Raw genomic sequence first — 70,718 nt, forward strand, 5'->3', positions numbered from 1 at the left:
GTTATTCCTGGGCCCCGGGTGGGTTTGGCAAGGCTGAGGGCAGAAAGGGAAGCGAGGAGCCGGTTATCCAGGAGAAATTGGGCATGGTTTCGGATGAAATCTGTGAGGGGGCTATTTATATCAAAGACTGTTTCCCCAAGTGTTATGAGCATTTAAACTGAGGATTCCTACACCAAGTGTAACACACATTTTAAGGTAACGCAGTGTGAGTTTTGTAGGTTTCTCCGTGGGAATGACCCAGCTAAGAACAGTTCTCAGCCTCCTCAGGTGCTCCTTTCATTCCTGAGGTGCTCACTCAGAGCTAAATATCTTCTAACCCTACAAATCATTTTCAAATATAACGCAGCTTACACGACTGCTACATTTAATAATGAAAGAAGCTGACAAGAAATTAATGACAGACATTAATAATGGATGACATCTCATAAACATTTGATTAAATATTGATGAATTTGTGTTATTCTTTAGTTTTTCCACTTTACAATCAAGCCTTTATCATTGGCTTTAACCCTTTATGTGGGTCCCTGAGAACCTCAAGGGCTCTTTGCCTGCCTATGGAGGGGACCTCCTTACCTGAGGGATAAACACGTGGTTCTAATCGTACCTCCCCATAGGAAAGCCATAAAAAATAAAAGTGAGGCAGATTATGGTGGGACATGCCTTTAATTCCAGCACTCAGGAGGCAGAGCCAGGTAGATCTCTGTGAGTTTGGGGCCAGCCTGATGTACATAGCAAGTTCTAGGCCAGCTGTAGCTATATAGTGAAACCCTTTCTAAATAAAAGGCTGGAATAAAAGTGGCTCCGCAGTTAAGAGTGCTTACTGCTCTTGTGGAGGACCTGGGTTTGGTTCCCAGCACCCACACAGCAATACACAACTGCCTATTACCTCCTATTCCAGGGTCTCTGCTGCCCTCTGCTGGCCCCTGTGGGCTCCTGCATGCACGTGGTGCCCACAGTCTCACACACATAAGCATAAATGAAAATAAGTGAATTTTCAAAAGGTAACAGTAAAAAGGAATACAGCTGGATTACAGATGAGAGGACAGCACAGTCCTGGTACACTCTTAAGCACCCCCTAAGAAGCAGTTGATGTTATTCAACAGATCCAGTGCACACACATTCATCCCTTCATAAACGGAATTGGAAATGCCGATGGCTGTGAAAACTGCCGCTGTTCTGCTAAATGGACGTGTTCTGCTACACAGCCTGTCAGATGCCCTCTAAATAACTCTGCTTGTGCCCAGAGAACAGTGCTGCTGTCGACTTGGTCAGAAAGTATTCTTTCTGTAGTGGTCAGGAGTGACTGCAGAGACTCACGACTGTTCAAAGTCCATAGAATAAATGACCATTGAATGCCCAGCCATAAGTGGGACATTAGTACCACCCCCTCATACTCAGGGAGCATCGTGGAAGCGGGGGTGGGACTAGCGTAAGTGCTAGAAGAAGGGTAAAATGAGGTGTGGAATGATCACTTCTAGGTATGGCATGGCTGTGGCGTGCTTGAACACACAGCAGCTGTGATTACCTGCACAAAGCCTGGGCAAAATTGGGCCTGTCTGTTAACACCCTGTCACAGAAGGGGAAGGGACTCATGAGGCTCTCATATTCCTGTAAATAACTCATATGTAGCCCCCACCAACACATGCACATGTGCGTGCACACACACACAAAATTAAAAGGGGGTTAGTTGAGAAGACCAGGGAGATTAGCGGGAGTGGAAGGGGACAAGAAGGTAATGGAGGGTGACTGTGATTGAGATGTATTATTTATATGTATGGAAGTGTCATTGTGAAACTCAGTGTGCGTAATTGACATGTATTTTTAATGTATTATTTACATATATGAAAGTGTCATTGTGAAACCCATTATGCATAATTGACATACTTTTTTTTTTTTTCAAGACAGGGTTTCTCTGTGTAGTTTTGCGCCTTTCCTGGAACTCACTTGGTAGCCCAGGCTGGCCTCGAACTCACAGAGATCCGCCTGCCGCTGCCTCCCGAGTGCTGGGATTAAGGGCGTGCGCCACCACCGCCCAGCTACTTGACATACATTTTTAAAAAGTTGAACATTTTAGTGGGCACTGACTTTGTGCTGGGTAAGGCACATGTTCTAGGTAGCACTGTTCAAACAGTGAACCAACTCAACTAAGGTGTAAATCCTGTGGAATTTCATTCTAGTTGGGAAGACATGAGCCATAGTACTAAAAGCTGAGTGTGTTAGAAGGGCATACATGTCCTGGAAGAGGGCCTGGCGCATTTCAGAGCAGCAAGGAGTCTGTGTGGCCAGAATGGAAAGAGGCAGAAAGTGGTAGATGAGGCCAGAGGGGAATGGAACCAGGTAAGGGGGGCACCGGGACCTCTGTAAGGACTCACTGTACACTGGGAGAGTCTGAGCAGATGCTCTGGGGAGACTGAACGAACAACGGAACAACATGGAAAGCGAACTCTCGTCCCACAGCCTGAGCCGTTTGCCCAGGAAACCACTCCCTTTATCTCAGTCAAGAGCTGAGAAGCTAGCTTGCTGTCAGCCAGATGTTAGGAAGCCAGCCTGTGAGGCCAAGCAACCGTCCAAGAAGCCACACAGCTTCTGCAGTGATCAGCCAGATGGCTAGGACTGCATTAGTGACTGACAGCATCTCTCATGTGTGTCCTTGCCTCCAAGTTAGGACCAACTAGAGGAAGACAAGTGTGTCCCTGTTGTAAACATGTTATGTCAGAAACATAGAGGTGTTTGTCTTTCCATGATGTCAGAATTTATTGAATAACCAATAAATTCACAAGTCACAAGCTGCATTTTCTGTGTGTGTGTGTGTGTGTGTGTGTGTGTGTGTGTGTGTGTGTGTGAGAGAGAGAGAGAGAGAGAGAGAGAGAGAGAGAGAGAGAGAGAGAGAGAGAGAAAGAGAGAGAGACAGGGTTTCTCTGTAGCTTTGGAGCCTGTCCTGGCACTCACTCTGTAGACCAGGCTGGCCTCGAACTCACAGAGTTCTCTCTCCTGAGTGCTAGGATTAAAGGCGAGTACCACCACTACCAGGCATAAACTACATGGTCTTATTGGTTATGATTAACAAAATAATCCCAGTTACCCTCTCTAGCTAGCCACAGGCAAGCAGGGCTCTTTTTTATTCCAAACGTAGTTATTAGTATTACATTTACTTTATTTACTCTGTGTGTGTGCACGTGCATATGCCACACTGTTGTGTGTAGAGGTGGGAAGACAGCTTGTGGGAGTTCATTCTCTCCTACCCTATGGAGTCTGGGGATCAAACTCAGCGCATCAGTCTTGGCAGCAAGCATCTTTACCCACTGAGCCATCTCCTTGGCCGGCCTCTTAGTTCCTTACTCTCCGATCACACATCAGCACAACAATAGACAGATGTGCAGCTTACAGACAGACTGGGAAAGGGGTGGGAAGGCTGCAGAGTTCAGAGAAGTTGTCTTCAAGTTGGGAGCTGGAGAGGTGGCTCAGCAGTCAAGAGTGCACACACAATCCCTTTGTAAGGCGAGAAGCATCTCTATACATGGCCTTTGCTCCCAGATCCTGGGACGGAGCTCTTCATAAGGAACCTCTTCACACCGGAGTTTAACTCAATACAGTTGCTATTTAAGAGAATCCAGTGACAGGATCGAAGGTTGCTCACCCAGCAAGAAGTGACTGGAGTTAGCACTTTCACTATGACCTCTAGGGAAGGGAGAGGGACAGGTGATGAGTTCACTTGCCAGTGACAAAGGTCTTAATGTGACCATGCAAACAGCACAGAACTTTCACAAACAAACGACAACAAAAGACCCTCTAAATATTGAGGTCTGGAGAGCTTCCAAGTCAGTAGACACATGGTGGTCTTGGGAGGGGTTGTGCCTTGAACAGGCATGCTGACTAGTTTCCTGTCAACTTGACACAAGCTAGAGTCATCCAAGAGGAGAAAACCTTAATTGAGAAATTCCCTCCATAAGATCACGCTGTAGGCAAGCCTGTGGGGCATTTTCTCAGTCAGTGATTGATGGGGGAGGGCCCCGCCTGATTGATGGGGGAGGGCCCCGCCCATTGTGGATGGACAGTCCTTGGGCTGATGGTCCTGGGTGCTGTAAGAGAGTGGGCAGAGCAAGCCAGGAGGAGCAAGCCAGTAGGCAGCACTCCCCCACGGTCTCTGCACCAGCTCCTGCCTCCAGGTTCCTGCCCTGTTTGAGTTCCTGCTCTGGCTTCCTTTGGTGATAGTGATGTGGAAATACAAGTGAAATAAACCCTTTCTTCCCCAAGTTGCCTTTGGTCACAGTGTCTATCACAGCAGGAGCCGCCCTCCTGAGACAACTAAGACAACAGGCAAGGAAGCCTTCCCCTGCTGATGTCTCCCGTTTGGCTGATCTAAGTCACATCCTTTACATAAACCGGTAAACAGTAAAGGATAAGTTTTGTTTTCTGTGAACTGTTCTAGCCAATCACCACATCAGAGAAACAGGATTGGATTTGGCTAGGCAGAAATGCAGGAGCTGGTGCTTGTGACTGGCATTTGAAGCAGATTGTCTGGTTAAGGTTGAGACCCTGAGGCTGGACGCTAACTCCAGGTAGTTAGTATTAGAATAGACCTGAGCTGAGGGACAAGGTGTCTGAGAACCGGAAGATCCTTTGTTGGAGGTGACAGTGCTCATTTGACCTGTGCAGTCATGTCACATGTGGAGCCAGGAACTGCCAGCACACAGTTGTCAGCTCCCTCGGCTGCCCTTTAGGGTTTCCACAGTCTCTCCCATTCCCAGCCCCTGAGAGCACCTCGCCTGTGTCTATGAACCGGCCATTTCCCCATTGGTGTACAAATAGATCCCTGCTGACTGTATCCTTTGGAGACTGGCAATTTCACTCAGCATTTTTCACCGAAGTCAAGTTGCTGGATGTAGCTACAATTCATTCTTCATCGCAGCCTGGGATGTGGATGAACCAGTGTGTTTAACTATTTACACTTGGGAAGATATCTTTTATTTATTGGGGGGTTATTACAAATGAAGCTGCTATGAACATTTGTGTACAGGTCCCACTGGGAAAATAAATGTCCTTTTCTCTGGGATAAATGTGAGAGACTGGGATCTCTGGGCCTCCTGGCAAGTCCGTTTTTAGTTTTAAAAAGAACTGCTTATGTTTTGAAGCTCGAATCAGGCGAGGTAGCTGGGATGAAGGTGTGACAGGAAAAACAAGAGTAGGGGGTGGTTACTAAGGATGGGGGTCACACCTAGACGGTACTGGAGCAGTGCATGGAGACAGTGACAGCCATCCACACCAGAGGAAGCAGCTGTGACCCAGGCTGCCAAGAAATGAGAGAGCCACGAGGACACTGTGAGCTAGGGACGTTGCTTCAGAGGGTATCAGGACATGTGGTGTGTGAAAACCCCTTTGATTATTTGCATATGGGAAAAATAATCCTCAGCCTGTAGAAACCCTCAGGAGAATGATCGGTTACGTTCTAACAGGAAGAGCCAGATAAACCCATGAAAGCATAATTTACTAAAGCTGTCAGAGCTGAGGTCAGAAGCAAGTAAGAAACGGAATTCCAGTAACGAGCTCTTCCTGAGAAAGGCAGAGCAGCTGTTCTGCTGGGCAGGAAATGTGGGGGCGGGGCGGGGCGGGACCGTGCCCTCCCTGTGAGCTGTTTCTTAGGGCCTTTCCCGGGTGTGCAAAAGAAAGGCCGGAAGGCAGGAAGCACCACTTGGTGGTAACACACGCACCCGACTGGCACAGGACTGCACCACACTCCACTGGTTCCCTAGCACAGTCGCCAAAACAATGTGTCCCCTGACCCCAAGGCTGCTGCCGAGGAGGCAGGAACCAGGACTCTGCTCTGGGGACAAGATAAAATTTTGACACAATTGTCCTGTAGGTGAGGCAGGATGCTGTCCCAGGTACAGCGGAGATGGATAGGACAGAAACACTGTGGGGCCCCCACCTTTTGAGACCAAGGACACAAGCTCTGAGGAGGCTGGGCCAGAAGAACCCAGCAGCACATTACTGGCTCTAAACACGCTGCTCCATAGCCACACTCTGCTTCTACAACCCTTGCAGAGAGTAAGAATAACAACACTTACTAGTCGTGGGAGAGCAAGGAGAGAGAGAGAGAGAGAGAGAGAGAGAGAGAGAGAGAGAGAGAGAGAGAGAGAGAGAGAGAGAGAGAGAGAGAGACAGAGAGAGAGAGAGACAGAGAGAGAGAGAGACAGAAACAGAGAGAAAGAGAGAGACAGAGACAGACAGACAGACAGACAGACAGATAGACAGATGTGATATTGTGCCCCCCTATATATTGTGCACCCTAATAAAGATCAGAGAACAGAACAGCCAATAGACATAGAGGCCAGAAAATGGTGGCACACACACCTTTAATCCTAGCATTCCAGAGGCAAAGTTCTATCTGGATCTCTGTGAGTTCAAAGCCACACTGGAAACAGCCAGGCGTGGTGACACACGCCTTTAATCCCAGGAAGTGATGGCAGGAGGCAGAAAGGTATATAAGGCATGAGGACCAGGAACTTGAAGCTGTTAAGCGTTTAGGCTTTTAGCAGCAGTTCAGCTGAGAATCATTTGGATGAGGGCACAGAGGCTTCCAGTTTGAGAAAACGAGATCAGCTGAGTCATTGGTGAGGTGAGGTTGGCTGTGGCTTGTTCTGTTTCTCTGATCTTTCAGCATTCACCCCCATATTTGGCTCCATGTTCTTTATTTAATAAGACTGCTTAGAAATTCATCTACAGAGAAAAAGAGACAGAGAGAGTGAGAGAGAGAGAAAGAGAGAGAGAGAGAGAGAGAGAGAGAGAGAGAGAGAGAGAGAGATTGAGAGAGAGAGAGAGAGAGAGAGAGAGAGAGAGAGAGAGAGAGAGAGAGAGAGAGTGTTTAAATGACTCCTCTAACCCAAACTGACCTCAAACTTCTGGGAGGATGATTGGAAGTTTGGGGTCACTTTGGGTTGTGGGGAGATGATGAAAGATAAAATTATGTAAACAACAGCCAAAAGAAAAATAGTAGAGGAAGTAGACTTTGGGGTGAAGAAGGGCAGAGCATAAAGGAGTGAGCTAGTCAAGAGATAATGTTCCCAAGACATTGTGGAGATGCATGGAGCTGAAGGAAGGCACGAGAAGCCCCTCTTCTCTCAGCACACCACAACATGTCCTGTGGAGCAGCCAGAGGTAATTTGAAGAACACGAAACAATTTAACCTGGTGACTATGTATTTATGAGACGTTCCACCCAACAACAGCAAAATCCACATTCTTTCCGAGTGAATGTGTAACTTCACTAAGACCATGTTCTGAGCCATAAATCAAATCCTGGTAAATTAAAAATAGTTGAAATCATTCAAAATATGGTCTATCATGATAACTTAAGCTATAAATCAATAACAAAAATATCTGGAAAAATCTCCAAATACTTGGAAATCAAGTAACAGTCTCCTAAAATAACTGATGGTTCTAAGAAGAAATTAGGAGAATAATTAGAAATATTTTAATTAGGTGAAAATGAAAACACAATTTGTCAAATGTGCAGAACATAGTTTAAAGCAGTGCTTAAGAAAACTACTTTTAAAATAGAGAAGAAGGGGGCTGGAGAGATGGCTCAGCATCTCTTCTAGAGGACCTGGGTTTGGTTCCCAGCACTCACATGGTAGATCACAACCACCTCTAACTCTAGTTCCAGAGGATCTGATGTCCTCCTCTGGCCTCCTCAGGCACTACACACACACACACACACACACACACACACGGTGCACAGACATTACTTTCAGGCAAGACACCCATACACATAAAATAAATCTATAGAGAAAAGAAAGTATCTGTGATTTTGTTTAAATAAATATTTCTTTGATAGGACAAAAAAGCAAAGTCCATATCAGAAAAAAAAATCCTGATATATCACCTCTTACTAAAATTAAAGCCACTGCTCTTCAAGAATTATAATCAGAAAATGAAAGACAAGCCACAGAGACATATACTAGCCCAATATGTTAACGGATAATAATGTACAAATACACCAATTAAAATGGTAAGGGATTTGAACAGAGATTTCAATGAAGAAGAGATATGATGGCCCATAAGAACACAAACAGACACCTAAAAATATTAGTCAGTAGGAAGCAAAAATTTAAAACCTCGGTGAGATACTGCTCTGAGCCTACCAGAATGACTTTGAAATCATGAGACAGTGGGCTGGAGAGCTGTGGAATAATAAATAGTCTCTGGGGAAAGCTCTGTAGTTCTGAGAAATCTGCCCTCATCGTGCAACTCGGTGACCTCATTGCTAACTATTTAACCAAAAAAAGTGAAGAAAAAAAGTATGTCCTCCACAGAAGCTTGGGTGAGAATATTTAGAGCAGTTTTCCCACAACGACCCAGATCTTGGGAGAAACAGAAACAAGTCTACTAGTAAATGGAAGAACACGTTGTGGTATGTCCACGAAAATCGTGGTTCATCTATGAGATGGAATATGTCTAAACAAACGAAAGAAGGAAAATCGGGTTGGGATTATAGCTCGGCTGGCATGAGGAAAGTCATGGGTCCCATTCCCAAGGCTGCAAGAAAAAAAAGAGGTACTGATCTACACAGCAGTAAGAATGAGTCTGAAAAGCATTATGTCAAGGAGAAATATGGTTTTACTTCATGATAATTACATGGCACAACAGATACAGTGAATAGAATTGTACATTCCCAAATCACGAAGAACTGTGCCTCAGTTGGTGGAGCGCTTAGCTAGCATATACAAAGACCGGGGTTCAATCCCCAACATTGCATAAGCAGGGTGTGGTGGCACATGCCTATTATTCCAGCACTTGGGAGGTAGAGGAGAAGTTCAAGGTCATCCTTGGCTACATAGCAAGTTCAGGGCTAGCCTAGACTAGAGGCCTTGGCTGAAAAAGCAAACAAAGGTCACCAAGAAAGCATTTTTGGATGTTCTGATCACACAAAGATTAGCATTTGCGATGGTGGCTATGTTCATGAGCTTGATCTAATTGTTCTGTCATGTTCATAAGTCATAACTGCTGTGGGATGTTCTGTATGTCCTGTGGGAGCCTGTTCTTGGGTTCCTTGTGGCATTACCCAGCAGGTCCGCATAGAGGATGATTAGGACCACGGGCCTGAGTGCAGGTGTCTCAGATGGTCTGCACTTGGCTGTGCTGGGGGATGGTCTGTATGGCAAATGTATTGCTCTGATTGGTCAATAAATAAAACCTGATTGGCCGTGGCTAGGCAGGAAGTATAGGCGGGACTAACAGAGAGGAGAAATAAAAGAACAGGAAGGCAGAAGGAGTCACTGCCAGCTGCCTGCCAGGACAAGCAACATGTGAAAATGCAGGTAAGCCACGAGCTAAGTGGCAAGGTATAGATTTGTGGAAATGGATTAATTTAAGCTATGGGAACAGTTAGCAAGAAGCCTGCCACGGCCATACAGTTTGTAAGCAATATAAGTCTCTGTGTTTACTTGGTTGGGTCTGAGCGGCTGTGGAACTGGCTGGTGACAAAGATTTGTCCTGACTGTGGGCAAGGCAGGAAAACTCTAGCTACACATAACCTCACTTTGTACCCCAGAAATAAACACAGCAACATTTTTTTCAACTTACAGTATAAAAATAAAATTAAACAACAAAACATATTTTGTGAAAGAAGCTAGAAACAAAAGGCTGCACATTACATAACTATTAACATGAGACTCTGAGAGACAAAATTACAGGACAGAAAACAACTTGGTGATTTCTGGAGTCTGTGGCTGTGAAACTGACTACAAGGAAATGACATGTAGAATAAGGTAGAAAAAAACAATTATTAGACACTGATTTATTGGTTTATTTGGTGATTACTTAAAATATTGCCTGGACTGCCTATTGCCACACACGGGTCCCCTTGCTCCCTGGAACAGAATGACCTGGAGACACAGCTGAATCAAAGGGTCGTTGCCCTTAACAACCGCTGACGGCGGCCACACAGGCTTCTTGCTGACTGCCATGTAAGCGGCTATAACATCTCGCTCGCTTGCTCCCCCACCTTGTGGTTCTAGAGTATAACGTGGGAATACCAACTGGACCCAGGCCTCGCAGGAGCTGTCCTGGCTTGGGTCCTCTCTTCCACTCTCGCTGGCATCAGGGTGCTTGTTCCAGAAAGATCCCACAACCGAAGCAAGAGGGGAGTGGTTTTGTTTGTTTGTTTGTATTTTTAGGTGTAAGTGTCTTGCCTGAATATACATGTGCCATATTCACCACCCAGGGTAGTAATAATAATATCTGGGCAACCCATCATCTTCCTTCTGGACACCGGAGCCACTTAATCAGTCCTGAAGGAGTTTTGGGGTACCACCTCTTCTCATTTCCCTTTTGTCAGGGTAGGGGAACAGCCTTACCCACCTCACCAGACTTAATTGTACTTTCAGGGTTACTTGGATCCCTTAGAACTGGAATTACAAATAGTGTGATCCACCATACGGGTACTGGGAATTGAACCTGGGTTCTCTGGAAGAGTAGCCATTACTTTTAATTGCTGAGCCATGTCTCCAGCCCCAAGACAGAATTGTGAGGGCAACTTTTTCCACATTTTTATTGTGAGGGTATTTATGTATTTATATTTACATTTTTTCAAAACTTATCAAACTCTACACATAAATAGGGAGAGTGCAACTGTGTGCAAATTATTCCTTAGTTATACTGAAAAAATAAAAGAGACCATGGCTGCAACTCAGAAATGATGTCATATATCCAGAAAAACCTCATCTCTGAACTATCCCTGAGGAAACAGAGTCCTGCTCCCCCTGGTGGCCTCCCTATGCAATGACAGTCTGTTCCCCGACAAGCTGCTGGGACCCTCTTGCCTGGCTCTGGGGTGCTGCCAGAGATTGGAGCTCCTTGAGGTCAGGGAGAGATTGTCAACACACCACAGGCACATCCCTAAAGTTTTGGGGGCTGTCTTACTATTTTTCTATGCTTATGATAAAACACCATGACTAAGAGCAACTTAGGGAGGAAAGGGTTTATTTCACTCACAGTTCTCAGGTCACAGTAATGACTGAGCGTGGTCCCGGCAGGAACTTAAGCACAGACCATGGAGGATGCTGCTCGCTGGCTCGCTCACTTCTCATGGCTTTCTCAGCCTGCTTTCTTATATAACCCAGGACCACCTGCCCAGGGTTGGCAGTGAGCTGGGCCCTCCAACAATAATTATCAATCAAGAAGATGCCTCCGTGGGCTTTCCCATAGGCTAGTCTTGCGGGGTGAGTTGCCCAGTTGAGGCTCCTTCTTCTAAAAGGACTCTAGTTAGTGCCAAGGTGACAAAACACCAATCAGGACAGGGCTATGCACACTGACACAGCGGAGGCAGAGCTCTGCCAGGATTCTGAGTCTTAAAAGCAGCTGTACTCAAACCCTGTAGGAAGAAGGCAGAAAGGACAAACTATTTAAAAACACTAAGCAAGGCAGGCCTGGTGAAACATGTCTGTCATCCCAGCTACGGGGGGAGGTCGAGGCAGGAAGATGACAAATTCCAGACCTGTCTAGGCTGCAAGTGAGCTTATGGTTAGACAAAGAAATTTAGTAAGACCTTGTTCTCATTTTTAAAGTAAAGTAAGAAAAATAAAAAGACTTGAGAATATAGCTCAGTGGTAGAGTGTATCCAAGACACTGGTCCATCCCAAGTACCACAAAAAACACCCAAGAGCTTCTTCAGTCTAGTGTGGTAGCCACAATCCTATAATCCCAGTATTTAGGAGCTTGAAACAGGAAGATGGAGAGGGGGAAGCCAGCCTAAACTACATGATGAGTTCAAGGCCAGCCTCAGCTACACAGAGAGCCCCTGTCTCAAAAAACAAAACTCCAAAAGGAAGAGAAATTTCAAACTATCAAGCTAGTGGGCTCTTCCAGCTGACCACAAGTTGCCAGCAGAGAGCAGGAATCCATGTGGCAGCCCTTTTTATATCGTATTTTCACAAGCTGTGCACACTGGCTTTGCTGGCTTGCTCTGCTTCCTGAGGGGGCATTTAGGACCACACAAAGTAGATGCTGGGTCCAAATTGCTTGGACTCAGACCTTGGCTCGCTCTACTGCCGTTGCCCAGATCTGAGGTACAGGGGAGCCAGCCAAACACTGATCCTGTCAGACCACACTATGGTTCTGACCTCCATCTGCCGGCATTTCATCCTGGACTCTGCTGCCCGCCACCAGAAGTAAACCTGGCCTGTGGCTGTCACGTGAGCGTGGGTGGGCAGGAGGGCTATAGCTCTGTCAGATTTTGGTGTCAGGATTATATTTACTTCATAAAATTGGCTAAGGAGCATAAAAATCAACCCAGTGTTTGCATAGTGCTCTGGAAGAATTTAAAATAACACAGACGTTACCCACCCATTCCTCCACTTCAAAAGAACTCTTTTTAGAATTCTCTCTAAGTCTGGCATTCTTTTCAGAGATGACAACTTCTGAAATCCTTCAGTGGGTAATTGGTCATTTTTGTGCTTTGTACTCCTTGGTATTGATTTTGGCAATTTAAAAGTATATGCCTAGGGAAGTAGTGAGTGTTGAAACTCTCTAACTTATAAGCATGTGTGCATTTTAATTTTTTAAAATTCTATTTACTTGTACGTGTGTGCGTGAGCTCCAGTTAACTTCCTAGGTTGGGCAGCATCTCCCATTCTCTCTGGCCAGCTGGAGCCAAACCTCACCAGCCTGCCCAACTCCATCTGAGGGCTGCAGGGAAGTGTGGGTGCTTCCTAACATGCGCTATGGCTGTGGGGTGCACCAGGATCTGGCCATGGGGGCGGGGAATGTTGGGAAGGAGAGCCTGTCCCTTCAAGGGAGCAGGAGACACTCAGCTGTGTGTGGTCACACAAGGGCAGTCTGTTCTCTTGTCCATGATGAGGAGAGATGCTTGGCAGGGACGGGAAAGGGGGACCTTGCTCTGGACGGGTGGGTGTTGCAGGAGGTACTGAGACACACCAACACCGTCTGGCCCAAGGAGCAGGTGTCAAGAGTGAGTCACATCTGTGGGCTCCTGGAGAATGCTCTGGAAACAGAGACCTCCAAAGCAAAGGGTGAGGAGTGGGGTCCCTAGGCCCCTCTTTCTTTAGGGTTAAACTTCAGAGGTTTTGTTTGCATGGCCCTTCATGTAACAGTCAGATGAGAAATGGACCAGCGTCTCCCATCCACACCCATTATCAGCCACCTTCTACTACAGGTGTTACTGGGTCCCTCGTGGGGATTTCTGTTGAGTGGGTGAAGACAGGAAAGGAAGTGCTTTAGTAAATTAGCCTGGTGTCTTGTGGAAAGGGTGCTACTCCCTTGGCGGGGGTTGGGGGGAGTCCATAGCCTGGAACTATGGGCATCCTGGGGCATGGAGTAGGGGTCAGATCACTGTGTGGTCAGGACAGTTGGCCACAGAGGCACCCTGGTCTGACTGATGTCATCATGCTGGCTTTTGTAGCCTACCCACCTTGCTGGAGGCACCTGGACACCTTGGTCTCAGTTGGAGAGTCTTTCTGAAGGTTCCAGGCCCAGGTCCTGGTTTGGGGTCTAATGCCCCATTGCAGGCCTCTATTATGGTTTCTTTGTTTGTTTTGTTTTTGGAGACAGGGTTTCTTTGGAACTCACTCTGTAGAGCAGGCTAGCCTCAAACTCAGAGATCTACCTGCCTCTGCCTCCCAAGTGCTGGGATCAAAGGCGTGGACCACCACCGCCCGACTCTGTTATGGTAAATCAGGCAATGCAGGCTACAGGACTCAGAAGTCTCTCTGGTCATTGTCCTGACCTGAGTCCAACAAGTGGTCTGGCCCTTCCCCACCAGGCTGGACTTTTCTCTCAACTCCTTTTCTCATTCCCTCCGTCTCCTCCTTCTCTCTTTTCTTCTCTGTTCCCTCTTCTCTGCCAGACAAGGAATAGCACTGGGGCCCAGAAGCCAGGCCCTTAGACACAGGTGGAGAGATGGAGGCCCACCACAGGGTAATTAAGGCCTCTTCTCTACTTTTCCTGAATTCTTTCCATGTCTATGCCCATTGTACCAAATAATGGATCCTGCAGGCCAGACCAAAGGGAGGCTGCAGTGCCCAATGCAGGCCAAACTGTTCTGGTAGGCCTTGGGAGAGGTGGTGAGCCCTCAGTACTAGGGCCAAGTCAGGGGTGAAAGGCACAAGAGGCTGGGCACGGGACCTTGAGTCTCTCTATACGCCGTGCCCAGAACCCACCCAGTCAGGGACACACAGATGGGCCTGAACAGAGATGCTATCTGTACGTCCTCGGTGGTTGTGTCTGAGGGAGGTCCCAGAGCCTCCTCTTCCCCCCATGTCTGTCTAGGCAGCAAAGGGGTGGGAGGGCCCTGGGTAGGGCTATCCAGTGCTCCCCAGACTCAGAGGGAAGAAGGGAAAGCCCAGGCTCAAGGAATGGGACTTAGGCTGGCTCTTGAAGGGACATGTGGGACATTGGTGGGTGGGCCAAGGCCCTGAGCCTCATAGCCTGTCCTACAGGCCTCACGGAACTCTGGGTGAAGCTTAGGGAGTGGTCCAGGTCATCCGCCTTTCACTAGGGAAGCCCCAGGGGAGGCCAGAGCCACATGACAGCAGGACACGGGCAGTGGTGGCTATTCTTTCCTGAAGTGACAGAGGCAGATAAACCTCCAGGGGCCCCGTTCTCGTGTGTCCTCCCTCCAGCTCTGCACCTCCTGACTACAGCACACTTGCCCAGCCACTGACGACTCTTCTCCTCATTCGGCCACAGACCCTGCCATCCTGTCCACCTGTAAATGCCCCATGAGCCTCCTCTCTGAGGTAGGTGGAGCCCGCCTCTTCTTCCAGAGGGAGGAGCAGTCCTCACAGAGCCCTCAGACCAAGGCAGCCCTTCAGCCAGAGCAGCATCTTCCCCGGGGTCCTAGGTGTCCTGCCATCTTGTTAGGTGGAGGGTTCCTTCTCTTTTATCCTCCACCTCAGACTGCTGGTCTCAGAAGGTCCTGCCAGCACATGGGGACTGGCCCATGTGTTTACCCCACCTCAAGGGCAGGCCTGCAGTCATCTACCAAGCTCTGGGGCCTGAGCTCCAGGTTTGGGGTTCATGTGCACATAGGAAGGCTGTGTCTGGAGTCTGTGTCCATTCCCCATGGTTTGAAATGTGCCTCCTATGGGAAAAGTCACCCCCATCTTTCTTCTTCCACCAAGTCCAGTTTTCTGGTCTAAGCATCCTTTAACATCACTGGGGGTAGGGATTATCTCCCCAGAAAACTGCACACAGCTGCCATTTACCCTGGCTGGGGTTCAGATATCTGGGTTCCAGTCCTGCTCGCCTGTGGTCTCACATAGGCTCCCATCATGATCTAGGAATTGAGGACCTTTGACTCTACCTTCTGGAGTCCTGACTTGAGTCCTGGCTTACTCCGGGGCACCTAGAGAAGAATGGCAGGGGCCGGTCTAAGGTTGCATCTCTGAGGTACATGTGGGCAGAGGGTGTCATGGACAGTGATCCAAAGCCTAGGCTGCGTCTGAGCTCCTGCTCAGTCTCCTGCTCCAGCCCAGGTGTAGAACGACTGGCCGCGACACCTACCTCATGCCAGAGGAGTTGGGTCCTGATGCCTGGGCTGATGATGCCTGGCCCAGGCACTCCATAGGCTGGGTCCAGGAACCTTCAGGGAGGTCTTCCTAGCAACCTACCAGAAGACCTCGCTGCCAGGGACCTTGCTGCCAGGGACCTCGCTGTAAGAATAGCAACAGAGCCCAAGGCGGGGTGGGGGTGGGTGCGGTGGGGGGGGGGGTGATGGCTTTGAAGGAGCTGAGTCCAGATGGGCTGAAGGACAACTGCTGATACCGTAGCTCACCTGCTACCTCCCTGTAGCAACGCCTGTGTTGATTCTCCACGCCAGCAACTTTGCCAGGCAGGAGAGCAGTTCCACTTTATTGAGGATGGAATCAGAGGTGCAGTAGAGCATGCTCGGCCCAGAGTCAAACAGCTAGACCTAGCCCTTTGAGCCAACTCTCCTCCCCTTGCCCACTTGTGTTTCTCCAGGGTGGCAGAGGCAGGTGGTGGTGGTGGTGGGGGAGATCTTGAGGGCTGGGGTGGGAGAGGAGAAAAGGAGCTGACATTTTCTTTCCTCTTCTTCCTGGTCCAGACTGGTATCCAGGAGTTCTAGGTATCATCTCCAGGGAAGGACCGATCTCCCTCCTCCAGCACTCCCTCCAGTCTCCGGGCCCCCCTCACTACCCCTGCTGCATGCCATTCCCTCTGCCAAGAATACACGTGTCCTCTCCCTTTGGGGAAGTGGCCCTTTCCCACTTTAAGACTTCTCTGCCCCTCCCCGGGTAAAGAGTATACCCTGTAATCGTATGGGTCAGGGCAGGGCCTAGGGTTGTCCCGAAGGTACCCAGCACTGTGAATGCTGTGGTTAGCTCCCAGTCCCGGATGGCAGTGGTGAGGCTACAGGCTGAGAAGGAAAGAAGGGCCAATAAAGGGTGGATGACTGAGGGGTGGGTGGGTGGGTGGGGGCCGGGAGCGGAGCCACATTTGCCCCCACTCAGTGAGATGGGGTCCTCTGCCCAGGAAGACAGCTTGGCCTCGGGCTAAACCCCACAGCATTTCCATGATGGATGGTGTCTCGGAGGATGGCTGGAGTCCTGGCAGGCTGGCAGCCTTCCCACATGTTCCTACACAAAGGCTGGAACCTTAGACCATCTCTCGGGCCTGACCCAGCTGTGGTCCACCCAGCCACTAGGCCAATGCAGAACTCCAGACTAGAAAACCCTTGTTTTATTCAGCACCTGGGCAATCTTGCTGTGTGGGATGGCCAAAATATAAAAATTAAAAACCAACAACAGACAAAACGGTGTTGTAGGAGAGAGTTAGGTACAAAATGGGGCCTGGCATCCAGAGTCCCTGTGGCTTTGGTCCACGTTCACTCCCTGAGGCCGGCAGGGAGGGATGCCCCAGCCGCCAGCTGCCCTTGCCCTTAGGCTAGGGGACTGGGCTTCTTTGGAGAGGCTGCCTGGGAGCAGGGCCTGCTTTTTAAGGAGAGATGAGGGGTAGGGAGTCTGTCCACTCAGAGATCAGGACCTAAGGAAAGAAAGAGTTGGTTAATGACATGACATGTGAGGTGGCCCGCCTCCCTGATAGACTCACTATAGATAAGGTTCCCGAGGTGGGGCAGGCAGAGGTCTCCATCTTCCCCAGGAGTGTGGGCTCAGGGAAAAAGGACGGGGCACTCAGGCTTCCAAAAGAGGTCCTTCGGGGCCTCCCACCTCTTAGAGCACAGTCCCAGCATACCTCCGGCCGGCTGACCCAGGGTCTAGCTGCTGTTGTCAGGAAATGCTACTCTGGTTGTTACCTTCTAATTCTGACCTCCCGCTCCCTTTTTTTTCCCTTAAAAAGGAGAAAACATTTCTCCCTTCCCCTCTTCAGGAAGATGATGGAAACCCACGTGTCTCAGTCCCGTGGCCTTTCTGGGAACACTCTGTGCGGCTTCCTGTGCACACTAGCCCAGCAGCCTGCCTGTGGTCAGGGTCACGGGGACACACTAATAAGACCTGAGGCTTTCCAAGCACTTATGTAAAGAGGTCTTGGAAGCGAGGGCCTTGGCCTCCACAGCCACATGCCTTAGGGGAGCACAGAGGTGGCCCAGATGCTTCGGTCTACCCTCTAAGGGCCCTGATAGTGCTTATGGGGTCCCCGTGGCCGGGGACACATCCTCATGGGCCTTGGAGCAAGAAGGCATTGGAAACTCAGGCCTATGAAAGCCAAACTTCCTGTGCACAGCAGGGCGTGGCCATTTCACCCACTTGTCCTGTCCTGGGTGATGGTAGTCTGATTCTACTCCCGGGGAACCTGATCTCTGTACCGAAGTAGAGGTGGCAGGACCCATTCTTTCAGATGAGAGCATATGAATGGGAGTGATAGTTAGCTTTGTGGATAAAAGAGCTGTCTCTAGATGTAGTCTGGCCCTGGTCACACACTGAGCCCTGATCCTGATCACTCACTCAGCCCTGATCCTGGTCACACACTATGCCCCAATCCTGACTATACATTGAGCCCTGACCTTGATCACATACTCAGCCCTGATCCTGTTCATACACTCAGCCCTGATCCTGGTCACACACTCAGCCCTGATCCTGGTCACTCACTCAGCCCTGATCCTGGTCACACACTGAGCCTTGACCCTGATCACACACTCAGCCCTGATCCTGGTCACACACTATGCCCCAATCCTGACTATACATTGAGCCCTGACCTTGATCACATACTCAGCCCTGATCCTGTTCATACACTTAGCCCTGATCCTGGTCACACACTCAGCCCTGATCCTGGTCACACACTCAGCCCTGATCCTGGTCACACACTCAGCCCTGACCCCACAGGCTTAACCTCTTATACTTGCCATCCTTTGACAAGCACACGCTTTGGGGTTAAAACGCCTCTCGGGGACTTGGAGTTTCTACAGTCTGACCTCAACTGACGAACGCAGCTTAAAGCTCTGGGACATCTTTAGGAGAAGAATATCGCTTTGATCTAAACAAACATTTTAAAGTTATAGGGGGTTGAGAGGGGTTGTAAGTTTGTAAGCAGAGGGTCTCTCTGCAAAGTACTTGCTGGAAGGAAGGCTTCAGGAGACTGAGTTCCGCTGGCCCTGCTTAGCAACCGTATACTAAAAGCCCAGGCCCAGATTCTATTAACTTTCTGTGTGACAGAGAACTACTCCTAACCTGGGGTTATTTAACCCAGTCCCCTTGATAATGACGCCAATGAGCATGCCCACTGTTCTGAGTTCCTCCATGTGCTGGAAACCTGGACATGCTGGCACCAGGCCTAAAGCCTTCATGCCCAGCTTACGTGGGAAATGTGTGAAGAAGGTTCTTCTGAGAGCAAAGGTGTTATCAGAGCGTGAATCCGCAGACTAGGATTGCAGAACCTGTGCACTTAACCAAGCATCTGCCTTCTGCCAGTTTCTATCTGAATATCCTAGGGGGTCACAGGATTGGACCCCATGTCAATACCCCATAGCCTGAGTCCCATCATGAGCTCTCATCTAGGGGGTTGGTGCAGACAAGGGTTTTCCTTCTAGATACATCCATAGCTGTATTTGGCCACCAATGAGCCAAAGTACAGGCGTCTTAGGTATTTCTGGGAGTCCTGCCTGCTTCCCAGGCAGGAATGCGGTTGGGGGAGGAGTCAGGGGGTGGGCAAACACGTACTGGACAATTTTGCAGTTTGTTGTAGAAACGTAGCGACCTGTGTAGTGGATGTTGCATCTCACTACGTTGTTGGTGAAGTCAGACTCCAAAACAATGTACTTGGGGTTCACGTGCACCTGGAGAAGAGAAATGGAGAAAAGGGGCCTGTCGGGAAGCTGCACCCCATCTGGTCACCAAAGAAGGCAGTGGAGAGGCAGACAGACAGAGAGGGAGACACGGAGGTGGAGACAGATGTGGGGGACAGAGATCTGGGATCAAGAGACAAAGGTGGGAAGGAAGGGAGAGATGTCATTCAAGAAAACATCGACTGTCTTCTCAGCAGGAGCCAGGAACTTCCCCAGAGCCAGAGCTCATTCCAGGAGGGCCCAGCAGAGGGCACTATTGCCAGTTTCTGCCCCAGAGAATACTGTATGGAGGGCTGGACCAGGGGGTCAACACCTGGTCTACTCGACTCCAACACTCACAGCTGTTTAACACATATCCCTGTCCAGGTGACCTATTGAGGGCCAGACTGATGCCAGGGTATTTACCGTGCCCTGAAGCCAACATTCGTTGAGAAGACAGCCCAAGCGTGGCCTGTGCTCTTTGAAAGAGCTACAGAGACAAATCATGGCAGGTTGGATTGGCAGGGGTAGGTAGGCACCAGTCACTGCAGGACATTTAAGAAGGAATGCAGTTGAGCTGGGTGCGCGACTCTGTGATAGAGGGCCTGCCTAGCATGGATGGGCCCCATCTGCAGGCTCTCTCTCTCTCTCTCTCTCTCTCTCTCTCTCTCTCTCTCTCTCTCTCCCTCTCTCTCTCTCTCTCTCTCACTCACTCACACACACACAATTAATTAATTAATCAACCAATTAATTAAAAAACCAGAACTTTAAAAAGAACAGGGCTGGAGAGACGACTCAGCTCTTAAGAATGTTGACAGCTCTTCCAGAGGACCCAGGTTTTGGTTCTCGGCACCCACATGGCAGCTCACAGCCTTTCATATTCCAGTCCCAGGGGATCCAGGGCCATTTTCCAGACTCTGGATATACTTCCCACGCACAGTGCGCAGATATACATATAGGCAAAACACCCATATAGAAAATATAATTAAAAAATATTAAAAAGAACAGATGTTACTTGAAATCTTAGTGTACTCTTCACAGCTTAAACTATGTACTGTTTATATGGTCAGTTTGCCCACTGCCTGGAACCCAGAGGGGCTTTTGTTAGTCTTTGGTGAGTAGCTCATCAGGCAGGACTCACTCACAGGCACCCTGTGGAGCAGAACTCGGGCTTCTGTTCTGTGTTTTGAGGGCCACCTCTCTACCAGCCTCTTCCTGCAGGAAAAGCCACCCCCCCCCACCCCCCCCCACCCCCCCCCACCCCCCCCCCGCCCATGGCTCTCCCTACCCTGAACTTTGGTATGGAGCAGGTCTGAGAAAGCTGACAAAGTTATCTCCACCCTCCATGTGCTCACGTGGAGGAGCTAAGATTTAACTTCCTGGGGTCAGGCCCTGGGGACACGGCCCTACACTGTGTGTGGGTGTGCCAAGCTGAGCTGTGTGTCTTCAGCACAATTTTCTACTTGTCCCAGTACCAAAGGGGATGATTGATGGGGTAGGATCACACCACTCCAATTAGCAAAGAGGGGTTCCTGCTGGAAGAAATCTTGGTCACAGACACTCTGGGGCTTGGCCCATGTCCTGCAAGGAGCTGGGAGCCTTCCATTCCATGCATGGTAGGATGGGCTAACTGGCTCTCTGGGTCTTTTGTCACTTAGAGATGATGATGTCATCATCACCTCTCCTGCAACTACCATGGGGCTGAGGATTCCTTGGGGCCTTGAGCGGGAGAGAAGCATGTGCGCTTGAGAGACACAGGACCAGAGAGGAACATAATCTCAGATAAGATTGCAGATGGCAGCCCAGCTGAGCAACTGGGGAGGTGGGGTCAGAGCCAGAGAAGGGAGCAACTTTTAGAAGTGGGAGATGATGCGCATGGGCATCAAGTTGGAGAAAATGTCCCAGACTGTGAGGCCCACCTTGAGGATGTAGTTCCCAGGCTGCACGTCAGTTATGTCAATCCACTGGCAGTCAATGTCTGCATTGTAGGTGTCATAGCAGCCTGGACTCAGGCCCTGGGGAGAGGGGTGAAAGGTCAGTTGAATCTCAGAGCCACCCCATGCCCATCCAAGGCAGGCAGGCTGGGGCTTCTCCCTCTGTGCTTCCTTCCTGGCCTGGGCCCACAGTGGTTTGGGCCCTGGCTGAGCCACTGTTTGGGTGAGCCAAGCAGAAGACGGAGATGCCAATAGGCAGAAGGGGCATGAAGTGAAGGGTCTGACGCTTGAAGATGTTTGACAGAGATGGCCGAAGAAAGGGATGAAAAGAGATGGCCATATGGATGTTTTGTGGATGAACCTACAGAAAGATGGTTTGGGACAGACCTTTGCCCCTCTTTAGGCAAATGAGACATGGTGTTATCTAGACTGTGCGGCAACGACCTTTTATCTCCAGGACAGACAGGTTCAGATAAGGAGAGAAGAGGCTTGTACAGGGCCCTGTGATGTCTCAGGACTGGCAAGAAGGTCCTCAACCAGAGCTAACTGGGCACAGCCTTGGCGCTTGCCCGTTCTTTGCTTGGCGGGCCCACTCCCCATCCAGCTACTCCCGTGCCCACCCTGCCACACCAGCCCGACCTGTGTGTGAGAGGTGCACGCATAGCGCTTGAGGTTGCCAAAGTCACAGGTGCTGTCCTCCAGGCAGAAGCTGGCCTTGTGCCCCTCGGCCACTTTCTTGCCCGTGGCTGCATCCAGCAGGTCATAGTGGCTGAACTCGTCCATGCTGTGGTAATGTCTAGGGGAGGAGAGAGAAGAAGGCCTAGTCTCCCCGGGGCGTCCCTTCACACACCCCGCCCCCTCATGAGATGAGCCAGATGACTTCTGAGCCACTGAGCCCTCCTGTTCTGAGTCCCACGGGGTAGCATCTCTGGGGCTAGGTCACCTCAGAACGCCACCTCCTCAGGCTCCTTACTTCTTTTCTGGACTCCTTCCTGTTCCGGTCTGCCATGGGCAAAACCCTGCATTCTAGACATTTCCATCCCTTACCAAGGCTGGTCACTCTACGGGGCCCATCTTTCAACTCCGTTTCGCTGAGGGTCCCTGGCCAGCCCTGCTTTCCTAGGGCAGGAACAAGCACCTGCATCTCCCAGCATGCTAACGGGGGGGGGGGGGCATGCTAATGAGGGGGAGGGGGGACGACTCAGGCACCTAGGGCCCTGGCCCGGCAGAGGAAGGAGCAAAGGCAGGTCAGTCCCACTCACTGGTGGCAGCTGTGCCATTCCCAAGTGTGGCGTGGCCGGTTGGGGAGAAAGTCCGCTGTGCCCTGGTTTTTCACACGCTGAGGGAAACGCAGCAACACTCGGAGGTCGTAGTCGGTGGCCTCGGGGGCATAGGCTGTGCTGTGGGGACAGGCAGGGAGACTGGGATGGTCCTGGGACACCAGGAGTCAGCGTATGCTAACTACAACAGGCCCTATGTCCAGCCACTGTCCTCCCAGCCCCCTACTGCCCCATAGATCCTGACATTTGACCCCTGCATGACAGTGAAGTCTGGCTTCTTCTCTCATGACACCACCCAGACCTGGCTGGCCTTCTGTGTGTGACTGGCAGCTGTTAACAGACTCAGGCCACAAGCTCCCAGGCAACTCAGCAAGGGACAGCACCCACCACCACCCTGGGAGCGGCAGGGGGTCCCATAGAAATCTCTGAAGGATAATTTAAAAATAAACAGTTCTGGGCCGATGACATCAGCCCAGCTGGTAGAGTGCTTGCCTTGAAAGCATGGAGAACCGAGTCCAATCGTCGGAACCCCAGTAAAAACCCAACCATGGAATTGTGTGCTTCCAAAGCCAGCACTGGGGAGGTGGAGACAGGGGGAATCCCTGGAGCTTGCTGGCCAGCCAGTCCAGCCTAACTGGTGACCTCCATGCCAATGGAAGACTCTATCACAAAGGAGGTGGCCAACATCCTGGAAGATGACATGCGAGGTTGTCCTTTGGCCTTCCCTTGTACATGAACACACATCACCTGCACACATGCACACATACTAAAATAAATAAATAAAACAGAGCCTAACAGCCATAACTCAGGAATGTCTAAACTCTTCCTTCTTCTGGGCAGAGCCTTAACTGGTGTCCAAAGTATTCCATGTCTTTCGTGTGTGACTGAAAGTCAGGCCTGAACATTTTGGGCTAAATCTTCATGTTTTCCTGGCCCCATGTTCCCCTGGCCCCATGTCTTCATGTTCTGCTCTGCTACAGACTGAGCACCAGCTCCAAGGGCTGCTCCCCCTTAAGACTTCTCTCTTTCCCCTCCTCCCATGCTGTTTGCATGGCCATAGCTCTAGAGCTCATTAAGCTTCCTAGTCCCAATTCAAGTCCCTTCCTCCAGGAAGGCTGCCATGATCATTGCACTTTGAAGCACCTTGGTTTGCCCGAGGGCTCTCGGAATACTACCTACGGCTCACCCTGATGTCACACGCACCCTGGGCTGGTGCAGGTGCCATCAGACCATCTCTCCCTGCTGGCCTGGCTTCAGGACCAGCAATGTGCTCTTTCCATTCTAGAAGGCTGTTCTCCATTCTTATGTCACTTTAAATTCCCATCAGAATCAGGGAAGAGAGAGAAAAGAGGGATTTCTTTTGTGCGAGGACACGGACACACACACACACACACACACACACACACACACACACACACACACACACACACACACACCGGGGAGCCTGGCTGCCGGTTCCCTTCCTTCCAGCTGACCACTGACAGCTGTCCTGGCTGGCCTCATTTGGGACTGGGTTGTGAGGCCAGAGGCGAGAGGTGGCCCATTGTGGGGATTAGCTCTCTCTGAGAATATGTCTGGACAGCAGGCAGCTCAGACTCCTGTCTGCCAGGACGTAAGGCCCTTGGCCCTGTCTGGAGGAGGCTTGGAATCCGTCTGTGTCTGGGTTGAAACAAAACATCCTCCTTGCCTGTTTGGTGAAATCCTGCCCTGCTGTTCGGCTCAGAACACCGTGGGAAACCAGCAGGATCTAGCGTCTAGGCCCAGCTTGGCCACAGGCTGGTGGTGAGACTGAAGCAAATCCCCTCCCTTCTCTGGGTTCAGCCTGCAGTGTGGGACCTGGCCCAGGGCTCCAGCCCACACTTGAACTGACTGTGGAGAATTCTCCCACTGCAGGGCCCCAGCTCCGCAGGCTGCAGGCGGTTCTGTAATCCTCTACCCAGCCTTCCCGGAGGCCACATCCCTGCAGGCCCCTCCTTCCTTGACCTTACTCAGCCCCAGCCCTACCCTCAGTCCCAGAGCTGTGCACCCAGGCTCTCACTCTGTTCCCGCAGCGGCCTGTTCAGATCTGTCGTTAGAGCCTGGATGAGGGGTCACTCACTCCAGGCAGATAGAGAAATCACCCTGACAGGGGACAGGCTGCATTCTCCTCACCCAACTGGGAGCTCAGGACTGAGCACTTGAGATGCTCAAAAAAAAAAAAAGTATTGAGAATTTGGCTTTAACTAAAATTCAGACTCGTGCAGTCCACCATGGAAACTGAGCCCTTATCACTGGAGAAAATGTCAGCAGAAATGGTGTGTTCTCTTCCCAAGGATACAAGGGACACAGACAAGGCCTGATGGTCAGTCAGGTCAACTGAGTGGCTATCCATGCATGGTCCCCCAAATAGGGACACCTTGCCCGTCTGTGATAATATAAGGGACTTTCACCAGAATGTCAATCAATTGCTCTACCTATCACTCTGATTAGTGTTATTTTAAAGACAGATGGTTTTATCAAAGAAGCTGTAAACTGAGTTATATGCTGTTGAAAGTTCTTTATCTTACCACAGACAGACGAGAGAGTTTGTGGTCAGCTAATCTGAGGGGGCACCGGGCTAAAGGTCTAAAATGAATAAATGTTGACATTCCAAAGGGTTTCCTAGAGAGTAAAAGGTAAGAGAGTTCACATGTAAAAACAAATAAACAAATATATTTTTTAAAGTGGGCAATTAAGGGGAAAAATATGCTTTTGGCATTCATGTCCAGAAGAGCAGCAGACTAATGTCCCCTTTAACCAGGTCTTTTAGGGCAGGGAGAGGAGTCCAAAGCACAGAAGCTGAGCAGAATATGAACTGCTGATAAACCAGAGGGGAGTGAAGCAAGAGCAGGGTGGGTGTGCTTCCTGTCTGAGCCGAGGGCAGTGGTCTCCTCCTCTCTCCAGGACAGTACGTAACTAAGGCCTCACTGTCCTCCATGCCTACCCATCCCCTGCTATGATCAGACGGGCAACCTATCCTCACCCTGCGGCCCTCCGCCCTCCATCCAGAACTTCCCTGACACCCACACTGACCGCTGGAAATACAGATAGGATCAATTTCGGTTCCTTCGTGGTACCTTAGTTTCCTAATGAAGCAGCCCATTCTGTCAGGGCTGGTGTTAAGATTAATGTCACAGTGTTGTAAAGGCCCTTGTGGGGAATGTGCATAGGCTGAGAAGAACCCACTTCCTCCCTTTTCCTTACCCCTTGAGCCAGGCAAGATGGAGGCCAGGGCTCTGAGAGGCTCAGACACTTTGCCAGGCTCTGGGTAACTCCCGTGGACTATCGCAAGGCCCTCTGGTCCATTCACCCCCAGCTCTCCTTACCTGGCCAGGCACTTCTCCTCCGCTGCACAGCGCAAGGAGTACAGATGGGCTCTCTGCACATATGTGGATGCCTGCACGTAGTTGGGGTCCGGGACCAAGTCAGGGAGGCCTGGAGAGAGCGGGAGAGGAAGAGCACAGTACCAAGAGGGTCAGACCATTCACTGCCGGCTCCAAGGACCTCCTCCACCCAACCGCTGGCCGTTCCTCGTGGTCAGTGGGTCCTGGGTTCAAGGAGGTCAGCAGCAGGTTAGCTGCCTCTGCAGCTTGGTGGCGTGGGAGTAGGGAGACACCCTAGAAGATTTGGAATGCGAACAAGACCCAGGAACTGGAAGGAAAAGGGGTCTGGAAGGTGGAATGGCATGTCATGAGGAGAGGCTTAGAGACGGGACCAGGGAGACGAAGGAATTTCCTGGCAGAGCTGCTTCCTCTGTCCTTGTTCCCAAGACCTTTGCATACCAGCCAAGAGACTGCTCTCACCTCTCTAGGCAGCCTTCTTCGGGGACCACCAGGACAGCCCCGGCTTATGGCCCAGGGTGGGCCCCAGAAGGTTCATGGGCAGAGCTAGGTGGGTATTAATAGGCAGGAGGAGATGGGCAGGAAGAAAACACTTTCCCTGGGCCAGCAGAATTCTCAGCCTGGTGCCAGCTGAGCTGTTCAGGATATGTTCTTCTTGGCGTCTGCTGCCACTTCTGGCCGTCAGACTCTAAACCAGCCCACAAGCATCCCCTGTGGGCAACCTCTGGTGCCCAACCTGAGGGAGGGCCTGGCTCCCAACCCTGCAGGGCCCAGGGGAAGTCTAAAGATGGCTCCAACCTTTCTTTGTGACCGCGTGTTCTCTAGGCTACACCAGGGTCAGGGGGCTTCCCCTTTTTTCTTCCGCCTGTAAGAGTCTGAGTAAGTTACTGGGAATAGGCAGGAACATGGGCAGGTAGCAGACCCATCTCATAATGGAATAAGGGCAGAATGGTCTTGATGTTGGGAGTGAGGGCACAGGTGGATGGGGGACTGGTGGGGGGGATCCTTGTTCTACAGATAACTTACAGAGGGGGGCCTGGGGCTCCTAAATTCTCTCTTCTCTCGGGGCTTGGAGATTCTGTCCGGTAAATGATAAAAAGAGACTGTAAGTTCCTTCTAGCATCTTAGCCCTCTGTCCTTGGGGAATGCGGAAGGGTAAAGGCAGGCAAGGAGGGGCTCTTGAATCATGGGAAGGGGCTTCTAGGCCCCCTGTTTGCCAGTGGTTCCCATCAGCTTAAAGGTCCCGACAATGAGGCAGACAAAGGGAAGTCTGGTTTCACAGCCTTTGACAGAGGTGTGTGCCTGCACACACACACACACACACACACACACACATCCCTTGGGCCCCTGCCCTGGAACTTTTCTCCCTGGGGCCTGGCCCTCAGGGGCAGCCTGATCTGGGCAGCCAGGGTGATCTCACCTACTTGGAATGGAGAAGCTTAGAGGACAGGGTGGGTGAGGATGAGGTGGCTCCTGGCAAATGGGGGACTTCTTGGCCAGCCTAGGCTCTATGACATGAGCCCCCTGGAATGTTTGCAGTCATTTCCCGAGGGACCCTAGGGACCTCAAACCAGCTGGGAGACGGTTCTCATCCACTGGTTCCCAGAAGCTTCTGGAAGGGGGGTAGGGAAGAGAGGAGGGGTCCCCTCTCCCCACCCTCTAGCAACTCAGCAATAGGTAGGCGTGGCCACTGGGTTTAAGCCTCGTGGGCCCAGCATTCAGCACCAGACAGTCTGCCGCTCCCATCCCAGGCCCCGTTTCAATAAATACCACCCAGATGGCTCCACAGAGCTTTCCTGGCCCGACCCTCCCTCTCTAGGCTGCTTCATGAGCTGGCTGTGCAATCCTGGACAGCCAGGAGAGCCAGGGTCTGAGGCTGGGGCACTTGGGGACAGTTATACTGCTCTTGTTCTCTGATTGAACTTGATCCTGCCCAAAGAAGGAGCCCAGTGACCACACAGGAAGCCCTGGCCCAGGTTGTACAGTGAGTATGGATTCTGGTCACACACTGAGCCCTGACCCGGGTCACACTTTGAGTTGACCATGGTCACTCACCAGGCTTTAACTCTCATCACATACTGAGCCCAGATCCTGGTCACATATAGAATCCAGAATCTGATCACACACTGAGTCCTGGTCCTGGTCACACATAGAATCCTGATTCTGATCACATACTGAGCCCTAGTCCTGGTCACACACAGAATCCTGATTCTAGTCACACACTGGACTTAGACTCTTATCACACACAGAGCCCTGATTCCAGACACATTGAACCCTGATCCTGGTCTTATTGAGACCTAACCACTGAGCTTTGATTCTCATCATACACTGAGCCCTGATCCTCGACACCCTGAACCTGGATCTATCAACATCTCTGAATCTTAGTATTGCTGTCCTCAGTTTCTTTCTCTAGATAGTAAACGAAAGCAATGTATTAAGAGGAAAGACCCTGCAAAATGAACTGTTTTGACATCAGCTGTCCTTTCTGATTCCAATGGAGCCTTGGCGTAAGCCCTGGGGCTGCTGGGAGGAATTATCTGGGGAGCACACTGGAGAGACTACGGCAGGCTGCAGGCCAGTCTGAACATCCATTCCCGGCTCTCACTTCAGGCAGCCTCCCCTGATTAGTAGTGACATTGTGGAATGCACATAATCCTACCTCACTATTGGGGTTTCCTTATATTCCTCTGGGGATTCCTTCTGTTCAGATCGGGGCCTCTCTAAGGGCAGGGCCTGCATCCTACTCATGGTTAGCAGGCCACATCCTCTGCTTCTTTAATAGTTAGGAGCTTAATACACTACTGTCCACATCCATGTGTGCCTATCTCTTTAAGATCCGCGGGCATATCATACCTTTGGAAGTGTGAGGAAGCCCAACTAGAGAGGGTAATGGATGTGTTCATATTCATACAGTGATTCAGGGCAGTCTCAGGAGATCCTATGTCTCAGCTCCCTCCTGTCATTCTTCTTTTTATAAAAATAAACTTGGAGAGCCGGGCGGTGGTGGCGCACGCCTTTAATCCCAGCACTTGGGAGGCAGAGCCAGGCGGATCTCTGTGAGTTCGAGGCCAGCCTGGACTACCAAGTGAGTTCCAGGAAAGGCGCAAAGCTACACAGAGAAACCCTGTCTCGAAAAACCAAAAAAAATAAATAAATAAACTTGGGGTTGCAGAGATGGCTTAGCAGTTTAGAGCACTTGTTGCTCTTGTAGAGGACCTGGGTTCCATTCCCAGCCCCCGGATGGCACCTCACAACCATCTGTAACTCCAGATCTAGGGGGATCTGGCACCATCTTCTGGCCCCTGTGGGTACTGCACACACATGGTACACATACATGTAGGCAAAACACTCATACAAATCAAATAAAGAAATGCAAACAATGGACTTCCTTCTGAAATAGGCTCTACCCACAAAGGCACAGATTTTTGTGTAGTTTGGCAAGGTTCTGACAAATGTATGCTGCCATCAACTACCACAACAGAGCTAAGAAAATGTCCCCAACCCTGGCACACACTGGTAGGGTTTTTAAATCACTTGTAGGTTGGTTTTGTCTGTTTTAATAGTTACATGAAATCATTCCTCTCATGATTTTAGCATTGTCTTTTATTTTGAGCACTACCGGAGTCCCTATGACTCACCTGACCCCCCTACCCTAGCTGTCCCCCCCCCATCATGCTCTTGCTGTCCTGGGAGTTCAGAGGCCTGGTCTCCCACCTCACCCTCAGGACCCCCTGCTGAGGTCCCAGGGAGTACAGGCCCTTCCTTGAGCTGGTATGTTTTTCCAGAATGGAACAAAGCCTCCTTCTCCAGGCTGTGATCCCAGAGGACATTCTGACAGCAGCCAGGCTTGGGCTCCATTCCCTTTGTGGGGCTTGGACATGGGGGAAACTTGTACGATGACTGAAAAGAGATAAAAGAAGCTTTGCGTGGAGGTTGGCAGGTACAGAGCTAAGGGAGTCTGGTCTGCTGTTATTGGCTTACAGGCCACAGGCAAGCTGGTCAATGGGGAATGAAGTCCAGGTATATAATCAGCGTGGTCACTCCCGTTCCAAAATGGGTCAAATTCAGGGGTCCTTGATAGCAATTATGGGATATAATTCTGAGGTGGGGTGGGGGTGAGATGTGTTTTCCAACAACTTGGAGTCTGTCACCCAACCCTCAGGTCTGGACCTGAGGCTAAAAACGTGGTTTCTGATACTTTTCTGTGAGACCATCATGTTTTCCTAACTATGGAGAATGGGATAATTTTCATGTCTGATTAGTTCAGAAAAAAACTGGTCCATGGTCGGTGTACAGCTTCTCTCACCTTCCCTTAGGCTTCCTCCAGTCTCTAGGTATGTCCCAGAGCACCTGCAGATCTTTATGGACTGTGTAGTTCGTGTCAGATGGGGCTGTGTTTAAAACACAAATGAGAGCTGGGTGTGGCAACCCACGCCTTTAATCCCAGCACTGGGAGTCAGAGAAGGGTGGATTTCTGAGTTCGAGGCCAGCCTGGTCTACAGAGTGAGTTCCAGGACAGCCAGGGCTATGTGGTTCTAGAAATGGGGCAGGCGGAGGGCAAGAACCCAGGTTCAGTTCCCAGCATCCACACGGCAGCTCAAAACCATTTGTAACTTCAGTGCCATGGAATTTTATACTCTCTTTTGATATCTTTGGGAATCAGGCATGAATGTGGTGCACAGACATACATGTTGACAAAATATTCATATACACAAAACATATATGATAGTCTTACAGGACCTGGACTGTATCTTGATTTTTTTTTTTTCCGGTCACTGTAAACCTTCAGGACCTTGTACACAGCTAAAGAGGAGTCTGCCTGTCCCATCTGACTGTCTCCTGGGAGGGTGTGGCCTTGAGCCCTGTTCCACATACAACACAATGAATGGCTTGACATGTTCTTATGGGTTTGCTGAGCACACATGACCAGCTAACAGGGAACCTACAGCCCCGTTCAGCTTCCTCTCTAGGCTTCAGGTTGGAAGTGGATCAGAACCCAAAGGCTGTGTGGACAGCCTTACTCTGCTGTCCCCTCTAAGGGTGGCTGGGTCACTGCTGGCTGAGCTTTGCCCCTCATGTGGTAGACTTGTATGTGACCCTCTCCAGGCCTCTCTCCCTCCATATGTCTGCGCGGATCCCCTCGTCCCCCAGGCCTGGAGCCCTGTGCCAGGCCCCTGTGTTCATCCTTCCCTAGGAAGGGATGCGCTGTCCACAGCCTGGGCCAGGATACTGGGAACACTGAGTCAGAGGACAGCAAAGACCCTTGGGATGACCAAAGCCCAGGGCTCAGCTGGGGAGGGCCTGGGTGTGAGTGAACTAGGTCCCAAGCCATTATTCAGGCAGACAGAGAGCTGTCCAGCCATGGTGGGCCCCTAGGCCAAGACAATGAAGATCCAGCCCAGGGAAAAGCCAAACATTGCATTTCAGCTTTGTTCTCAGAGAGTCCTCTGTGGCAGCCAGCATGCTATGCAAAGACTAGCCACACTGATTCTTGAAGCCAGCGACCTCAGGACAAGCCTACCCTGTCCTCCTGTCCTAGGGTAGGTCTGATGCTTCTAGACCACTCCCGTGATGGCAATGACCATGAGCCTCTTCCTGGGCAGAATCCAAGTGGGGTCTTCTGGTGCCTAAGATTCCAGAGGTTAGTTCGCCACTGTGCTGATCTTCCCAGTGCACTGGCCCATTCCCCTATGTGAGTCTGTTGCCCTATCTGAAGGATGCAGGGAAGACTGAACTAACCGGCCCTTGTGCACAGGTTGGATGGATCCATAAACACTTGGAGATAAAAATACTTTTTTCGGAGCTATTCAATCAATCCTCCAGCCTTGGGCAAGAGCCCGAGACCTCTCCTGACCTCAGCAGCCCATGCTTCAACAGTCAGGAAATTATCCCATTGGCTGACCCAAACCCTTCCTGCCTCGTTAGAAATCTGTTCCCTCCTGCCGAGTATGTGTGTGGGCTTGTGCATGTCTATACCTCACCTGTTTTCCTCCAGCTTTGCGGGTTCTGTGGGGTCCATAACCCTCCCCTGGCATCTGTGTTCACTAAGCCTCTGCTGCTGGGGCTCTCAAAGAATGGGAAGTGGAATCCAACAGAGCCCTAATCTCTTGAGCCCAGGACTGGAGGATAAACACAGTCCAGCAGAAACCCATCAGTTGGTTGTGAAATATGTGCTGAGTGGGATGTTTTGGCAAGTGAACACAGACAGACTCCAGAGGAGCCCCTAGGTGGGGAAAGCGGAAAGCCCTGCCCGGCTCAGACTTGAATAAAGATGAGCCAGAGTGGGTCAGAGCTGGCAGCTCCCAAACCCAGGAAATGATTAGCTAATAATTGGAACATTAAGTTGTCAGCACCCGCCCAGAGGTGCTCCACCTGTTCTTGCTAGCTTGCAGGCAAGGTAGCTACCAAAGCCTCTCTGCCCCATGGTGAAGCAGCAATTCCAGGCTGGGAAAGAGGGCTATGATGGCTACAGAGCCAGGTCTAGGACCTTCAATGGCTCCCAACTGCCTCAAGGGTGGAGCCTAGACATTTCAGGATGGCAGCAAAGGCCTTCTCTGGTCTGTCCTTAACCTGCCACTCCAGAACTCTGAATTGTAAGTAGCAGTAAGCAGCTGCATAACACCGCAGCTTGACCTCTCTACCTCTCTGAGCTCACTGTGTACTTCTGTGCATGCATGCCTCTCCCCTACTCATGGCTGATTCCGCTCACTCCGGGGTGACACCATCACACCATCATTAGGTGCAGAGCCCACCTGTCAAGCTTAACTTCCTCTCCCAGCACCCCGATTCCTCTTACAACACTCACATCCCTACCTTTCTTCCCCACCACACCCCCCCAGCACAGCCATTAGCTGCCTGCAGTGGCTGCCTAGTGTACAGTGTAAAGGCCGGGGACTTCACAGTGTCCTCTGTTGTCTGAGCCCTGTTAATCTTTCTGCTCAGTCTCCTGTTCCATCTCTGTTTCCACTTCACTCAGCCTAAGCACGCTGGAGCACACTTGCGAATTTCATCTTCGGGCCTTTGCACTGGCCACACGCGCGCACACACCCACACCCACACATCTGTGATGTGCTTCCTACAGATGGCTAAATGGCTCCCTCACATGCCTCCTTCAAGTCTTGGTTTAGATGTCACCTTCTTGAGGCCTGTGGTGGTCCACCTCTGAAAACTGCTCCCTTCCCCCTACTCCTGATCCCCTTGGCTACCTCTACGTCATCCACAGTGCCTACCACTTTACCTACGAGTTATGTCTGTAAACGACAACATAAGGTCCAAAAGGCAAACATTCCGTGTTTCTTCTCATTCATACCCAGGTGTAAGTGCTCAGCACGCAGTAAGGTGCTAACATACACCCGCCAGATGACTACACATCTCAAGAGATGCCATCTACAACATCTACAATCCTCAACTGGACAGGAGCTCCTGAGAGCAGTCGGGTTTATGGGCAACGTCATCGTCTGCCTCCACTGAGCTGTCAGCCTGGGTATCCCATACGTACAGTAGGAAGCTGGGAGCTGGACACTTAAGCCAGGTGTCTGGTTTCTTACAGCTTGGCTGGGAGTTAGAGAGGGCAGGAATGGGTCCAGGGCACTGTTCACCTACCTGCTCAGGAACCAGCACCTGCAGACACTCAGTGAGCAAGGGTGTGAGAACCTGTACCCACAAAGACTCTGGGATCACCTGCCTGTGGAAGACTCTCTACATGGTCAAGCAAAGCTTCTGTTAGTTCCCCAAAACCCTTTTACTTGGGGCTTGGGAAACGCATGGTTCTAGTTGGCCCATGAGTAAGGGAAAAGGGTGGGCTGTCTTCTACAGTTTGACACTTTTGAGGGCACTGGCCTTCAGGCACTCTCCTTCCTGTCTGGCATCCTGACTCCCTCCCCACTTCCTGAAAAACAGATTCCTGGTTTCCAGGGACTTATCACAGGCGGGGGAGGGGCAAGGGACCCAGGCCCAGCCCTTACTCTGTAATCCTGAGCCCACACAAAACACCCCTGGGTCCAGCTGCAGCGGGGAGGAGGCAGTTAGGTCAGGCCATGGGTGGGAATAAGGCTCAGCCTCTTCTTTCGGGGCTCCTGCCCCCGCGGCTGCTCCACAGGAATGCTGGGCACAGGAATTGGAAGCAGGTGTGGGCCGCCTGGCTGGACTTCTGGCCTCCAGTTCCCTCCCTCTCCTGCTTGTTCTAGCCACCGCCTGGGGAGTTTTCCATGTGTTCTTGGCTCGCGGAAAGGAAGTGGGGTTGACTCCAGCAGGGTGCTCAGGGGGAGAGGTGCCCATCCTGAGTCCAGAGACCTCTGAAGATCCCCCCCCAGGGCATCAGGAGAAAGGAAACGGGGGGGGGGGGGGGGAGTGTACAGAACTCTCTAGCTAAGCCCAGCAGTAGCCCGGTGCCTGCAAAGGCACTAAGGACTCTACTCCCACTTCTAGCTCTGCTATCAACCCCAATAACTGGGGGGAGGGGACAGTGTCTCAACCTCAAGGCAAAAACAAGACAAAGCAACAGCAAAACATTGTGTTTCCCCCCTCCAAAAGAGTCACTGAACACTGCGTTAGGTGCCACTGTTTTAAAACACTTCCCTGAAGGGGAGAGCAGAGGGAGAGCAGGGCCTCGAAAGGGTAGACACCCTTCCTGGGTCCAGCTTGACTGCTCACGACTGCGGCCTTGGCTTCTCTGAGCCGAAGCTCCCTCCTGTATGAAGTGAGTGATAACACTATCCTCTACTGTAACAATACCTAAGGTTGTTGGGTGGCTTAAACGAGAGAATGGGAAGAGTGCTTGGCAGAGCATAACTCATTTATAAGCAGTGGCAGCTGCCCTCAGACATCTGTTTCAACAAGAGCCAGCTCCACAGAGACGTCCAGGCTGAGGGCAGGGGAGTGGAGGCCATATGAGAGGGTCGTGAGCCAGGAGACAGGAAGTCTGCCTGGGGGAGGCTGCCGGGAACCCTGTTTGCATCCTCAGACATCCACACCCTTCTCTTGCTGCCATTTACCTATATGGCCCTCTACAACTTTCTCTGTTCTAGCCAGTACCCAAATTAGCAATTGAATGCTTGAGTGCATGAACAAACGAATGAATGGCTGGATGGATGGATGAGTGAAGCTTGCATGATATGCAGTAATACATAGAAAAAATGAAAAACAATGCGTGGCTATGAACACAGGATGAGTTCATATGGACTCGAGTCCCGGGTTCACTATCAAAAGTCAGCAAGTGAGCCCTTCATCCTGTCCACGGAATGGGGCAATTCACAGCACCTGGCTGCGACCTGAGGATTCAAGGAGACCAAGCGGGAAGTCACTTGGAGGCTAACCCTCACCAGTGAATGCAGAGGGAGAGGCTGTGCCCCAGAGATGATGCCCAGCTGGCAGAGGGGTGGGGCTCTTGTCCTGCCTCCCATTGCTTATCTTGCATGGTGTCACTGTGCCATCTTTCTGGGCTCCCTCTTCTCATCTTCCTAGGGCCTGTGATCTGTGTCACTGAGAGCTTGTGGGAACAAATGTAATCATGAAATCCCACATGTAGGTCACAAGGCTCAGAAGATGCACGCGGTTTAGCAGGCTGCTACTCCCTCTCTGCCTGGAGGCTCTGGCTCTGGAAGCTCGCTGGGTGGGAGGCCTCTGTCTTTCTGTGCATCTACTCTAAGCGCGGTGGAGGAGAGCAGAGGACCCAGAGGGGAAGGCAGGCTGAGGAAACAGGGCATTAGGCTCAGGTGGGTGAGGGGTGGTTGGGGTGAGGGCAGGGAGCCAGGGTTGCTCCCAGGGACTGAGGGCCTCTGCAGTGCGGGAGGCTGGTTACCTTGGAAGCACCCTTAGATGTTAAAGGAACATGTGGTCCCAGAAGCAGCACAATGGTGGCTGTGGATGCCTGAGAAAGAGCAGGAAAGGAAGGGAAAAGAAAGGAAGAACCTTAGATTCGGAGATGCTAGGTGCATGTGTCAAGATCCAACTGGCCTTGTCAAGCCAGGAATGGATGACACACGCCAGGCAAGGCTGAACAGCCATCAGGGGTGCCCTGATGGTCAGCCACCTTTGTGACCTGTTCCAGATTCAGGGGATATGTCTTTCACAGACAATGGTACTGTAGAAGCCCTGGACTGACGAGGCAGGCCAAGTTAGAAGGGGAGATCCTGGGAGGAAAGCCATGGTCTTCTGGGACTGGGGGCATCTCAGCACTAAGACCTCTAGCTCAAAGAACATGGGGCTGTGGCAAGCAGGGGCTGGAGCAAGGATGCTGGGAGAGGAGGGCCTGGCAGCAGTCTCAAGGAGAGGTGGCATGGGGGGTTGGCACAGGGCAGGGGACCTAGAAGCCCTGGGAGACAGCCAGCCACTCCCTAGGCCTCTCTGAGCAGATGTGTTGTGAGAGATGAATGAGGGATGTGAACCTCTCTGGGCCTCCATAAACCCTTCTTCACCTTGGTGACCTGTTCCGGCCTCGAAGACAATGGTACTGCAGAAGCCCTGAGCAGCCCAGCACCCAGCATTAGAAGAAAGAGGAGAAGGCTGCTGAGGCAGAAACGGAGTTCGGGACAGACACTTGGAAGCCACATACACAAGGGGGGACGTGGGCGGTGCTCACATGTGTTTGGTGTTGTAAGGACAGATCCACACCCACACACAAGCACAGGCTGCCAGAGCTGGGCCTCAGACCCCTGAGTGTGTGGCCAGGAGGGATGAAGTCAGCCTCGGAGGATCCGCCCTGGGCTCCCACACCAGGCCTGGGGGGCTGATCTCAAGTACATGACTTGGACTTCACTGGGCTGGGATTTTCCATGGTCCTAGACTAGGAGGGTGGAAGGGAGGAACCATTATCAGGGGAGTGTAATGTCCCTTTTCTGGCCTCTTTGGGGGCCCCACACTAGCATGTACCCTAACTCCGCCCCCATATCCTATTTCCTCCATGATCGGGGGAGGGGGATCCTAGAAGATGCTGATCACTATCCCCTGCACAATGCTTGGGCACCTCCTCTGAGAAGCCCTCTCTGAGCCTCTGGAGCGGAGACACTCAGCATTCATTACAGATGTTCCTCCTCCCCAGTCTGATTCACTCCCAGCTCCTGTGATTTTGTTTGTTTGGTTTTTGTTTCTGTTTTTCAAGACAGGGTTTCTCTGTGTAGCCCTGGCTTTCCTGGAACTCACTCTGTAGACCATGCTGGCCTCGAACTCACAAAGATCTGCCTGCCTCTGCCTCCTGAGTGCTGGGATTAAAGGCGTGCACCATCATCATTCAGCCCAGCTCCTTTGATTTTTGAAGTGAAATAAATTCAGAACCCCATGCAGAGCTGAATTATGGACATGTCAGAGTGGGTGAGGGAGACCCTCCTCTCTGCCTACCTCCCACAGCGTCTGCTCCCAACACTGACCTAGTCACACACCAGTGTGCTCTCTCTGATGTGCTTCTCTCAGGGCAGAGTCTGAATTTGATGGATGCCAGCCTGGGTACCAAGAATACTGCCTTGAGGGGAGAATCACATGTGATCCAAAATGAACCGTGGCGCTCTGGGGCAGGAGCTGGAGCCTGCTGAGCACCAAGCACCCCACTCCAGACATTAGCCTTGCCCTGTTTGGTCGTTCTCTGAACCAAATAACTTCCTTGAAAATTCACAGGCCACAGAGGGGCCCTGGAAAACCCACTGGCTCAAGGCCCAGATGTGCTGTCCCTGGCCTGCCTCTGCCAGCCTTGTGGCATTTGAGGCCTTGGTTTTCTCCTCAGTCCGGAGGTGGGGCCCTCCTGGCTGAGCTCACCACTGAGCTGAGGTCTTGCATTCTAAGAAAAGCAGCCACAACAGTTAAGCACTTGGTAGGTAAAACACCCTCTCCTCCGAGGGGCTCCTGGGGCACGTCAGCACAAAGCCATACCAGCCTGCTGCAGGCGGTGACATGCTGGTGACCAAGGCCACCGTGCATTGTCACCATTGATGTTTGGCATTGCATTGTAGAGGCCCCCCACCCCCCTGTTCCGATTCACCCCCAGCTCCTGTGGTTTTCAAAGTAGGATTCAGAACTGAATTGGACCCAGGGCTATGCAGTAGATATAGGAACACAGTAGGAACCACCCTACCCTCCAGGCTCTCCTTCCCCTGGCCTTCAGCCCCATGAGGCCCCAAGCGGCAGCTCTTCAATTAGGCCATCTTGTCTAGATTCAGCATTTATCCGATGCTGACAGAGGCTGAGGAGCCAAGGCTGGGCTGGGCACCAGCGCCCTTGGGTCACAAAGGCTCATCGTCACCTGATAGCCCTGGTATAGAAGCCCTGGTATGGAGCAGAGAACTGTGGGCCGAGGGCACTGCCCTCAGGGTGTACCGCGTGTGCGTTGAGAACTCAGTGGAAACCTTGACCGGAGAGCAGACAGCCCTGTATGGACAGCATCAGCAAGGGGATTCTAGGACAGCCGAGGACGGGCTGATGGCCATCCAGCACTGGCCAGACACAACAGTTGGCCCCTGTCTCAGTAACAGCACATGTGGAAGCTGCCCATCTGGCGGAGGAAGACTGCTCCACCCCGACCCTTGTGTGCAGATGACCTGGCCTTCCCAAGAATAGGTCATAGCTTCATCCCCGGGGAAAGCCAGAGGGTGGCCTGTCTCCAGACATTTCCTGGGACTCTCCCTCAGAGCCAAGATGAACGTGAAGATTGGAGCTTTGGCCTGGGTTATGTTCTAGGGAACACCAAAAAAGCACAGTAGCCAAGATAAGTAATATTTAATGTGATATTTTTAAAAAGCAAAATCAATGCAAAAAAAAATCTACAATGAACAAATATCCTGTTTCAAATAAAGACAGGACCCATATTGATTTTTCAGTTTGTCTCAGGTTATGGAACCATTACTGAGTCTACTTAAAACTTGGACATATTTGTTCATAACAGATTTTTAATGCACTGAAACATTACTTATCTTCATTATTCAGGTTTTTTAGTGCTCAGTATGCCCTAGCCAGTGGGCTCTGGCATCCCAGCCTTATGGGCTCCCCTCATAGGGGTCTGCAAGTTATGTTTGTTCAAGTGCTGCCCTTGGCCCTTCACCAAGGGCCAGCCACCTCACAGAGGCCCGGCCATAGGGGCACTGCTGTACCTCTAGAAGCATCCTGAAGACCTCTTGACCCTGAAGGTCCATAGTGCCCACGGATCCTTGCCTCACTCTTTGCATAGGCATAATACAGTAACTTCTAAGAGTCATCGGAGAGTCCCTGACTGGAAGAGAGAGAAGCTGGGACAAGGGCTTTCCCCCACTTTCCCTAGTTGACCCCAGTGAGATCTGCAAAGTACTTCTTCAAGCCTGGCTACTCCTTCCTTGATTACCCCAAAGCCAGAGTCAGAATGCAGGCCTTTGACCCTGATGGATAATGGATGGATTCAGGGCAGGCTGGGAAGAGAGGCACACCGCTGTTCGCTACAGGGCTCTTGTTCGGCCACTACTTGGAGACCTTTGATGAGAGATAGAGGACCCTGGAGCACCCCTGAAGCAGCATTCACCTGTGACCAAAATGTCAAGCCAAGGACGGTACTCACCGCGACCATTCTGGTTGGGTCTGTACACACTACCCACGCTGAGCCGGCCCTGTTGGGCGCCGTTCCGCTCCCCACCCGGTGAGGGCGCATCAGAACTGCGCACAGGCAGGTAGGGTGGCTCCAGCACGCGGAATGGGGGTTGTGGCTCCACCGCACGCGGAGGGACGTAGGCCTCGGGAGGCACATTGGCTGCATAGGGAGGGTACCAGCCGAGGCGGGGATCACCAGCGTAGGTGCCACCGGCCCCGGCGGGGGCCTGCGCTGCGTCAGTGCTGGGATCAGGGTAGGCCTGCTCGAAGCCCGGGGTGCCTTCATTGTACAGGCTGTGCGAGTAGCGACGGTCAAGGCCGTCGGAGGGTTGGGGCTGAGGTTGAAGCTGCGGCTGGGGCTGGGGCTGCGGTGCATAGGGCCTCTCTGGGGCTGGGTAGTAGCCCTGGGCCGGGTACTCGGGCTGCTCCTCGCCGCCACCGCCGTACTCCTCGTAGCGTGCCCGGGGTTGGAAAGGATACACGACCCCAGCCGAGGCTACAGCCGCGGCCCCCGCGCCCATGCCGCCGCCCGCACCGCGGTAGTACACGTAGCCCTGTTCGTAGGTCCGCGACGCGGGGTCGTAGTTCTCATACTGGTTCACGTAGGGCGCCTGCGGGTAGGGGAACTGCTGCGGGTAGGAGGATGGCTGGCGGTAGGTGGTGGCGAAGGCCGAGGCCGAGACGGAGGAGGAGGTGGAGCCCCCGTGCCGTTGCTGGGAGACAGAGGTGCGAGCCCGAGCCATGCCTGTGCTGTCCCCGACGGCCACCTCTCGCCAGTTGTCGGGCACCTGGCCGAAGCCGAATGGATGCCGCGTTTGACCGCGCACAGTGTCCGAACCCACGCGCCCGGGCAGGGGCAGGGACGGCGCCTGCCGACGCCGGGGTCCCCCTTGGCTGCGTCGCTGAGACGTTTGGGGCGCGCCTGCCAGCAGCACTCTGGAGCTACTCTCTCCTCGCTGGGGCCCCGCGGGCACGTACTCAGAGCCCGAGTTGAGCAGGCTGTACACCTGCCCGTTGTTCTCCCACTGGATCAGTTGCCGCCAGCGTCCGGGATCCGAGCCCTGTCCTGGCTGTGCCTGCTGCCCGTGCACCAGGACGCACAGACAGGCGCCCCACACCAGGGTCCCCAGCTGGCTGCCGGCTCCGGCCAGAGCCATCGTGGCCCTTCTGCAGAGGCCAGGTGGGCAGAGAGGCTCTCAGGAGTGGGCCCCGGTACGTGCTTCTCTTCCCACGGCCTCGAAGACAGGACGGCTCCTTGCCTGCCCAGGCTCTAGCTTTGTCCATCCTGGCCTTGTCCCGAGCGGGACGGCTCCTCCGATGACAGCATTTCGAGGCCAAGGGGTCAGGGCAGGGCAGGGGCGGTGCCCAGGGCTGCACGAGGCTTTCCGCAGGGCACGGGCGGGCAAGACCTCCTGGGGCCCTTACATGGCCAGCCCCACACTGGCTGGCCGCTCGCTAGGCTGGCGCTTTCCTACTCTGAATGAATAAGCAACAGGCTGGAAGTGTCTGGAGGTTTCAGGAACCTGGTCCGCCTGCTGGGGCCTCCTCCGCGGGGCCCTATGGCCCGCCGGGTTTTAGCTATGTGGCCTGTCCCACAGAGCAGTACTCCCTCAGTCCTTGCAGCTTCCAGCCAAGCCACAGACCTGCCTCTGAGGAAGGGAATGAGGCAGAGAGGAGGAGGGGGCCCCTAGGGACTCAGCTCTGTTAAGTGAGGTTTCTGGCGAGCACAGCCGGGTTAGGATGTGGGCACTTTGTGTCCACTTTGCTCTGGACAGTTTTCCTGAACTCCACTTTCCTCATTGGCTTCACCTCTTCCCAGGCTTCTTGGGGTGCCTTCTCTCTTCTCCAAAGCTATTGCTAAGAGACATCTTTGTTGGTGAGCCTCCCTCTAGCTGGGGCCACCCTGTCATTCTGCACCCTGAGGACACTTGGCACTCGGCCCTGAGTACAACGACACTGGACGTTCAGCTCCTCCACCAGATCTCAGTCTATAGGCATGGAGACTATACGGTGTGTGTATCTCCAGGCGGAACAGGACTTGGGAGCCCATGGGCAATACTGACTTCACGCGTCCGCAGTGGGTTCTGTCCTGTGTTTTATGAGTCGCCAGAAATAATCTGAGTATACACATGGATAAGACGAGCCCAGCAGCTGGCTGCCTTGGATATGGAATAGGGTCATTGTGAGGCAGAGAAACCTCAGCCATAAGCATAAAACAGCAGAGAGGGAAGACTTGGGAGAACCATGGCTTGGGAATCTTGAGGAAGTCCCTTACCAACTCTGATCTAGTGGCTACATTTGATCAATGAAAGATTATTCCACACAGCTCCATGTGTTCTGACAGTCTCTGCTCCCTCTGGGGATGGCAAAGCCAATAAGAAAGATCCCAGAAGTTTCAACTTCTTTACTTGCTACCCAAGACGTTACACTCTAAATTCTGCTCTACAGGCCTCCCCTAGGCTGTCTTCTCCAGGGGTGGCCTTGGGAGCTGGATGGCAAAAATTACCCCTGAGACTTAGAAACCAGGGAGGAAGGACCTGTCTTCCACACCTCCATCCTTACCAGGAAACCTTTATTGACCCACTGAACTGTTTTTTCAGGACTGATGCTCCCTTTATGTGCTTGGGGACGTTAGATGTCTATAATCTAGCCAGAGAAGCAGGGGTTTGCGATGCCTCTCCTGCCGGGGTGTCACCCTGGTTCCTGGCATGACGTCTGGATTCCTGCAACAGTGACTGATGAGGCTGAAGACAAGCAAGTCCTGGCTCCATTGAAGCCTGGGACGCGGAGGGTTAAGCCTTCCCTCCCTCGTCCTTGCCCCCCTGCAGTGTTGGCCTCAGCTGCTTAGAATCCCTGGGGTCCTGTCGGGCCTTGCAGCCAGCCAGATGGGCAGCCGAGGGAAGTGGAAACAGGCCTTAGGGTACCTTCGGCTTGGAGGGGAGGCAGGTTTGAGGGAGGCTATGGCGTGGTTTTGAGGTGGGGAGGGGATTAACAGGACCCTGTTTTGCTGGCAGGGTGGGCTGGGGGGAGCGGGGGGGGGGGGGAGCAGGGTTTGGGGTGGGGAGATCAGGGCACAGGCCATGGTGCTCAGCACTCTGCTGGGAGCCCGCACTTGGCGTGAAACCCTAGCTGGAGTTGGCTCTGGTTCTTTTTTCTTTTTTCTTAATAAGGTCGAATCAGAGTGAGTCAGAAGAGCCAAGTTTCCTGTTGGGCTGTGTTTGAATAAACTCTGCTCTGAACAGAGCTTGGGCCTCTGCACAGGATCCCTGGGCCAGGACTTTGGGCCCCGCCAGCCATCTCAGCTGAGGCCAGAGCCCTGGGGTCCGCAGGATGGCTTCAGCCAGGGGCCTGGCCTAGCTGGCCGCTCCCCAGGGAAGCTGTAAGCTCTCTTGCAACCTCACAGTCTTGCCTCTGACCTGGGGAGGAGGGCAGATAAAACCTTTCTTGTGGCAGATTTGGGAAGCAGAACTGAGGGGATTATGAATAGTTTCCAGCACAAAGCCAGACATATGGCCACTATTTTCTTCCTTTTGACTCGTGAGAGAAGGGAGGAGATTATCTCTGGACGGTGGCCCGCACCTTGTTATCTATGTCCCTTTCTTGATTTTATCCATCTTCATCTCTCCTTGCCCAGGGAAGGTTGTTGTCCGTCTTTCTTAAGGACAGGGTCTCTCCCTGGCATAGAACATGCCGGTTAGGCTAGGCTGGCGAACCATGCAGCCTCGGGATCCTCTCATCTCATTTTGTGCAGAGCGCGGCCTATCCTCTCCCTTTCTCCCATTTCCTGGAGCCCAGGAGGACCGTTTTTCTCTGCCTCTCTACAGGCAGGGGGAGCGCCTTACCTCAGAAGCGGGAGGAGTCTCTGCATCTCAAGGTTGAAGTCCGCAGCATCTGAAGGGGACCTGGGCCGGATATGGAGATGCAGAGCACGGGGCAGATGTCAGCTTGGACCCACCAGGCTAGTCTGGGACATAGCCATCTTGAGGGGAGGCAGCTCCCTGCCCAGCCCGGACCCTACTTCAGTCCCCATCCACGACTTTAAAACATAGGTATGCGACTGAGTGACTGGGGCATACTGCCAGTTCCTGGCACTAGGAACTAGTCTCAAGGGACCTTTAGAGGGCTGGTGCAAGGCTAAAAGAGGTTTATCTACTGTGTGCTCAGTCAGCTACATGTCAGTGTTCCCACGGAGCACCATTATCCGGTGACCCTGAGCTGAAACTCCAGCATTTGGGGCTGAGGACATGGCTCAGAAAAGTGTCTGCCTTGCAGTCATGAGGGCCTGGTTCAATTCCCAGAACCCATGTGAAAAGGACTGGGCACAATGTGATAGGGAGGAGGGAGTGAGAGAATTCCTGGGGCCTCGTGGCTTGCCAGCCTAACTTCACTGGCAAGTTCTAGGCCAAGAAGAGACCCTACCCCTAAAAAAGGTGGGCAACATCTTTGGTCATCGAATGCATGCACACATGTGTAGGCACAGTGCAGACACATGCTTCCCCCCACACACGTGCACACCCGCAAAGAAAGCTCTAGGTTCTGGAAAAATCCATGGGGAGAACAAGAAAGCGGCAGCAGGCTTTGCTCACTAGAGGGTTTAGGGAACAGAGAGGGGGTAGGAGCCGTGAGGTGTCCCACCGCTTTGTAGAAGAGGGGACTAGGGAGCCAGCTCTGCATCAGGATTTTCTGTGGCTGCAGGGATGAGGGCCAGCCCTGAGAGCCCACTGTTCCCTGCCCCTCACACTGGCCTGCTAGGTCCCCTCTCCTCCTTGTCTCTAGCTGCCCAGGGTAGGCAACTCAGGAAAGACCTCTCTGATGGACTCTGTGCTGAACTGGGACTCAGAGCTGGTGGCTGGGGACTGACTGCGTTGCCCCATCTGCTGCCTTTGGAAAGCGGGCTGGAGGAAGTGCTGAGTGAGGAGGCCAGGCTCTGCTGGCACAGGAAATGCTGATTCTGCAGGGAGAGGACCACCAAGTGACCACTGCCAGCTGGGCCCTGCGCCCACCCATCCCCCGCAGCCACATCTGGCGCAATGGTGGGGGAAGTGGGGGGGAACTTTGGTTGGTCCCCAGAGCCAAGGCAGTCATGAAGGGGGCCCAAGGAGGGGGCTGAGGCCCTTTGGTTTGGAAATGTCTCTTTGGGGCTGGAACTTGGGAGCAGCCGTGGGGGAGGTGAGGGCAGGGCCTTTACAAGGGGAACCCACCCTCCCCTAGGAACCAAGAGGATTCTGTGATTCTGACCACTCCCCCTCAGCTTTCCATCCCAGCTCTCCTCGGACCCCTCCCGAGGGTTCTTGGAACCGGATAGTGTGAGCATCTAAGGCCAGACTCCATGGAGGCAAGAAGCCCTCTTGGTTGTCTTCATACTTCTCCCTTGAGACGTTCTCCCCTGGTGAACAAGGGCAGAATGGGAACATTCCTCACCTCTCACCCCACTCAGAACTGCAAAAAGGAGGCTGGTGAGGAGGGGCCGGGGGTCACTTCCAGGAAGCTTGTATCGGTGGAGGGACTTTTTGTGTGATTGCTGGAGCCTGGGTGGGAGAGCCCCATCGGTCAAAATTCTAGGGATGGACACGAGCCAGCAAGGGTGGAATAAAGGAGGCAAGAGAGCTGGCCAAAACCAAACAAGATGCCAGGCCCTCGGCAGAACTCTTGGGGACGCAGAGAAAGTAAGGCTGGTTCTCTCTCTCTCTCTCTCTCTCTCTCTCTCTCTCTCTCTCTCTCTCTCCTCCCTTTAAATTTCGTCTCCGTGTTTTTAACTGTCCCTCCGATCTCTCTGGGTTTCATCTTTAAGCATTCATCTCCAGACTCATCCATTCACTTGCTAGTGGTCTCTTCGAGTCCCTTGGTCTTGCAGTCTCCATCCCCTTCCACTTGTTTACATGACCTCCCTCTCTCTGCCTCTGTGTGCCCGTGTTTCCCCCATCACCTCCCTCTCTCTGCCTCTGTGTGCCCATGTGTCCCCCATCACCTCCCTCTCACTGCCTCTGTGTGCCCGTGTGTCCCCCATCACCTCCCCCTCTGCCTCTGTGTGCCCATGTGTCCCCCATCACCTCCCTCTCTCTGCCTCTGTGTGCCCATGTGTCCCCCATCACCTCCCTCTCTCTGCCTCTGTGTGCCCATGTGTCCCCCATCACCTCCCTCTCTCTGCCTCTGTGTGCCCATGTGTCCCCCATCACCTCCCTCTCTCTGCCTCTGTGTGCCCATGTGTCCCCCATCACCTCCGTCTCTCTGCCTCTGTGTACCTGTGTTTCTCCCACATCTTCCTTCGTCCACTCGTTCAGTGTGTTCCCTGGGTGGCTGCCCAGTGCCAGGCCTTTGTGCTGGCCATAGGAGTTAAAGAGACAGGGCAGGACTGTCAGGTCCCCAAAAGAGACCCAGTCTAGTGTAAGTAATCCCCGGGAGAGGTAAAGATGGGCGTCGCACTGACTCTCGGTGACCTTTGAATGTATGTATGAATGCATATGAATCTCTTTCTCTCTTGTGTGTGTGTGTGTGTGTGTGTGTGTGTGTGTGTGTGTATGTATGTATGTACACATGCGCGCTCACATGTAGAGATCAGCAGTTAACATCGAGTGTCTTCATCAGTCACTCTCCATCTTGGTGTTTTACTTACATTTATTTATTTAATGCGTGCGTGCCACGGTATGTCGGTGGAGGTCAGGGGACTTCTTGCGGGTGTTAGTTCTTTCCTTCCATTATGTGGGCCTCGGGAATCGAAGCCTCAGGTCATCCAGCTTGGCAGTGGGCACCTTCACCCACGGAGTCATCTCACTGCCCTTCTTCACTTTTTAAGACACAGTCTCCCCCTGACCGTGGAGCCCCTCAACTGGCTAGACTAGCTGGCCGGCAAGCCCCAGCTTTCTACGCGGGTGCTGGGGATCTGAACACAGCTCCTCAGACTGTGCAGCAAGCACCTGTACTGAACCCCAGCCCCTTCCCCTTCCGTCCTTTTTTAAATTAGATTTTTCTTTCCCATCATAACCAATAATTATAGGAAATTTACAATTCCTAGTAAGAAGCAAGGAAAACAAAACACCCCCAAAGGATACCCCAAGTCTCCTTTGCACCTGATAATAGCCACGCTCTAGGTCCTTCCTCCCATCACTCCAGCAGTCATCCAGGCCACACCGTGAGTCCCCAGCCTGGGCAGTACCAGCTGCGGGTCTCCATGTCTCTGTCAGGACATCACTGGGACTCAGGGCCGCCTCCATGAAGGGGAGGCTGGGTCTTTGTTCACCCAGATGCCCTCTGTTGGGGGTCGGAGGACAGCTCAGGTCAGCCCTAGCTCAGTCATCCGAACCAGATCCTGAGCCTGCAGGCTGATGCCAAGTGGCTCTGCTGTCAGCCCCTGGCTCCCCCTGAGCTGTGGGGTGGAGGAAGAGAGTGAGGTAAGGCAGGTGTCTGCTTTGTTTCTTTTTTTCTGTCGGCGCAAAAAACAAAGACCTTCATTATGGCATTTCCATACATATATCATTGAACTTTGCTCATAGTTACCGCCCCCGCACCCTCGACCCCTGATACACACACACACACACACACACACACACACACACACACACACACACACACTGACTTTCTCCACTCACATAGGTTCCCTTCTGCTTCCATGCCCCGCTCTGGGAATGTGAGAGGAAACCTTAGTCTTTCTTTGCCCTCTCCATTAACCTCTCTTGTTCTCCCACCCTCTTCCCTATAGACCTCTGCCTCCCTGTTCACATCTCCCTTTGTGATCGTGCCATATGCATATACAACAGGATTCTTCACTGAACTTGGAGCTAGCCGTTTGCCTAAACTGGCTGGTCAGCAAGCCCGGGATCCTCCCCTCTCTGCATCCCCAGTGCTGATACAGGTACACACTGCCATGGCTGGCTTTTTCATGTGAGTTCTGGGGGATTAAACTTGGGTCCCCACACTTGCACCGTTAGGGCTTTATAGCCTCTGATTTTTGGTTCTCACACTTGGATTATTTCCCTGGTCCTCAGCTAGCAGCTTCTAAGGAGATGGTCCAAGGTGTTCTTGGCACCTGGGTAGATCTCTAACTAGTTTCCTCAGATGAGTTTTTTTTTTTTTTTTTAAAGATAACATTCATTTATTGCTAATCCTAATTTTATTATTTTATATTATGAGTGTTTTGCCTGCAAGTATATAAGTGCACCACATGCATGGTGCCTGAGGAGGCCAGAAGAGGGTGTTGGATCTTCTGGAACTGGAGTTATAGCTGGTTGTGAGCTCTCATGTGGGTGCTGTGAATCAAACCTGGGTCCTCTGGTCCAGCAGCCAGTGCTCTTAACTGTTGAGCCATCTCTCCAGCCACTAGATGAGATGTTTGGTTTGGTTGGTTTTTTAATTTTTGTTTTTGAAATGGAGTGTTGTAACATACAGCCCTCCTCCCTTAGCCTCTGAGGTACGGGAATTATAGGTGTGCATCACAATACCTGGCTTAGATTCTTTTTTCTCTATACACATGAGCAGACACAGTATCTCTGGGAATTGCAATTGAGTTAATTTGTAGATTAATTTAGTGCTAATTGGCTTCTTCGAAACAGTATTTCCACCCAAGAGCACAATGTACCTCCCATTATTGAGGTTTTCTTTTTTTGTGGTTATTTGGTGAGGTGTTTTGTAAATGAATGTTTGTGCTTAGGCTTTCCCTCGTGAAACGTTGCAGTTTCTTTCCAGCTCCAAAGGAACCCTGCCTAATGGGAGCCACCGCCTCTGGTCATGCCGTTCTTTGGGGCTATACCTGGTAACTAATTTCACAGAATATGGTGGAAGTGTTGAGGTTTTGCTTCTGAGATTAAATTCCAAAGGCTCTCAGGCCCTCCCTTCAGCCCACTCATTTGACTGATCTGATGAAACTAGCCGCCATGTTGTGTGGGCTGCCTTACAAAAAACCCATGTGGCTAGGAACTGAGGTGACCTCCAGCCAGCGGCTAGGGAGGCACTGGGCAATAAATCCACGGCAGTGCACATGGGAGCTAGTTCTCTTCCAGCTGGGTTTCTAGATGACAGCTGGGCCTTGACTGACACTTTGGATATAGTCTTGTGAAAGATACTGAGACACAGGCCTAGCTGTGGTTCCCTAACTCAGGAAGATCATTGGTATTGGGGTTTTAAACTGCTCAGTTTTGGGGTAACTTGTTAGACAGCGATGGATAACTCATAGTCCTTCTTATTCTGTGTTTTCTGACAAGTTGTAGAAACTGAAAAGCTGGTAGCCATCCTATAGCTTTGACATACTGACCGCTTTACTCAAATCTGCTCCTTTTATTACTTTGCGTTAATTTCTTTGTTTTTCTAGAAAGGCAGATTTGAGGATATAGAAGAAAAACAAAACCAGTTTCTCTGAGTGCTCTCTCACAACACAGAAGTGTGAGCACCAAGAGACAGCCGTTCTGCAGCGAGGCCTGCTGCCCTCTAGTTCTGATGCTCTCTACCTGGAGGTAGTGTCGGTGCCCACAAGCGGAGGTCTCAGTTGCATGAGACTGTCTCCTGCTTCAAACACCAGCTGAAAGACCAGAGTTCTGCAACTTCTCCCTGTCCAGGCTCTACAACAACAGATTTTCCACGACTCATTCTCAGACCACCCTCTAGGAACTTCTACATGTTCAGTCAGCTGGAAGCCCTCCAAAACCAGTATTTGGGGAGGGGGGTTCATGGAAGTTTAATTATGTAGACATGACCATCAGCGATCAACTCAACCACCAGCTTCCCTCCAGGAGATTGGCAGGCGGAGCTGAAAATCAACGTCCATCATGCTGGGTTCTTCCCAGTGATCAGTTCTCATCCTGAAGCTTCCTAAGGGCCCAGCCACCAGCAACTCATTCTCACACCAAAAACATATCACTTGGGAAATCCTGGGGTTCCTAGGGGTTCTGAGAAGGGAGACATGGAGGGTGACCAAGTAGATATTTCACAGTATCAGCAGCCATATTTGCAGATAATTGCCCCCCAGTCTTCTCATTTATGCCCTAATTGCATTAAGTAGGACCTTCTGAACAGTATGTGCATAATTACCTAACAAGATGGCTGAAAGCATCTTGTATTTAACTGGAACCCTTCCTGATTCTCATTCTGTTGGCGTTAGCTATGCATTTGAAATTTATTGTGTTCGTCTGTGTGTATATATGTGTGCATGCACATGTCTGTATGTGGAGGTAGAGGTCTGTCTATGTTTAGTGTCTTCCTTGGTCACTCTCCACCTTATTTTTTGTTAAGATTTATGTATGTTTATTTCATATGTTTGAGTGTTTTGCTAACGTGTATGTCTGTGCACTGTGTACATGCAGTGCCTGTGGAGGCCAGAAGAGGGTGTCAGAGCCCCTGGTACTGGAGTTACAGACAGTTGTGAGCCACCAGGTGGGTGCTGGGAATTGAACCTGGGTCCTCTGTAAGAGCAGCCAGTGCTTTTAACTGCCATCTCTACTTTTTCCTTCTTCTCCTTCTTCTCCTTCTTCTTCTTCTTTTCTTCTTCTTCTTCTTCTTCTTCTTCTTCTTCTTCTTCTTCTTCTTCTTCTTCTTTTCTTCCTTTTTTGAGACAGGGTCTCACGATATAGCCTAGACCAGACTGGCCTTGAACTCACAGAGATCCACAGAATCAACAGCGTGTGCTGCTACTCCCAGCTTTCCACCTTATTTTTTAAGAGAAGATCTCTCACTGAACTTGGAGCTCACAAATTTGGCTAGGTTGGCCAGCCAGCAAGTCCCGGGGCTCCTCCTCTCCCTGTGTCCTCCAGGTTGGGATTACAGGCTCACACTGCCGTGGCTGGCTTCTTTGTATGAGTTCTAGCAGATCAAACTCATAGCCTCTCACTTGCACGGTAAGCTCTTCACTAACCGAGATGTCGTCTCCCCACCAGAGATTTATTATAGTTCACATTTTGTGAGATAAGTATATTTTGACTGAACGAGCAGAAATAGTTAAGTTTACCAAACTTGTACTCAGCACGAGAGATCGTCTTTTCCCTTTTGACCTATGGCAGAGATAAATCAGTTTGCCGAAGTCCCCTACGGAAACATTATGCTTCATAGCAATGCTTGCTGATTGTATTTTTTTCCATGTATTGTTGGATATAGGTTGACCTTAATCTGATTGTGTTCTTACTAGGACTTGGCATTCCAGTGAATGAGACTTGGTGTATGAGATGGATGTATGACTCATTCATTCACTCTGTGCTTTGTGCCACTTATTAGGTTTTAGCATCAGGCTTATTTAGACACTATAGAAAGAACCAACAAATCTTTGAGGCAGGCTTCTGTCAAGAAACACCCACCAACAATGGTTTAACTGACGAGACCTTAACAAAGAGGCAGGCTACACGAGTGCCTTTCAAGATAAGGGAGCAGAGAAGAGATGGCGGGCGAGACACTTGGGGATCAGCAACAGTGGGACACATCACAGTGCCTAAGCCTTCAGGGGCCAGAGGAGGGGCCAATGGGACTGGAGTCCAGGAAGCACTAACTGCAAGCTTGGGGTTCAAGGAAGAGCCGACGCTGTGACAGGACAAAGCTGCTGACTGCCCAGGAGACGGGACACAGCACGGCAGAACACAGCACGCCTTCTCTCCTCCTGCATCAAACTCATCCGAAATTGAGGAACCAGGGCCCCGGGGGACAGATGCGATTCACACGTGTCAGCCTCCTGTGGCGCAGGGCTGGCGGCAGAGGATGTGGCTCAGGTGTGGATCTGACCCCCTGACAAACTCATGTGTTTAGCAGGTTTGCAGCGTTTATTTCCAGATCTTTTATATAGTCATTTCCCACCGGATTGTTTTTGTTACTATGGTTTTAGTTATTTGGATTCTTGCTTGTTAACTAAGAGCGAAGCTGTATTTTCTCCCCATTAAAGACAGAACTATTCATGACACATACTTTACATTCTGGCATGTAGGAAAGTCATGTTTTGCTGTTTTTATTCATCAATACGCCTGGAAAATTGTTAACATTTTACATCCCAATAATAAACCCTCAAAATTCTGCGCAGAAGGGCTATCGGAGTGCCCTGCCTGCCCTTCCTGGTCCTCCTGCCTGAAGTGTAAAACCAGATTTTAGAGTCGGCTTAGTCTGGAGGACTGTTCTCCTACACTGGCAATTTAGTAACATGTGGACTGGGGTTTAAAAACCCTGCGAAGGCCTCGGTGTAGAATTTGGTCTTGTTTTGCTTCATTTAGCATTTCCCAAATTCATTCTGTGGAATCTCTCTCCCAACTATATATTTTAAGAAATGTTGTAGAACTAGGCATGATGGGGAATGCCTTTAATCCCAGCACTTGGGAAGCAGAGAGGTAGATGCATTTCCATGAGTCTGAGGCCAACCTGGTTTACTTATTGAATTTCAGGCCAACCAGGGCTACAGGGTAAGAGAGCCTGCTGCCTCCGCCTCCCCCCACCCCCCACCCCCCCCAAAAAGAAAAGAAATGTTGTAGATGTTTTCCCTATGTTACCTGCTACATGGGTACTGACAGAATTATTTCTTTGCCATTAAAATTAGAAGAGATTTTTCTGGTAAGTTCTTCTTCCCCTTCCTCTTCCTTCTCCTGTTTGTAGAGTCAAACTCACTGTGTAGACCAGGCTGGCCTCCAACTTGCAGCAATCCTCCTGCCTCTGCTTTCTGGGCGCTGGGATTATGAGCAAGGGCCACTGCGCCTAGCTATTGTTCGTGTCCTTCGGTCCGTTTGGCTTGGAAGACAAGGAACAACTTTTCAATGCTCAGGCTCTAGCTTTTTCCATCAGCTCAGGAATGTTATTTTTTCTCTGGTCTTCCTGGTTCTCGCTTTGTTTATCAGATTTTTCTCTTCGCTTTTTATCCCTTTGGGCTTCTCTTTTGTTTTCTCAGCGAGTTTCTCATATCGGTGCTCCACATTCTCAGATTCAATTTTCTGCCCCTTCCGTTCTGCTCCTCGCCGTCGTGACGGAGTTTTAAATCCCACAGCTGCCTTTGCAGCTTCCTGACAGGCTCCTGCCGGTCCTGCCCGTGCCTCGTGCCTCGTCTCTGGTTTTACCTGCCTTTCAGCCTGCAGCAGCCTCCTTTCTCATCTCCAATGCAACACTCAGTCCTCAGTCACAGAACGACTTGAGCAGATGCCATCTGAAAGGTTGCATATTTTCGTGATAAATCATTTGAAATTGTTTTCCTTTGCCTGTTGGTCCCCCATTAGTTGGCAGGGGTCTTCTGCTCCACCCAGACAGAGATTGTGGATAGGCAAGGAGAGTCTCTTCCCCTCTGTCCATCTCTGGTGGGCAAGTACAGTGTCTGTGAGCTGGGCACCAATTGAAGGACTTATATTTCCAAGCCCTGAGAGCTTCAGGCCAGCAGCTTCAGGCTTTGGGAGTCAGAGCCCTCTCTGGCTATGCAAGCTGAAGGCTAATTTAACTGCCAGCAACTATCGGAATGTTGACTACAATATCTAGGTAGACCCTGTTGTTAGTGTTACAGCTCCTGGTAGCCTTGGGTGTTGGGACCCTTGGCTCCCACCGCCTCCAATAGAGTTTTCAGGTCTACAGCACTGGGATCTTTGGCCCTTAAGGCTTGGGCAGCTCCTGGGAACTCTTCCGGTGACAGGAATGTACATCATCTTACCTCTGACCCTTCCCAGTCGTCTCTCTCACTCTTAAAGCTTGGTTCTTTGCCTCTCCTGTTTTCTCTCAGAATTAAATAAAAACATTTGTTGTACGTGGGCATGAGCAGGGGCACCCACAGAGTGTGGAGGTCCCAGGACAAATGGATGGAGTCAGTGCTCTCCTTCCTTCTAGCGTGTAAACAGGACTGAACTCAGGTTGGCGGACTTGGTAGCGAGCACCTTTACCCACTGAGCCCTGTTGCCAGCTCTCTCTTCCCTTCTCTGTGCTTCTGTGATCCCTTATCTCTTCTGCCTTCCTGGGCCCACCAAGTCTACCACTTCAACACTGCGGTTGCCCGGGCAGCCACTTCCACCTCCACTGCTGCTGCTGTTGTGTGTCCCCCCCCCCCCCCCCGTCCCCCCGCAGCCAAAGAACACTGCTATGTCTCTTTTTTTGTGTTCTTGTCTCTCCTTTGTGTTCTGGCTCAGCCTGCTCTCCCCGTGATAAAGACAAAAATAAGCAAGGCAAAAAAAAAAAGAAAAAGAAAAAAGAAAAAAAAAGAAAGAAAACAATGCTCGAGAGAAGCCTTTTAATGGGCATAATGTTGCAATTTTGGGGTGGCATGGGAAGTTGTCGCCAGCTGACTAGAAAGCTCAGCCGAGGGGCTGGAGAAATGGTTCTTAATTAATAAGATGGGCTGCTCTTCCCGGAAGACCTGAGTTTGGTTCCCAGCACTCACATCAGGAGGTTCCCATCTGCCTGAATTCTAGCTGCAGGGGACCTGACACCCTCTTCTGGTCTCAACTAGCACCTGCACACCTATGCGCATGCACTCATGGACACGGACACACACACACACACACACACACACACACACACACACACATATAAACAAAAATAGATAAAAAAAATTTAAAATGAACTGAACAAGAACTAGCAAGAAGGAGAGTGTGGCAATGATTTTTTTTTTTTTTTTTAAAGACAGGGTTTCTCTGTGTAGCTTTGTGCCTTTTCCTGGATCTTGCTCTGTAGACCAGGCTGGCCTCGAACTCACAAAGATCCACCTGGCTCTGCCTCCCGAGTGCTGGGATTAAAGGCGTGTGCCACCACCGCCCGGCGTGGCAGTGATTTTTGTACCAATCATGGCACAGCTCTTCATGGAGATACAGGGTTTTAAAGTGCACCAATCACAAGCCTTCTTGCTGGACCTCCGGGGAAGGTGTACCCCCTTCTAGCTTAGGTGAATATGGCTGCAGGGCCATTCAGATTTCACAGACCTTCGTCTTAAAGTGCTGCCTTTCAAAGCCTATAGAGACTGTCTGGAGTGGTCAGGACTGGAGCATGTCTTCAGTGGTCCTTGTAGCTGTTAGAGCAACCTCAGAGTGACTGTAAATGGCCCAAGCCGCTAGGCTGCCTTTATGGTAGTCTGGCTGGTTGCCAGTAAAGCTGCTTGACTGACAGCTCCCCATTCAAGGCTGCCAGGCGTAATGGAAGGCCCTGTCAAGCGTCTGTTCTTGACTGTTTTAGCCGTTCTTAAAAAGCTTAAAAGTGTGTTGCAATAAAGACGTAATGGAAATCCAAAACAGAACTAACAATTCTAATAGTATTTCACAGTACTTGACAGTATTCAACTAACTCCCTGACCAGGGAGGAGAGGTGGGTCCCTTTGGTCTGCCTCACTTTGAAAGACACACCTATCTCCTTTCATGATAAGGAATCTTTTCAAAGGCTCCCAGCATTTGTGTGTGTGTGTGTGTGTGTGTGTGTGTTTATATGTGCAGGTGTATGTTTGCTCTTCTATACAATCCTCCTTTAAAGATAAGCACTTATAACATTCTATGATTTTTTTTTCAGGGATGGAGAGATGGCTCAGCAGTTAAGAGCACTTGCTGCTCTTGCAGAGGACTCAGGTTCAGTTCCCAGCACCCACCTGGCATGGATGTAACTGTCTGCAACTTCAGTTCCAGAGGATCCAGTGTTCTCTCTGACCTCCAAGAGTACCAGGCATGCAATGCACTTACATGCAGGCAACACACACACACACACACACACACACACAAACACACACACTGAAAATAAAAAAAAAAATCTTTTAAAAATTTTTACAATTTCCCCCCAAAGCGCAGGGTCTATGCAAAACTATGAGGAGGGGGCGGCTGTTGAAGTTTGGGAGAGAGAGCTCTGCAGAATCCCATCCATCCAGTGCTTTTTCCGGTTGTCCTGTTGTGTTTTAAACTAAAGGACAGGCGACAGAACCACATAGCACCAGATGGCTGTGACATACAAGACATATGTCTTCAGCTCTTCACCAGCACTGACCTGTGGGGTGTGTGTGTGTGTGTGTGTGTGTGTGTGTGTGTGTGTGTGTGTGTGTGTGTGTGAACATATCCCTGTTTTCCTTCACTTCATGTAAGGACTTCCAAGTGCCATCCCGCTAAGGGCTTAAGCTTGGAATTAAGGGTGGAAGGTGGCAGGGGCCCGCTCAGCAAGGCCTCTTACCTGTTAGCAGGGCCAGTTCCATGTGCCCAGTGTCCCAAGCTGCCAGGCTGTTCCTCCAGGTACAGTCCCTCTAAAATTGTGCTCTCTCTTTCGGGGAAGGAGGGACATAGTATCTGGAAGGAACCCATCTCAGGAGTGGTCTAGAGTGGTCATGACTGGAGCATGTTTTCAGCCATGGTTACAGTGATATATCAGCCATGTGGGTCCTCACTCTCAGACTTCCCAGTCAGCGCCTTCAAAACACTGAGCTCAGTCCCAAGAGACACTGCCAGCCAGATGATGTGGTCTCAGCCAGCACAGTCTTCCACCACCTGGCTCCCACCTCAGGGACAGTAAATTCTACCAGGATCTCACCTACGGCTCATGACACAGTTCTTCTGTCTCAGAAACAGGAACCACGCCTCCATCCTAGAGGACAATGGAAAGCATCCTCCAGTCCAGACCTTGCCCATCTTGTAGAATCTTCACAGTCCTGGCATGGGAATGCTCACCCCTGGCTTCCAAGCCCACTGGCTCCCCCTGCTGGTGCAGGCTTCTCACCAGCACCAGCGGGGTCTAGAGGAGGGGGTCTCTGCAGATCTGGAGAGGGCTTTGTGGGATTGGACTGTGGCATAAGGAATGTCTCTGTGCTGGACTTTTCCTCCTGTTCTAGAACTGCAGCTGGGACCCAAAGCTGAGTGCTGAAGCTGCAAAAACAAACAAACAAACAAACACTGCGGCGCCATGCCCTGGGCATTCAGAGGTACCTGTAGGCTACTAGAGGGTCCCTAGTATCACTTCTGAAAGGACAAGGAAGGGTGCAGGCATGGGAAGCAGCCCAACAGTATTTTACAGTACTTGATAGGATTTAGCATTTAGTTAACAGTATTTAGTATTTACACATGGAGGGTGCAGAACAAGGCTTGGGCACTGGCCGCTTGCTCCCCTTGCTGTGTAAGGAGGACTGGGTCCCTGTAGTCACAGAGCATTTCCTATAGGGAGGGGGCATGTTCCTCGTTCCCTGGGTGGGGCTGCTAAATTAGGGACCTGGTGCTAGACCTCTGAGCTTGCTGAGCAGGAGTAAGAGGAAATAGGGCACTGGTGACCAGGGGAAAGAGAGTGCTTTGTGAAGTAGTTGGCTGGAGTCCACTGATGTCCTCACCTCTCTCAGGGGCTCTACATGAAAGTCACAAGTCACAGAGAGCATGAAGGGAAACAGCCAGAGAAACAGGGACCCTCTACCCAAACAAGACAGCCATATGGCTCTGTTTTCTCCCCAGTCTCAGAGAAGCCTAGAAGGAGAGGAAGGATGGTCTAGATCAGAATTTCGTGGCTTTGGGCTGTGCATCTGGGGTGGGGGTTAACCAGCTCCAGTGTAAGCAAGGGTAAAGGTCGTAGTTTGAATAAGAATGGCCCCCACAGGCTCATATAGTTGATTACTTAGTCATCAGGACGTGGAACTATTTGAAGAGGATTAGAAGGATTAGGAGGTGTGGCCTTATTGGAGGAAATGTGTCACTGGGGGGTGGGCTTTGAGGTTTTAAAAGCCCACACCAGGCCAGCCTCTCTGTCTCTCTGTCTCTTTGTCCCTCTGTCTCTCTCTCTCTCCCCCCTCCCTCTCTCTCTGCCTTAGGATCAGAATGTAGCTATTGCTCCAGCACCATGCACGCTGATGCCCCCCACCGTGATGATAATGAGCTAAACCACTGAAACTGTAAGCCAGCCCTCAATGAAATGCTTTCTTTTCTAAGAGTTGCCTTGGTCATGGTGTTTCTTCACAGTAAGGGTGACAATGGTGGGCGAAGAGGTTTGGGGAGTGAGAGGGGACTCTTGCAACAGCCGAAGGTGACAACAGAGTTATGTCAATGTCAGATGTCACCTGGATCCCCATCACCCAGCGAGAAAGACTAAGTAAGGGACCTGAGCCTATCCTGCTGGCCTCTTGGTTTTGCTCCTTGCTGCTTTTCTTCACAGACTGGGTTAATCCATGGCCGACGGCTGTTTCCAGTAACTTTAGGTCCTGTCAAGGGGAACAAGCGCCTCTTTGGGACCACCTCTTGGTGGAGTCTGGGCCAGATGCACAGACCCGGGTGAGCAGAGCAGGCCAGGCAGCAATTTCAACTGAGAGAGAGAGAAGAGCCCTGCACAGGAGCCATGTTAGCCAGCCATGGCTGGCACTCCCAGCAGAATTCTGCAGACATGTGACCCTGTCCACCCCAGCCATCACCCACCTCCCAGGTGTCATGCCACTTGCAGGGCCTAGGACAAAACTCCACCCTTCACCTTTGGTGCAGCCCACGGCCAAGGCAACATGATCATAATAATAGCCGCACTTATGGTAGAACTACTGTTACTTCACTCTTGTGGCAACCACGTGCTTCCTGATCTTTACAGATGAGGACACAGGTTAGAGACCCAATTGCGTAGCTAGTGGTGGGCAGGGAGGTCCCTGTGTCTGTCTGGCTCCTTGTCCATATGTTCTGTCAGGACTGACAGTCTGGCCAGGGTTTGGCTTTCCTGGAAGAAGCAGGAAGGTGCCTGGACCAGGATACCGTTCTGCTGTTTGAGTTTGCAGCCTGAGGCCTGAGTCTGTCGCACTGTGCACTGGGCACCCCAGGAGTCTCCAGAAGGCAATTTTGAGCTCCTGAGGAGTTGATAGGTGTAAGTGGACCTTAATCCTGGTGCCTTTGGGAACAAAGTGTTCCCACGTTCTCTTCTCATTCCTCACCCCCTTTCTGTCCTCTCTCTCCCTATCCTAGGCATCTTCAACTTGGCAGTTTCTTTCTTTCTCCCCACAGTTGATGTAGGCTGCAGGCAACATTGTCGTCAGCAGAGGGCGCCAAAGCCTCTTCACACACCAGAGTCCAAGCCTGGCCCAGGATGGGAGAGCAGGACCCAAGCTAAGGCTCTGTGCTTCAGGCATTCCTGCTAGGGCTCAGTGTTCCATGGACCTAGGCCTCCATGCCTCAGGCTTCTGTCACCCAACGGGACAGTGTACCTGCACAGAGCCAGACAATATGCGTGTATTCTTGCATGTAGATGGCTGCCTGTGTGTTTGTGCACTTGTGTCTCTGTGAGTCCACACAGCGTGTGTATCAGGGGCCTCATTTGTGTCCATTCTGGTATGCTGCAGGTGTGAGTCTGCATGTGCAGTTTTGAACAGCTGGATGTACCTGACCTCGGTGTTGGTGAGCATCTGGGAATGCTTGTGTGTGAATTGGCATGGTAAGAATTTGTATGTTGCACGTATCAACTATCTCTCTGAGCTTGCTTGGCTTCATATGTGTGTGGATGGTGGGGATGGAGATGGGGTATCTGGTTCCCCAGGAAGCACATAGGACAGCTGCGTAGCTTCAGAGAGTAAAGTCAGGGGCAGAAACTATGTGTGTAACTGATCTGAGATCTCAATGAAACCACTATGAGACAGCCTAATTCTAAATTCTATCCTGTTGTGGGGCAGGCATGAATTGCTTTCCATAAAGGCAAGTGAACAAACAGCTGTGCATCCCTGCCCCACACCCAGCCTCAGCTAGAAGCCCTGTATCTATTATGGTGATCGGCCATCCGAACAGTCTTACAAGTGATGCGAGGCTAGCCCCACCATATAGACGAAGACAACAGGGCTCAGAGAGATCTGGCGGCTTACCTAAGGATGAACAGCTAGGACATGGCAAAGCCAAAGCTCAAGCTCTAGTCTCTGGTTGCGAAGTCTATGCTGGTTTTACACTCCCGAAGGCTGCCCCTTCAAGCTGTACTTTCTCCGCCCCAGCAAAGATGGGCCAGAGTTCAGCTCAGAGCAGCATTCCAGGAGCAGCAGCTGCTATTGGCGAGAGTGACTGAGCTGAGAAATTAATGTTGATGGACAGTTCTTAGGAGTGAAAGAATGAGGGACTATATTTAGCTGTTTGCTGTGGGCTAGTTAGCTGGTGGGGGGGTAGGGAGGGAGGAAAAGAGAGAGGAAGGGAGGGAGGGGGAGGGAGGGAGAGGAGATTAGATAGATGGATAGATAGGTAGATAGATAGATAGATAGATAGATAGATAGATAGATAGATAGATAGATGGGAGACGGGGAGAGAGAGTGAGACCCAGTTGTCTTCTGCCTGGCTGAGTGGATACCCTAGCTCTCAGAGTTCTGTCTCTGCCTCGTGGAACAATAATGGACAGGGGCCATCTGATGAGGGACATACCTGATCATGTCGCCAGGCTAGTCTGGGGGTCTCCTCTTCACATGTCTGACATTGGTCTATGATCCATTCTGAATGTGGAGGCCAACACTTAGTAGAGCTAGGGCCCAAGGAACGATTTCTCAGCACTACAAGTCTATCCTCAGGGGACTCAGGGTTGGATTTGTCCCTCTGATTACCTTATCTCAGCTTCCCCTCCCTGTGGGCCAGGATATCCTTCTATGACCTCACAAGTGGAGAGTGTATGAACTGGGGCATGGTGGCCCAATCAGGCACTTGCCTAGGGAATGGAGTCGAGGGAGCCTTCTCTCCCATTGAGTCTTGGTCCCCCAACTCTCACTCGCTTTTCTCCTCACCAGACTTCGTCTCTCCTCCGTAACTTGGGGAGCTGGCCCCCCACTCTCTTTTCAAGCTGTCACATCTCTTCCCTCCACATTCCATCCATTGGAGACTTGAGTGAGAAGGCCGACACCCTGGGCAGTGGTTCTGGAGGACCCGACATCCTTTGCAAATGTTTTTCTCGAGCGTTTCCCTCCACCCCTCACCTGGGTCTCCCTGGCCCCTCTTCTTGTCATGGGGGATTTCAGTCCAGAGGGCAGCTGTGGGAGTGTGTGATAGTCACAGGACAGGAGGTAGTGTCTAGAGAAATACAGAGGAGCATGGAGGTATGTGAGGCCTGGCCTGGGCTCTGGCTCTTAAGAGAGAGGGCCAGGGGAAGGGCTGCATAACTTTGTGAGGGTCATTTACGTAGTACCCATCCAGTGAATTCGTGAGGGCTTTTTGAGCATGCTCCCTTGCCTGAATCAAGCCCAGGTAGGCTAATGGCTTCCAGTTGTTCCTCCTCCTCTACGTTTTCCCTAGAATCTCTTCTGTGCATTGGGTTGAAAGCATTAATAATACACTCAGTGTCACCAATAATGCATCAGTGTGTGTGTGTGTGTGTGTGTGTGTGTGTGTGTGTGTGTGTGTGAGAGAGAGAGAGAGAGAGAGAGAGAGAGAGAGAGAGAGAGAGAGAGAGAGAGCTTAAATGAGAATGGCCCTGATAGGCTCAAATATTTGAATGTTTGGTCCCCAGTTGGTGGAACTGTTTGGGAAGGATTAGGAGTATATGTGTTGGAGGAGATGTGACCTTGTTGGAAGTGTGTCACAGGCCATGGGCTTGCCAGGTCTCTCTGTCTCTCTGTCTCTCTCTCTCTCTCTCTCTCTCTCTCTCTCTCTCTCTCTCTCTCTCTCTCCTGCCTGTGGATCAGGACAGAAAACTCTCAGCTACCTCTTCAGCACCACGCCTGCCTGCTGCCACACTCCCAACACAGTGATCATGGACTCACCCTCTAAACCTGTAAGCAAGCTTCCGATTAAATGCTTTTCCTCTATAAGAGTTGCCTTGGTCATAGCATCTCCTCACAGGAATAGAACAGCAACTATGATGGTGTCACATTAAGGAAAGAAATCACAACGCTTTCCCTCGGTGTGGTGTCTTTTAACCAAGAATAAGCGCATATTTGAACCTGCTGCTTCAGGCTCCCTGTGTTTTCTCTCCTCTGTTTGTTTCTCTGAGTCTGAATCTGTGCTTGCCCGAAGGCCATCTTGTGAATCTGTCCCTGTCCCAGTGTGTCTGTCCTTCACGAAGGACTTTGCTCATTCTTTTATTGAACAGCACAGAAAGTATCACATGGGGAAGGAATGAGGGATAGTTTACAGAAATCTGTCACAGAGTTTTACAAGGGATTAAGTCCCTGACTCCAACCAACCCCAAATGACCTAGATAAGAAACAAACACTATCAAGCAATATCAAAATGCTGCTTCTAACATTTATGGTTGTCTTAGTTAGGTTCCTATTTCTGTGACGAGACACCGTGATCATGGCAACTCTTGTAAAGAAAACATTTAATTGCGGTGGCTCCCTTACAGTTTCAGAGGCTCAGTCCATTTTCATCATGGTGGGAACATGGTGGTGTGCAGGCAGATGTGGTGCTGGCTACATCTTGATCAGAAAGCAACAGGAAGTAGACTGACTGTCACACTGAGTGAAGCAGGAGCAAAAGAGACCTCAAAGCCCACCCCCATAGTGACACACTTCCTCCAACAGGGCTACACCTCCTAGTAGTGCCACTCCCTTTGGGGGTCATTTTCTTTCAAATAACCACAATGGTAGATATTCATTTTCCACCTACTTGCTGTATCCATTAAATGATTATCATAACATACATGCCAACACACATGCTTTATTCTTGGGTCAGGGCATGGAAGAGTACATAACTTAAGACGAAAGCTTATACATTGGCTTAGGTTGTAACAGCTGATTACATGGGAAATCCAAGGCAAGAAAGGTTGGTTGTTATATTCTCTTCTTAAAGGCAGGTTAAGAAAACAGGTTGAGTACACAGTAGGATAGCTGTCTTAAGTGACCTCAAGGTGTGAGGTCCAGCAAAACTTCCAGTCTGTTAGAATGTGAGACATATTTTCATAGTATTGCATTGACACTCCCCCCACTCTGTTCCCCTAGTCTCCTGCCCCAATTTACCTGAGAGTTATACTCCCAGGAATTTGTTGGGTGCAGAAGAGTGATGTTCCATCTTCTATAGATACTTACGTGATTTCATGGGTGGTATAGACTGTGCCTAAAAGGGATCACAGAATTCTCTCCCTTTTCTGTCCTGGGTTGGAAGGGAGGCTCCATTTCAAGTTCTGGTCTTTTTGGGTTAGCATCTGGTTATATCTTCAAAATGTCATTGTGGGATTCCAGAAAACACAAGTCAGTTATTGGCTTTAGAATACAAGGTCTAAGCCTAAAAACACAAGCTAAAAATGAAAGTATGAGTCAGACAGTGGTGGTGCACACCTTTGACCCCAGCACTCAGGAGGCAGAGGCAGGGGGATCCCTGTGAGTTCCAGGACAGCCAGAGCTACACAGAGAAACCTTGTCTCAAAAAAAACACAAAGAAAAAGAAGTTCAAAGCCTCTGGGGCTTTTATTGCCCATAGTCACCTCCTCATGAGTCCAATGAGAGAGCCTAGACTTGACTCTCAATAGATATTAGAGTTTAGGTTTGAGTATACATGAATTATCGCCTTCAATTTCATAAGGGTTTTTCTCTGTTTATTAATCCAAAACCACATGCTCTGTTAAGCTTTTCACAAACTCCTTCTGCCAAAACATCTGCCCCAGACCATTTGTGAGAGCACCAAGGCTTTCTTGTACCTCAATAGCAACATAACCCTCCTATGTCTTTTATAGTGAAAGGGCAGGTTTTGGATAGATCTCCTGAAATGTAAGGCTCCCATATGTGAGAATAAGCTTCTCACCATACTCCAACCAGTCCTGATCATCCCAACACTGGAATTAGTGACTAAGCTCAGGAATGTCTGGTACCCATGAAGTTATAGCTCTCCTTTTTCTATAAAGAGGGTATAACAGGAAAGTCTTGAAAAAAGACCCCAAGTTAGTAGTATAGATGGAAGTTGGGAAATTCTCTCTAGTATACTTTATTAGTTTTGCGAAGGTGGATACAAGAGTACATCGACCTTGCCATCTCTGAGGCAGGACAGAAAATATTCTTGTTCCACATAAGACACATTCAGTGTCCTATAAACTTACGGCAGTAGTTGACCCCTGGACCCAAATAATTTATATGCCATGGATATAAAAAAGGTTTAAAATGAGATGAGAGATTAGAGACGTCTCATGCTTCCCCAAAAAAACAGAAGGGGATGGTTTCCAAAGAAATAACCATCTGTGCATACTGGAGGAGAAGAGGTGCTATCATGGGGAATTTCAGCCACAACTAGGTGACAAAGGTCAGAAGATTTAATTGGAGAGAATAGCTTGGGTAGCCCTCGCTATGACTGTATGATAACAACAACAACAATAACAACAAAAACAACAACAACAACAACAAAAAAAAACCATTGTTCTGACAGGCATGCAAAAGGTTCCCAATACTGCCATTACTATGGCAGATTCAGCATGGTTACTAAGAGAATAGAAGGACACAGAAAAGATTAGATTACAGTTCAAGTCCTCATTGCTCTGTAATCTCCTGTGTGGTCCTCCTTGGCCTTTGTATACACTGAAGTTGAACAGAGAGACATTTAGCATCTCTATGAGTAGGCCTGTTATGTCAAAAGGAGAAAAACAGAATTTTGCCCCTTTCTTGAGGTTATTTATGTAGCCCTCTGGATCAAAGATATGGCCCAAGGAAGCAGCCTTCCCATGTGATACTTGGGACTTGGGCTGTCTCCTACTCCATGGTTTATGGTATCATTCTACAGGGTGTATTTAGAACCTGACGTGGGCCTGATGTGGGCTATTTCCTCCACACTGAGTGGGCAGTCTCTGAGAGGTAGTTACTCTGAGTACAGTTGCATCTTAGGACAAAGCCAGTAATCAGAGGAATCAATAAACTCAGTCATCTTGTTTAAATAGGAACCAGTAGATGTCTTGTTTTTGCAGAATGAGGAAGAAAAATTAAAAGCAGGGTCAATGAGTTTACCTTGTTCAGGGCAGGCAAGCTCTCATGCAGCAGTTTAGGGACAGGATTCCTAGAGAGAAGCAGGAGGAGTGTTTCAAAACATCCAAGTCAATGACCATCCAGGTGTTGCTTAATTTTGAATTTTGAAGAGAACCTTTGAGATCTCCCGTGGGCTCCCAGGAGCAGGTGTGTTTCCATAGGATCTTCTATTTTGAAGTCATGGGTTTTGTCTTGGAGGTGTGAACCCAGCTGTCAACCCCCCACCGCTCCACAGCAGTCATGTGCTCAGGACTACCTGATAAGGTCCCTCCCGCTGAGGACCCTACTGTTTAATGGGTCCTTCTTTCCCAGTTTTAAGGAGGACCGAGTCTCCAGATCTACAGTCTTTGTGGTCCCACCCATTGGACTGGGCATGGCCTTGTTCCTGTGTTCCTGAAGCACTTGTTAGACTTGCCCGAGGTTCATTATGTATTGAGTCACATGGTTGACCTCAGAGTCTAAGACCAGATTTAGTGTGAGGGAAGGTCTTCCATATAATAAGTCACAGGAATTAAGCTTGGTGTCTGATTTCGGAGATGTCCTGATGCTCATGAGGGTGGTGGCTAATAGTTTTTGGCAATTTTTTGGAGGTTTCCTGGTGGTTTTGCTAGGATCTGTTTAATAGTTCAGTTAGTCCTTTCAACTTTGCCTAATAATTGTGGCCTCTAAGCAAAGTGTCAATAAATTTTTTATCTCCAGAGTCCTAGGTATAGACTAAGTCACATGTAATTTAAAGAATGGTCCATTATCACTCCGTAATGAGAAGAGACAGAACCTTGGGATTATTTCCTCTGGCATTGGGGGTGGGGGCTTTACCACTTTAGTGGACTTTTCAGTCCTAGTGGAGAAAGTCTTTGAAGTGAAGCTGTCTCCAAACACTAACAGATTCTTGAAGTTGGCAAGAGGGGGCACGTAAGTAAAGCCTGTGTGCCAGGCCTCACCAGGTTAAATGCCTCCTCTGGGTTTCTTTAAGATGCAGAGGAGGAAGAGAATGGCCAGTGTTGTAATGTATGCAGAGTGCAATATTTACCTCTTTACCATGGAGGTCAGTCCCTGCCCTAGGAACAGTTGAGTTACCACCTCCAGGACAGCATTTCTCCCCAAGTGGACTAAGTTTTGTGTTCCCTTACATATTTTCCACTGGAGAGCTGGGGAAGGGGAAGTGTTTAATTCTCTACACAGATCCATGATCTCCTTTGGTTGCCCCTTGTTTTAGAGCCCATTGTCTCTCCCAGGAGTATAGTTTGGATTTACATAATCCTTCTTCAGAGGGACAGGGATAACTCTCGGGGGATCTGTAAGACTGTCTTTTTGTCTCTTTGTCTGCCAGCCTGTTTTTTTTAGACCATGTCCCTCTGGTAGCCCTTGCAATGAATACTGCCACTCCTTTGGAGAGCTGAATACCTTCGATAGATCTGGAATCTCTAGTTCAGGTTTTATGGGTGAGCTCTTGGCTGTTAACAGTCCTCACTCTTAGAGCTGGAAAGATGGCTCAGCAGGTCAAGGCATTTGCTGCCAAGCCTTACAACTGGAGGTCAATTTCAGGAACCAACACGGAAGAAGGAGGGAACTGACTTCCATCAGTCATCCTCAGGCCTCTGTACATTGGCCATGGTGTGTGCGCAAACACAAAATAGATAAATAAATGCAATTTAAAAATCACTCTTCATTCTTTATAGACGGTATGTAGACATACAAGACCATAAAGGCACACTTCAAATCAATGTAAATCTTTTTCCTTTTCCCCAGAATGAGCCTCCTTGTTAGAGACATTAATTTGGCCTCTTATGCTCGGTTAGAAGGGGGTTGAGAAGCCTCAACCATTGTTCTCTTCCTGACCACTGAATAGAAAGTCAGGGTCCCCTCTGGATTGTCCAGGGCTAGTCACTTATGTCAGGGCCTGGCATGGGTGAAGATGGTCTCAGCACAAAAGTGTGCCAGATCCAAAGTTTCCATGGACCCAAGTGAGGCAGGATTTAGAGTGTCACAAATTTTGTTAGTTTACCTTTGTGACGTCTGGAAGAATGGCCTGACAATTTGCTCGTCTACCTCCATTAACCATACTTGTCCCTTTAATTCTACTATGGCCTTTACTTAATGGAGTATGAAGGCTTCTAATGGTTGCCTCTAAAGATAGCTCGCAAGTTTTTTAACTAGCAGTGCTGTGGCTGCCACAGAGCTCAGAGAGGGGGGCTCATTCTGGTGCTACAACATCCTATTTCTTTGGAAAATATGCTACAGACCTCAGTTCTGGTCCTAACTGTTGAATCAACACACCAAGGCAGGGCCTACTTTTCTACTACAAATAACAAAAAAAGGCTTTAGGAGAGGGGGCATGTCTAGGACTCGGGCTTCTGTGAGAATCCACTTTATCTGTTAGCGCAATGTTTTTAGTTAAAGGATAAAAAATCTGAGCTTAATCTACTCAGTTTAATCTTTTATGGACCTAGTTCAGTTAGGACTCAAGATGGGGATAACTGTCATGTCCCCAGAGTCAAAATATATCCCAAATTTTGTACTTCCAGATGAGTTATCTCAGCCTTTTTCTGGGAGACTTGGTAGTCTTAAGTGGATAGGAAGTCTAGAATTGTAATGGTACTTTGGTCTAAATCTGCCTTGGTAGGGCTACTTGTCAATATATATCAAAATATCACCCACATATTCAGAATGGTTCCTTCTGGAAAAACTAGGTCCCTAAGATGTGACTTTGGGGGATTCCCTCTATCCCCTACCACACGTATAAATCAGGAGGAAAGAGTTCCAGGAGAAAAGGCGAAGATTCAGTTAAGTGGTCCCAGTATCTATAAACAGATTAATTTTCTTACCTTTTGGGGTAATTTGAAGTTCTTCAACAAAGGTCAAAATATCAGAACTGGAACCAGCCTCCTCCCTGGACCCTCAGTTCTATAAGGTGGCTGTGATATTTGTGATTGGACCCTATTTACTTTTAGAACAGGGGTGATCTGCCTTCCAGTGCCAGGCCCTTAAATCTTTCTCATTGAACATGGCTATAGAAGGGACAGGCAGTCACATGCTCAGTGGCCTGGGCTTTTGTATTTGAAGCAAGCCTGAGTGTGGTCTTCTGGTCTCTGAGAATCAATATGGGGATCCCTTAGCAGACAGATCTGGCCAATAGCTCCTCTAAGGGCAAGCATAATCATTTAGGTCCCCTTCCCTTTTCTCCTCATTTTCCGGTGGTCTCCCACCAGACCTTGGTTGTTGAAATTGAGAAGGCAATGTCCAACAGCTGAGCTCTGAAATGATCCATGGATGTCAGAAACTGCCTGCTAATAAAATACCTACCAAAGAGGGCTTGTCCTTGGGGGATGAGGAATCTTGGTGGGTGAATTTCCTGAGAGCCTCAGATAGCTTGTTGAGAAATAAAGCAGGATTTTGTTCCCTTCCTTGAGTGACTTCTCTGATCTTGTGATAATTAACAGACTTAATGCAATATTTTATTCCTGCAGTAAGGCTTTTTATCTGCATTTTATACTTCTGAGTTCCTTCATGGATGTTATAATTCCGATCAGTGGGTTCTTGATCTAGAGTGACCTGTGTACTGGACTGATGGGCATTAGGTCTTGAGAACTCATCTGCATGCTTTTTATATCCCTTTCAGATCTTCCTTTTCCCTTCAGGAGTACAGCAAGAAGTCAAGACTGGGTACAGGTCTTTCTGTTTAAGTTCCCAAGCTAAAGTTAAGGTCTGTAAGTTACTGGTAAGTCTGGATGAGTCTTCAAAGACTCTTCAGTCTTTGTTACATTTTAGAGGTCTGTGACTGAAAAGGAGGTGTGGACTTGGATTGGCTCCATGACACCAGGCACTTCCCTTAAGGGCCCTGAAACACTGGGTAAAAGTCCTGCTATCAACACCTCTGAGGTATGTCCTTCATCTATGTAGAATACCATCTCTATATGAGAAGCTCTTGGGGGGAAACAAAAAGCAGAAACAGACAACCCTCACCCAAAAGAGTAATAGCATAAAACAAAACACTATGCCTGGGCTATGAGGCTATTAGTTTTTGACGGGCGACAGCTTGCTTGTGTGAATTGCTTTGGCTCTTTTGTTTGAAATTGGCCCTCAGATCAATAGTGTAAGTATGGGGCTTTCCCAGAAGAGCACCGACTGCCCTTCCAGAGCAGTCAGGGTTGATTCCCAGCACCCACATGGCAGCTTACAACCATCTGTAACCCCACTTCCAGGGGCTCTGATGCCCTCTTCTGACCTCCAAAGGTACCAGCCACACGCATGGTACAGACATACATGCATGCAAAATACTCATACATATAAAATTAAATTAAATTTAAATTAAAAAAAACCCATGCAAGTGGGTGGGCCTTTCCTCCCTTGGCTCTGATGTTTATTCCCTGGAGAATTACGTCTGTCCTCATGGGGATAAGACTGTGTACAGTAAATGAACAGCCAGGAATTGAGAGAAGTCAGGATATAACAGCGCAGAAGTAAATACGCATGGACTGTAATAGGGGTCTCGAGATAGCACAAAACCTATTGTTTTAGCTGGACTTGGCTTCTTTTTTCCTCAGGGAGGGGAGTTTAGCCTTCAGGCAGAGGAACAGGACAGCGCTCAGTCTGGATTTTTGGTTGCCCCCCTATCTGTCTCACTCTTTAACATTTACGCCCATCAGGATGGGACCTCAGACTTCAAATCCTTGTCCCATTAGGGATTATCCCTATGGAGAAGGGAAATGGAAGCCTGGGGCACCAGGAGGTGTTAGCATTCAGAACTGTGGGCAGGAAGACTCTTGCAGGAAATGCAGTCAATATTGACTTTACAAACATCCCTTTCTGTCCACCCCTGGAACCTTCAGGCAGGGGCAGGTCTCTGGGGAGGCTGTCTCAGGTGTGAGGAGGAAGCTGGAAAGAGCTGGTGTGGTGCCTGCATTGGAATCCTTTCTGGGCCACCTGTTTCTGTGATCGTGGTGGGCATCTGGGAAGGTAAAGGAGAAAGAGGAGAACTAGAAGGAGACAGGATGTATGAATGAATGCCAGCAGCACGGGGTGTCTTAGGGTGTGGTGATCCCACGGGACGCAGTGTCCTCGGGGAATGTGAGCAGTTGTGTGAGCACTGCCATTTTGTCTAGTCATGTGATGCTTACAATCTTCGCTTACCTGATCATTGCCATCTTAGTGATGTTGTTAATCCCACTGGGAGAGAATAAGACCACAGTTTTGAGCCAAATTTGAAGCAAGCTTTAATTAAATAAATACCGCCCAGGATGATGGATTCTGGGCAGGACTGTCCATTCCTAGGTTCCCAGAAAATAGCAACGAGTTACATTTTTGCAGAGGCTTAAAAAGGCACACCCATAAGGCCACTGTATTTCTCATCAGGTCCAATCAGGGTCAAGCATATATCCTGACATACTTCCCACCGACGTACCTCCCACCTACATGTGATCAAGCTCTTCCGTGCAGATGGGTCAAACAAACTTGTTTAGGAGAGTGAAAACATGTGACTTGTTATCTGTCATAAACAAGAGCCTCCAGGATTTCAGGGAGTGTCTGTCCTTGGCAAGGGGCTTACAGGTTAGTGGCATTTTTGTTTTTTGGGTCTTTTAGGGTCTAATTAAAACTTAAAACATAACTTTGGCTCTCACTTGTCACTAGCCAAGATCGAGACATGGTTACTTCCTGAAGCCCGTGGAGAGGTCAGCCCCATGATACCATGAGCCATCTACCATCAGGGCCTGTGGAATCCAAGCATCTCACAGATTAAATATGGACAGCCACCTGGCAGCTGCCTCCCACTCTTAAGTCTGGGCTCAGCAGCTGCTGTCATGCATTTCTCAGAGGGTCTAGGGACTCTCTTGGGCCCCATCCATGGAGCACCATAAGCTGGGGAGAAGAAAAGAGACAGAGAGAAAGTGAATCTGATTTCCACAGGCCATGATTAATTCACCTTCAGAAGTCTGCCTCTCATTTCCAAGTGCTCAGTGAAAGGGGAAATAGGCCAATGGCCCGTTGAGAGAAAAGTCCAGGTACATCTTGCCATTCTGTCGAGGCTGGCTTTCTAAGATATCACAGGTGTGGATTTGAGTCTGTCTCACACAACTTAACTTCCCTAATGTCGCTGAGTCCCGTGGGATCACCACACCCTAAGATTCCCTGTGCTGCTGGCATTCATTGGTGCATCCTGTCTCCTCCTAGTTCCTTTCTTTCTCCTTCACCATCCCAGATGCCAGGTTCTCATGCCTCTTTACAACGAATTGTCCAGAGACACACGGATACTTACAGGAAAGGAGATAGTTTATTAAAGGAGAAATATTGACAGACTTGGAAGTGAGCCAGCCCCAGCCCGTGGCCCTGCTCCAAGAGAGGGAGGGAGAAGAGGTAGGGGGTGGTACAGCATAACCTTCTATGTGTCGTTTACACGGTACTTGCCTCTCCCAAGTTTATCTAAAGTGCCTGGGAGTTTTTGAGCATGCGCCCTTGGTTGGATGAAGCCCAGGTGGGCTAGGAGTTTCCAGGCCTTTGATGTTGACGTTGCCACCTGTCACATGTTAATCTGTGAAATCTCCTCCACCTAATTCCCTATTCTCCAGCCGCACCCTCTCTTGGCTTTGTCATTCTTCAAAGTGGCAGAGCTGAGGGCTGCTGG

General features: G+C 50.4%; 1 protein-coding gene and 1 long non-coding RNA gene across 2 annotated transcripts; one reads left to right on the forward strand and one right to left on the reverse strand.

Annotated features, from left to right (window-relative positions):
- Positions 1–16,700: 16,700 nt before the first annotated feature.
- Positions 16,701–40,982, reverse strand: Loxl1 (lysyl oxidase like 1). Its single transcript, XM_006971502.4, has 7 exons — positions 39,338–40,982; positions 25,813–25,921; positions 22,451–22,588; positions 21,828–21,984; positions 21,174–21,269; positions 19,151–19,266; positions 16,701–17,018 (listed from the first exon to the last, which is right to left on the reverse strand). Exons 1-7 carry the CDS (start codon positions 40,521–40,523, stop codon positions 17,012–17,014), a joined length of 1,809 nt encoding a protein of 602 aa, XP_006971564.1. The 5' UTR covers positions 40,524–40,982; the 3' UTR covers positions 16,701–17,011.
- A 2,208-nt stretch (positions 40,983–43,190) lies between these two features.
- On the forward strand, positions 43,191–51,235 carry LOC121830860 (uncharacterized). The gene is made up of 3 exons (XR_006074141.2): positions 43,191–43,415; positions 47,063–47,215; positions 48,668–51,235. It is a non-coding gene; the product is annotated as an uncharacterized LOC121830860 (long non-coding RNA).
- The last annotated feature ends 19,483 nt before the right edge of the window (positions 51,236–70,718 follow it).

This window comes from Peromyscus maniculatus, chromosome 7 (genome assembly GCF_049852395.1).
Source record: "Peromyscus maniculatus bairdii isolate BWxNUB_F1_BW_parent chromosome 7, HU_Pman_BW_mat_3.1, whole genome shotgun sequence".
In the NCBI taxonomy this organism is placed as follows: Eukaryota; Metazoa; Chordata; class Mammalia; order Rodentia; family Cricetidae; genus Peromyscus; species Peromyscus maniculatus.

Coding starts and splice junctions, on each gene's coding strand:
- Loxl1 (XM_006971502.4), bottom strand. CDS start 40,523: ATGGCTCTGGCCGGAGCCGGCAGCCAGCTGGGGACCCTGGTGTGGGGC. Junction 25,922..39,337: donor ACCCAACCAGAATGGTCGCG/GTGAGTACCGTC, acceptor CGCTCTCTCCAG/GCCTCCCTGACTTGGTCCCG. Junction 21,270..21,827: donor CGTGCACCTCTCACACACAG/GTCGGGCTGGTG, acceptor CCCTCTCCCCAG/GGCCTGAGTCCAGGCTGCTA.